The following is a 70,418-nucleotide window of genomic DNA, read 5'->3' on the forward strand; positions in this document are numbered from 1 at the left end:
GAGAATATATTTATAGGTAAAAGTTCTTGTTATGAGATAAAATATTTGACCAAAGGAGATTTTAATTTGATCAGAAGCAGCATTTTAGTGTTAGAAGTAATGTTTTGATGGTTACTTCAGTAGAGAATGAAAAAGTATACTTCCAAGTAGAAGTTTGCCCAAGGTGGAGGAGGGCGGTTTTTGGTCCATGCTAAAGTTGCATTGCACCCAAATATGTTGAAAATTAGTTGTTAGTTTAAGATTGCTAATTAACTTCAATTTTCTGTTTTTACTTACTTCATATACGACCTACTTATTTTACAGAAATGCAATAGAATTTTTGAACTGTTATTACAATTGAATTCAGCAAACAACTTCGTGCTAATTGCTTAGGAAGGGTTCCTTTGCTTTCCACTCTCAGTGTGCCTTGTTGGCAACTGATACTGCTATGCCAACCGTTGGATATGCAGGATAAAATGTCAGAATCGAATTTATTTATTTAAATTTCCTTCCATGCATCTGCATGCATCCCTTGTAGATTTCTGCATACCTGCTAGTACAGTTTGCTTTACATTTTTCAATGCTTTATTTTACCAGTTGGCAAATTCCATTTGTGTTAGAATTTGTTATGTGAACTGAAACTTGAGGTTGTGCACAAAATTTTTAGCCCCAATTGAGCTGTACAAGATACTTGGGCAAAGGAAAACCTTCTTGGATGGGACATGCAGGAACCAGAGGTCATTTAATTTATTATATGCTTTCTGGAAAAAGTGGTGGTTTTTCAGTCATTGAAGCCCGAACACTGTGGAGGACAATGCTGCCATCATAGGACTGCTTTCTTTTTTCCTCAACCAGCTAGACCTTACTTTACTGGGTTTCTAGTGTCGAGTCCCTTCTTGGGATGTTGGTCAGGATAGTCAGGCGATTTGCTTGACAGTGCCTGTCATGCCACCAGAGCCCTTATTTATTTATTCCAAGATAATTTTGTAGGAATGAACCCTACTGACACAAATGCACTTAAAACTAGAGAATGGCACCTGAACAGAAAACGGAAAAATCTTCACATAGAGATCAAACAAGTTTCGTTGACATGGGGAAAAAGGTTGAATGATTAAAAAAAGAAGCTTTGTTGGGCAGATGTAAGATGTTAGGTTGATGCAATATGTTGTGCTTTTGTTACAGCGTATCTTGATTTTTTTGTTACCAATGATTGAAAACATTTTAAGGGGCTGCTGGGGTTGATTCCTCTTTCCTGGAGGTTTTGGAGCTATCATAGGGTAACTTAAACAGGATATCCTTTACTTGGGTGAAGGATCACTGATGCAATTTCTTTTTTGTTGTACCTGTTCCTCCTTTTTCTGGTTTTGCTGGAGGTTTCATTCAATTATTCATTACATATCCATATGGTGTCCCCTTTAGCATACAAATGTTGTGGTCATCAATTCTTTGTTTGTTGCTGAATTTGCTGTACTGAAGGTTTGGAGTAGTGAGTTCTCATGTACTCAAATTTGTTGCCAATTTATAGCAATCTCAGATTAGAGTAAGCAATGCAACAGTGTTGGCTGTACTTGCTACTGTGCAAGTGTATGAAAATGATTTGATATTTCCCACTAACAGAATGAGGCTTTTGTGCTTCTGGTAAACCTAATTATCATTAGATGCTCCTTTAGTACGAGTTTAAAACTGACTGTAGGAAGGATTATGTTTGACATTGGTCCCTGTAAGAATCCTGATATAGAGCATTGGCATATTTCCATGGATGAGAGAAAATCGTAGTGCATGAATATAAATCTTGGAGGTAAAGTTGTATCATCAGAAACGGCTTTGCGGCAATCATTTCTATTTGAGAGTTCTGTGGGTTGTGTGTTGGTGAGAAAATCCATGTACGAAATTGCAGGGTGGATGTTTCCAAATTGTTAAAACCGTTGGGAAATGTCTAAGAACTATTGTGGACTACTTTTGATCTTGATAGATATTAAATGGAGGCATAGCAGAAGCCTTCTATGGAGCAACATCCAGATTTAACAAGGTACCCAAGCAAAAATTACGAAGTAAATATGGAGAAGTTTGAGGTGCCACATGTATTCTCAAATGTAGGCTTCTTCTATTGGTTAATACTTTGTCCTGGAGCTAATAGATAAGTAGATTTAAAATAGTTATGATGTTGCTGTTGGTCCTCCAATTGATGCTATCTTTTTAGGCTTCAGATAGTAACAGTAAAGCCTACGATATGTGCACTTAATGCAGTATGAACAAATTTATTAGCAGTTAGTAATGGTGCCTACATATCAAGGTGCAACCTGAGCCCAAAACCTTGACTAAACTCTTATGGTTCACCTGATTCTCCCCCCTAGGCATAACGTTCTCAGCCTGCAGCAGGCTGGGGTAGGGAAATCCTAGCCCCAAGTTGGGCCTGGCTTGGTAATGAAGATCTGGTACAGTCCCTCAAGTAACATCATTGGAAGAAGAAACAGGCTTATTCTTAGCCTGCAGTTCTTGATTAAACCAGTTTCTTGTTTGGTTTGTTTAAAGAGTTCTAGTCTAGGATGAACTTATCCCTATCTTGTCCTTCAGGTTATTTTCTATTCCGAGTTCTATTGACAATGAGCTTTCTGCCAGCTGTTGAGCTGCTTCTTTTCATGTCTGGCTGGTAGACTGTGTTTTTCCCCTTCTCAATTTGTATCTTTCCATGTCTTAATTTTGTTTAATTTTAATCTAGTTTCTACATTTTTCTGTGTTCCAAATTCCTTAAAATCTTTTCGCATAGTTACATCTGTTCTTTGGTTCAAGGCTTTGAAACCTGACAATCCTCTCTATGGTTGCTTCTTCTTCTTCTTCTGCCCTTTCGTGTTCATGTTTCAAGGTTCTTGTGTCCCTGGGTCTGGGGCAAATTGGTTGTATCCTGCTAAGTCTGGTTCATAACTAGTTTCTACAATTGAAGCAGTCCTAAAAAACTGAACTAAATCCAAGTAGACTTGGAAGTGCACTAGGTTATAGGAGGATAATAGCTAGCTGTTCAAGTGTTATGAATGTAAATAGTAAACAGGAATTATTATCTGAGGTGAAATTATGATTAAGGATGATTAGCCGGAATCTTGGTGGATGATTTGAATAGGGTGGGTTGAAGATGTGCCAGGTTTCTGTTAAATTAAATGAAGTTCAAGCCTGGAATTGGTTGTGTTATGTAGAGTAAGAAAAACTGTAGACATGTGAATTCAGTCGAACAGCTAGTGCTTCAAATGCTGTATTAGTAGATGAAGGTGAGGGTTGATCTGATTAGGAGTGGTTAGGTGGTGGCTTCAATGAAGGTTGTTAAATAAAATTAAGGCCTGGTTTTGAGGTTTAGGCTGCTGCATCAGTGAACAGGAAGATGAAAGTGAAAAAGGGTAGAACAAACTATATTGCTTCAGTGTGGCGTTTGATTCTTAATCTTGAGTGTACTAGATCTCTATATAGTGTTGATTGTCAAATGTGGTGGTATACAGTTAACTATTTTGTGGATTGCATGTTTTACAAGTTCAAGTGTTGGCTGCATCATCGAACTCTTTCTCTGTATTATTGTCTAAGCTCTTGTTATGTGTTTCATTTGTAAGATTTCAGTAACATGGTCCTAATGAATAATTTTTGTTTATCAGCCCTTCGCTCGGATACACCTGGAGAATGAAGGAGAAGGAAGCGACTCATGTCTGTAGAGGCAAGGCTAATCTGTCTTCAAAGTCTTGGATTGGTTGATTTATTTCCTTGCAAGTATAAAAACACCACCTATTTGGTTTTGGAAATAAGATACTTCATGTTAGTCTTATTTCATAATACAATTTTCAGTTGAATCTGCTAAACAAAAGTTTTGGATCCACGGTTTATAGACTTTCCCTACACAAAAACGGTTTATAGACTCTACCCATTACAATCTGAAACCTAGTGGATGGAATTGTACTTATCAAAAACCGAATTTGCTTTGGGTTGGTGGCTTGGAGTTGTGAGCCAAACCAATTTCATTAAAGCTAATCGAATTCCATTTTTGCAATTTTTTTGTTTTTTTTTTTTTTGGGTTTTTACCCACACAGTCACAACCGAGCACAACACGGATCTGGGAGAATGATTCCTTCAATAATTTAGGGACAAATAGACAAATGATGCATGCTGAATTATTCACAAACTTCCACAACAAAGGTTATTTCAAGAGTTCCATTGGTGCTTCTGCAACTTGGGAAGTATTTTTGTCTAGATGCTAAATATATTTAAATCCAATTGTGAAGAGCTGGGTAAATAGACGAAAAGATGAAGAGCACTATTGTCAAGTCAGCATCAGAATGAGGTCATAAAGAGATGAACATACATCGAAGACGTAGACAGTTTAAAACCCTAACGGTTCTGGGTCTGGGTCTGTCTATAAGCAAGAACCAAACAGTGGCTTGCAAGTGGGGTAAAAAAAAAATTTCACGTCAAATTGGGAAACCACCGACTTGTCTGTTTCATTCGCATGAATAGCAATGACAGCAGGACAGCATATCCTCAGAGTCCGTGATCTTAGTTGAGAAAGCCATAGATTTTACCTTATTCAATGGTTTGTTTTTTAATTATTAACACAAAAAACTCGTTGTTGCATTTGTAGATGAGACCAACACTTGTTAGTGAAGAGGTAATGGGTTCAACTCTGCCGAGGCATATTAATATCCCTATCCTCTGGCTTACTAAACTCCCTTTGTAAAAAAAAAAAAAAAATCATACATGATATAAACATGGTGTTTTCTCCATAAAATATGATATGATTGATTGATGGCGTCATTGCATACGTAAATTACTTAAATCCATTCCTATAACAAAGATGCTTTTGGTTTTGGTATTACTAAAAAACCTACCATTCAACTAATTAGAGTTTCATTCTCACATTTCTCAACCACATTTTGAGGTTGCACTTCTAGTTATGAGTCCGATTCCAATCAATTAAATTGGAAATTTTCTCCCTATGTAAGTAGCAGATCTAGATGTACTAGCCATCTCGGTAGAGGATCCGGACTGCAAAGAAAACATCTTTCCTCTCTAAACCATATTTTCTTATTTCTTTTCCAATCACCACTGAGCTGATCCTAAAGTCCATACTGCACTTCCCTAATTTCTTCCCTTCTCCAAGTGTTTATCAGACTTAGCATGCAAACAATGGCGGCTTCCATGGAAGAAGAAGAAGCTGCAGCAGCAGCAGCAGGAGGAGGAGAGGAGGTTCACGTGCTAATGGTGGCGTTCTCTGCCCAAGGCCACATAAACCCATTGCTCAGGTTAGGCAATCGCCTCATATCCAAGGGCTTACATGTTACCTTGGCCACTACAGACTTTGGACGAGAACGTATGCTCAAATCCCTCCCTTCCACAACCGAACCCAGTCACAAAAACATAAACTTCGAGTACTTCTCCGATGGACTGAGCATCGACTTCGACCGTGGTTCTCACATCGACCACTTCATGGACTGCATAGGTAAATTTGGTCCTATCAATCTCTCCAAACTCATCAAAGATCTCTCCGGCAACGCTCACCGTCCTAAATTCTCTTGCATTATTGCAAACCCCTTCGTTCCATGGGTAGCAGACGTAGCTGCTGAGCATCAGATTCCATGTGCCCTTCTCTGGATCCAACCTTGTGCTCTCTACGCCATCTACTATCGCTTCTTTAACCACTTAAACTCCTTCCCTACCCAACCGGATTCACCCGATCTTGACTCAACGGTTCACTTGCCGGGTCTCCCACCGCTCCAAACCAAAGACCTCCCATCTTTCGTTCTACCCTCAAATACCTTCTCCAGCTTCCCCATGGTGTTGTCCGATTTGTTCCAAAACTACATGAACAAGTTCAAATGGGTACTTGGGAACTCTTTCTACGAGCTCGAGAAAGATGTGGTTGATTCCATGGCCAAGCTCTGCCCGATCCGACCCATAGGCCCACTCGTTAGTTCGGATAGTGACATCAACGTTGATCTGTTTAAACCGGAACAACAGTGCATCGAGTGGTTGGACCGGAAACCGGTCTCATCAGTGATTTACGTCTCCTTCGGCAGCATCATAGTTCTATCGGAGAAGCAAACGGAGAACATCGCAATGGGTCTCAAAAATAGTAACCGTCCGTTTCTTTGGGTGCTTAAGTCGCACGACAACGCATTGCCGGTTGGATTACCGACCGGGTTCTTGGAAGAGACGGCGGACCGGGGCTTGGTTGTGTCGTGGTGTCCCCAAACGAAGGTTCTGTCTCATCCTGCCGTCGCCGGATTTATGAGTCATTGTGGGTGGAACTCGACGTTGGAGACAATCGTCGCCGGAGTTCCGATGATTGCTTGTCCACAGTGGACGGACCAGCCAAGCAACGCTAAATTGATAGTGGATGTGTATGAGATTGGGGTTCGGGTTGAACCGGATGGAGATGGGATTGTTAGCAAAGAAGAAGTGGAGAGATGCATTGATCAAATTACGAAAGGGCCCAAGTCGGAGGAATTTAAAACAAGAGCCATTCAATGGAAGGAGGCGGCCAAGATGGCCGTGGCTGAACATGGATCGTCTGATCGGAACATCCAAACTTTTGTGGACGAGATCGTGGGGAGGCATTCTAGTTAATTACCTTGTTGAATATGTTTCTATTTTTGTAGTTTATAATTAAGTCAATGTGAAATTTTTCATAGATTTTCATGTTCATGGTAATGATTTTCTATCTTATCAAAAATTTTTTTTGAAAAAGTAATGTTTTTCTATTTTAAAATCTCTTAACCTCTTTACTAAGAAGCATTGATGATTGCTAACTGAGACAATCTTTGGCATGGACATGTCTATCTCATGTCATCTTTTTGAAAAAATTTTATGCCACCCCGAGTTATCGTTTAAAATTAATGCCACTACTTGAGTTATCTAATTTATCAATCAGACTTTTTAAGGGATGGAAATATATCAATGACTTTTCTTGCTGTTAAAAAATCATAATTAAATGTTTACGTGTACAAGTAAAACTTTTTCAAAGACAAAAATAACATTAAATGAAAAACCTACATTCAACTTATTTCTTCGTCTTCTTTTGCTGTTTGTGACTTTTTCTTTCACTGAAATCCTTACAAATGTTAGGAAATATGGTACATAGGTAGTATTTTAAAACTTAGAATGTAGAGATAATATGAGAAACGGATAAATAAATACAAATTGAAACTAACGGTATTGATAACAGAAAATTTGACTGATGAATTAGACAACTCAAAGGAGTGAGATTAACATTAGAAGAATAACCACTTGAAATTTTCCTTTTTATCTCTTTTGTCTCCTCTCAGTCACCTCCCTTTGTGAACCAGACAATACAGCAACATACCAGTTTTCAATTCTTATCATCAACTTAACATGAAAAAGAAAAAGAAAAACAGCTTCCAAATTTCTTGGCCACAAACACAACATGCCAACATACTCTTTCGTTTGATTCATATTTGAAGTTTGTATCAAGCATAATCCTCATATTAAAATGAAATTAAAGAACTACGTGTACCATTACAGTTCACTTGTTTTAGTGCAATTTGGCACCAGGTTTAACCTTCTTCTAATGAGATAGATTCAGTTTTATCTACATATGATACTAGAGATTTCGTGTAGTATGGACAGACGGGTTAAAAGTATTGAAACAACATTGTGTAGTGCGTGTAGTCTATGGTCTAGATCAAAACTTGTAGTCGTGACAAAATTTTGACCACTCATTTTACGTAATTGGTCTTTTCTTTCATAAAATTTAACTGCAAAATAAGTGGTTAAAATTTCCTCTCAGACCACAAATTTTGATCTGCACCGGCAGGCTGCACGTTGCTGCACCCCGATAAGGTCGAAAACCACAAACACATTCCTAACTTTAATGGGGAAGAAGAATTAGCTCGAATGCGAACAAATAATATGCCATAGGAAACCAGAAAATAATGGACATGTATCCAAAAAGTTCAAGAAAAAAATGAAATTTCTCTAAACGTTGCTGTCATGCTCATTTCTTTGAATCATCTAACATCATTCATTACGTAAACAACTACATTCGACGTGAGAGGATAGGAAACAACCCTGTTATTGGCTCAACGGATTTGCTATAAATGGTTTCGACTCTGAATGCCATAAAACTCCACTTCAGTCCTAAAGATCAGTTGGCCAACTTCCAAATTACCAGATAAGGAAGAGGAAAAGATGGGCTCTGAAGTGGCTGCCGTTCATGTACTTGTGGTGTCCTTCCCTGCTCAAGGCCATGTTAATCCCCTTCTTAGAATGGCCAAGCTCTTAGCTTCAAAGGGTTTATCTGTTACCTTCACCACAACAGATCACACAGCCCATATGATAAAAAGCTCTGACGAATCCACCGCCGTAACTGACTCACCCATCCCCATCGGCGACGGCCATCTCCGGTTCGAATTCTTCTCTGATGGATGGGCTGTAGACGAACCCAAACGATACAACCTAGACCTTCTAATGCACCAGCTCGAGACCCATGCCAAGGATTCCTTCACCCATCTCTTACACAAACAGTTCGACCAAGGTCGACCTGTTTCTTGCCTTGTTGGTAACCCATTTGTTCCTTGGGCTTCAGACGTCGCCAACGACATGGGCATCCCTTGTGCAGTGTTGTGGGTCCAATCCTGTGCTGTCTTCTCTTGTTACTACCACTACTTTCATGGCTTGGCTTCTTTCCCTACTACTGATCAACCTGATCTCCCCGTCGATCTGCCTGGTCTCCCTACTCTATGCTCCGACGAAATACCCAGCTTCTTGCACCCAAACACCCCCTACGCTTCCGTAAGAAATGCTATTCTGGGTCAGTTCAAGAATCTCCACAAGTCCTTCTGTGTGCTAGTGGAATCATTGGAGGAACTCGAAAGAGATGCAATTGGTGGTATCCAGGCCAACAGTGAAGTGAAACTCAGAACCGTAGGTCCTTTATTCAAACACTTGAATATTGAGGATAAAAAGGTTCACAGTGGCATTTCAGCAAACATGTGGAAAGTTGAAGAGAATTGCATCGAGTGGTTGAACTCTCAGGAGAAATCCTCGGTGGTGTACATCTCCTTTGGCAGTGTTGTCACTTTGGAGAAGAGTCAGAAGGAAGAGATGGCTTGGGGGCTGTTGAAAACCGGGCTTCCTTTCTTGTGGGTGTTGAGACCTGCAAGAGATGGGTGGGTTGGAGATGATCAGAAGCTTCCAGAAGAGTTCATGGAGGAAGCACAAGGGAAGGGGAAGGTGGTGGGTTGGTGCCCACAAGAACAGGTGTTGGCACACCCATCTGTGGCATGCTTTGTGACCCATTGCGGGTGGAACTCGTCACTGGAAAGCCTGAGCTCAGGTGTTCCGATGGTGGCGCTTCCCCAGTGGGGTGACCAGGTGACCAACGCCAAGTTCTTGGCGGATGTGTATGGGGTTGGTGTCCGTATGGGGCGTGGAGTAGCGGAGGGCAAACTGGTGAAGAGGGATGAAGTGGCCGGTTGCATCTTGGGAGTTGTAAGGGGACCCAAGTCGGAGGAGATAAAGAAAAACGCCCTCAGGTGGAAAAACGCCACCGGAGAGGCGGTGGCGGAAGGTGGATCTTCCCTTCATAATATCCAAACCTTTGTAGATGATATTCGAGGGGTGAAACCTAATGAGCCATGTACCCATGCTGTTCTTAACCCACTACAACAAATAGACCCAACTGAAGTTTCCACAGTGCATGAAAGGTAAAGAAATCAGCACCAATATCTTGCAAACGCAGCAACTACACATAAAACACTGCAAACGCAGTAGAGTTCATGGAGAATCAGTACTCTTTATCATTATAGTTCTACGTAGATCAACTTATATGTCTTTACATGCATCAACAAAATACTGTTGTGATGAGCTTTGTAAATCTATAATCAAACAATAAAACCTCGCCAGACATTGCATCTGTCTGAACAAATTTACATTGTTACTGGAGAAGGAATTGCAGAAACGTTTATAAGTTACCATGTGTTATTGTTTTCAAACTCTGGAAAAATTAAATTTGTCTGATGTTCTCATCATCTTTCATTCAATAATTGATGAGAAAGATTCTTTTGTATGGATTTGATGAGGACAATTATATATCTACGTAATGCACGATCATGTATACTAATCCTTACAAAAGATTTTCATCCTCTACTCCTTACAATTAGTGTTTAAGATTGTGATACATGGTAATGAATTCTCCTCTTTCCTTGCCCATAAAACACCGATCCACCCTAAGGAAAACCATACAAGATGAGTTGATATATAAGAAAAACCCCATGTTTGGTTGTTGAATTGAATAAGTTCACAGTTTCATGATTGCAGAAAACTTGCAAAGTCTTTTAAGTAGTGAACCAAGCAATAAGAAAGCTCAGAAGCCGAAGCTATGTATAAACCTATAGTACTTATGTTTTAATGATTAACCAAAGATAATAACAACTCAGAAACCAAATCGCCTTCCAATTGAATTGTTCTCACTCAAAGGTGTTGTACAATTGAGATTCGTGAAGCTACTTGAAGTTTCTTCCATTGTAGAAAATCAATAAAACCCATGTGAGTGAATTACAAAATGTATAGATCAAAGCATAAATGGAAGGCAAGAATAGTTTCTAATTTAATTTCTCTTAAAATCTAGTATAAAGTCAGATCTCACTCTATTCTAACGGATTCAATCTGGTCAGCATCGAGTCCTGCCAGTCTTAACTACTTAAGAGCTCTCAAATCTTCAAATCCCTTCTCAACAAGGACCCATTTGAAATGATTATACATTTCTTACTCCCAAAATACTTAATCTACTATTATTTTTCAAAGGTAAGTGTCTGAAATATTTTTCAGAACAAAGTTTTCCTTGAGGTTGAATACGTAAATATTATCTAAAGTTTCACAAATCCTTTCAGAATGTCAAAGTGTGCAAGAATATTCTTTAGAGACCTTCGAACATATTTAAGACAGATTTGTGGCCACACAATATTAAAATAAAATTAAAAAAAAAAGAGCTCTTGTTTTTTTTTTCTTCTCTTGAAAAATAAAAGGAAAAAAAGAACACGGCAAGTCATGCGCGAAACATTACAAAAGACGAAAGTGTATTAATCACACAAACGTCAATCAATCATGCGACACATTCATATCTCTGAATATCAACCCATTAATTTGTCGTTTGTTCTTTCTAAAACAACTAATTCAACAAAAAAGCAAAAACAAAAAATACTTACCTAACAAAGGAAAACATATAACAAGCTTGGGGAGCCCAAATTTCAACCTCAGTAGCTTTGGGTGGTACCCAACTTCTCTGGCTTTTTTCATATGAATCGTATTCATATGTAACATGCCAAAGATAACTCTGGTAAGTTATGGAAAATTTTCCCTTAGATAATAATGTAATAACTTCTATAATCAACCAGACATGACATGGTCCTAAAGAGAATGATTAGGGAACAAATTGGCAACCTTCTTTTCTTTGAAGTTTTATTAGGTAACTGATAAGGGAAGGAAGAGAAAGGATGCTCACAAGGTGAAGATGGACACTCACACCTTAAATTTTGTGGAAGCATCGAATGTTAATGTTAATACACCAGTTGTTTGATTTATCATTCTCTCCTAATTTGTTGAAAGTCTGAAATACTCTTCATTATTCTGCAAAATCCACGTCATAATTGTGATGACTATTTTGCAAAATTCCATCTTTTAACAAGTCTTACTAGAAAAGTTAATGGAAAACAAACAAAAGAGCTGCAAGACCATTTTAAATCATGGAAAATGTAAGGACCATAGTCATCTTATTCAATAAGGCCATAAGGGGGAAGTTCCTTACCACTCAATGGAGATTGTGAGGTTCTTACACAACTGAAATATCCAAATTGAAGAGGAATCTCTTCAATGGACATCATTTTCTTTTGAAGGGTCTCTGGAATAGCAAGGGAGAATTTGAATATCCAACAGTAGATTCTTCAGTAAAGAGTTCACTTCTAGCGTAGGAAAAACTTTCAAGTTACCATCAAAGATTGCCGACCAACACTTCTTAGTTAAGAGGTCATAGCTTTAACTCTCCTTTATGGAATAGGTAATAGTTCCCCACCCCCAATATAGAGCTACTAGTACCCAAGAAAAAAATGAAGCACTACAGCATAGAGCATATTATTCCTTTTATTATTGGAGGATAAGAATGAGAAGCAAGCATTATAATATTTTCGTTGCTACACGTGCTGGTAACTATGGAATGCCAAGACCATCAAAGGTTATTCAATTAGTAACGACCAGCACCTCTTAGAGAAAGAGGTCACGGATTTGAAGCTCCCTGTGGTATATATAATAGTCCTCATTCCCTAATATAAAAGCCACCAATTCCAAAACCTATGGGATGCTAAGCATGACAAGGTAGGAGAAGCTGCATGGAGAGCGTCTAAAGAGTACCTACAGACCAATTACCTTGGGGCACGGCTAAGCTAAGCCCATCTGTGATTGAACCCCCAGCCTAGGAAAGATGGATAGTTCTGCCAACACTGGCCCATCGCCCAAACTGAAGGCTTGGGCTTGGTATTGGGCTTGGGCTTGGGCTTGGGCTTTGTTAAAAGAAATCATTCGGTGTCCCATCCTTGCTATTTCAGACCCCAGCTGGTGGGCCTCTTCAGGACTCTAAATAAGTTCCCTCTATATTCTATAATATCCCCCTCTCTCTAAGAGAAAAAAGAAATGCTTACAACAGATGCATATATATACAATTACACTTTACACCTACAGGTAAAATTCAATGAACAGAGATTACAATAACCGAACACTTTTAAGAAATACTAGAATTTCCAGTACGTGATTTAAAGAACCCAATCATATTGTTGTAAACGTCTTCTCTTGCTGTCATACTCAATATGAAGTCTATATGACCATACTGATCAAGATAAAGCAATTGTGGGTTAGACTGTAGTTCTTCGAGAGTCTGCTTTAGATCTGTCACATCTGCTAAAGCATCATTTCCTCCATAACCCACCCACAAGGGCAACGATCTGGGTATCTGCTGAAGTTCAAAGGGTGGGGGTTGGCGACTGCCATATCGCTTCAGGTTTCCCCACAATCCATAGTCATATTTGGCAAAGGTACCTTTACGTATCACTGTCAAATGGAACGGTTGAGTTAGAACGTCGCTTAACAAGAAAAAAAACAACAAATAAGCCATATCCCAGTTAAATGAATCATGAATACTAAGTGCAGAAAGAAGTAATTCTGCTTAGACAGATAAAACAAGAAATAAGTTGTGCAAATAGGGATTCTAGCTGTATACTCCCTGATTCATTCCATAGTTTGAATATCTTAGAGACCTAAACATAATGTACATTAAACTCTGTATTCTTGTAGTTAGGATTTCATTGAACAAATAGTACAGCACTGTTTTGTTGCGAAATACAAAGACAGGCAAGCCATGCACGAACCTCAAAAATATATAAGAAGAAACACAGCAATGATCACTTTCTGTTTTGCTACCATGTAAACTATCTTCTCTTTTTTTTATCTTTTTGGGGTAGAATACTGTGTAAGATGTCAAGAACAAGTAATTATTACCTAAAAATGTGAAGCAGGAGAAGAAGATGAGAAGAAAAGGTGGACAACAGAGGAGTTCATGGTAGGGACCAGAACACCAATGCAGTGAACCATATTTATTTATTTTTTTTTTTTTTTTTTGGGGTGGGGTGGTGGTTAGAAAGAACCAAATTTTTAATAAGTGTGCAATTACAATGTAGAATTAACTTAAGTGGGTAAATTATACCCTCTTTTTCTTTTTTTAGCACAGGTGTCCAGCACTTTGGCTTGACTATTCCACCAGGTTCATACTAAACCCACAACCACACAGACTAGGTCAGTTATCAAGGTTGAATGAGAACCATCCAACTTTCACCGAAAGCAATGAAGAGCGTTAAGCACTTCTATGTGAGTGACCTCAAAGTATTATGAATCGAACTCAAGACCTCACGCTTCCTTGGGTGATCATCCCTTGTCAACTCGACCATCCCCTCGGGATTGTGCTCACTTCAGAGTTTTGATGGAATCCATCACATTAGTGCTAAAAGGTTGTCCCTAGTGCACAAGGCCTTCCACACTTAGTGGGGACTTAAGCAGGTCATATGCATACAACCTAACCCTTGTTTCCAAAGAGGCTGTTCCCAGAACTTGAATCCATGACCAAGAGTTCAGCAAGTGAAAACTTGATCAATGCACCAAGCATGACCTTCGCCTTTGGTATACCTCATTTACAATATACAAGCAAGACAGTTTATTGGTATAAGCAACATTATCAGCCGATCAATGACTTAAAAGGCAATGTTTCTGGTTAAAAAACAAGACCACTGCACAAGTAGTACTAGAAATGATATAACAGTTCCTGCAAAGGCATGAATGGCGGAGAAGATGCTGCAAAAAAGGGAGGGGGAAGAAAAACTGCATACTCTGAAAAAGGTGACGCATATTCTTTGACGATGTTGGATGAGGCTCATATTCAAGATAGAAGTCCACTCGTGAATCATTGAAGCAACAATTCTTGCCTGCAAATTAATCAATTTTGAAAAATCAACAAAAAAATATGAGATAAAGTACATCAAGAACAACATACGTCCACACCACCTAATACAGACAGGCACCTTTCTATCTTATCAATTTCAGTTGTATATGCTAACTTAACAAACTCATTTTCATATTTTGTTTCAAAAGCATTGGTGCAACTCATCAACTAGTAACTATTGGGGTCTTATTGACTCTCCAAGGAATAGGCTTATTGTTAGCTCCTGGGGTCTTCACCTCTTCTTTCCGGTCGTCTTCTTGATTGGAAGTTGTCCCCCCACACCGCCCCCCCCTTTCCCCTTCTCTTCGTAACTTTTTTTTTTGTTTAATTTAGTTAGTTATTCAACCCCCCCCCCCCAAAAAAAAAAAAAAAAAACCAAAACTAGTAACTACTAAACAATTCAAAAACATCTAACTAAACCATCTTCACTTCGTATTAGGAAAAGAATTTTTCATCCTGGTAGGTGAAACACTAATGCTGTAAGAAAGCCCTTACTGACTTAAAGATAAATCACAAGAAAACTGCATCGGATCCAAAGTACAAAACAGTGTCCAACCTCTGGTAACTTCCACAAGCTCTGCTTTACTTTTAAGGCTGATTGAAAGAGCTCAGTGAACAAGTTAATGTTGCACATTAAAACATACTGAGGATGAAACTTAAGACACCAATGCATTGGGGGCAACAATAACTTAGATGTCTTCAAGGTTATCCAATGCTGAAGACGATGATAACTCAACCAATCACACGAATAATATTGATTCTGATAAATGGGTAATCATCCATTCATATGATCTCTTTTTAGGTTGCATGAAAAAAGTCTATGATTACTGGCTAATTGCAACCAAGGAAGCTTTCTTCTCCAATCCAAGCATGCACAAAAGATAATACAAAGTCATTTAAGAGGATTGAAAACAGGACTGGTTCCAGGAAGTTGTAGAAACCCTGAGCGTCAAAGAAATCAATTTCCTACCAGTGATCTCAATCAAAATATTTTAAGGTATGGAAGTGACTCAATTTACATGGCTGACTCTGTGTTAGAAAATACCCTCTTTCTTTTAAGTTATCCGACCATTAAATTATCAAAGGGTGGTACAACATCAAATTATGAAGCATTTTCATAGAAAATGCTCTTGTCAATCCGGTAGATAAAATTCAAAAGGTTAGGGAGAAGGGGGGGGGGGAAGAAGAAAGAAAGAAAGAAAGACAACTATGACCATATGACATACTGGGTCCAACATTTTTCATCGTAAAGCATAACAGAACTTCTTGGACTTGAGCCCAGAAAAGAACTGTTAAGCAGCAGAAGTTCAAACTCCACATGCTAGTGCCTAAGCATGGGCACCACCACATAAAAAGTGCAAACCCATGCCAAAGGCTTCCGCACAAGCAGAGTCCGGAGGGGCAGTTCTCCTACGCAGTCTTACCCTAACAATTTCAGTGGGAGGCTTTTTATAGGGGCACCACCACATCAGCCTCCATAAACACAACAAATGGCAGGCCATTCCTAAGTGTGGAAAGACCACACTTTCTCTTCCAATGGATCAGCATATTTGTTGATGGTCCTTTGTCAATTTTAGCCTTCGATAGCTATTAAAGTATCATTGACTTCAATAGTTTATCAAAGTTCTTATAATCTATGTTTTTATGGATTTTTAAAATAAAATTCAGAACTCAAGTGTGTTTTTGAGTTTTCAAGAATTGGAATTTTTATTATTCAAACAAGGAAATTTCACAGATCCAAGATCACATTTCATTATGGTGAATGCTGCTGCTACCACAGCAGTTTACTCAAACAACTATAACTTCTCTTCTGTATCTTTTGTATTCAATTTTTACGTTGAACTAACAGTGTTACTTTCATGATAGTTCAGATGATTCTTCAAAATCAGTATTACTTCTTAGCCTTTGATAGCAGGGAGGGGGGGACAAAACACCACACCTGAGCAGAATCAGTTAATACCACTACCCCCCCCCCCCTCTTTGGCTTTCAAAATGATTTTCCGTACTGCATTATTAAAATCCAGGAATTGAAGAGCTAGAATCCCTCTAATGGAAATCCCAACCATAATCTCTTCCTTTTCATCTAACTGCAGTATATTTACTTGCTTACAGACAACATATAATGTACAACAGGACCAACGTTGAGTCTTCCCACGCATAACTGCACCCAGTCAAAATGGTAGCAAACTATCACAGTGAGGCTCCACAGTTGGGAAGCCTAATGCTGAGGTACTTGAAACAAAATTAAAATTTACCACTTTTTCCAGCATTATTCAAGACATGGATTTGAGCTTTGCCAAGTTTTCCCTAAGAGCGCTCTGGAACTGTCCAAGACAACCAATTTTTGGCCAAGTTCTTCATTTTGTTGCTTAAGCAAGGCTTGGTGGTCAACTGTGGCACATCCACTTAAACATTTTGGACAAATTTGAAGCATCATTTATTCATTTGGCCAAGTATGCCTAGATTTCAGATTTCCACCCACAGGGCTGCTGTGATGGATTTCAAGAGATTTATCAGTCCAATGATGAATGTTGTTTGGCATTAGGGTCTGAAACCAAGCTACCAATTTGGGTGTTTCCCCCAACCCCCCCCCCCCCCCCCACCAAAAAAAATAAAATCAAGATTTTTGTATTCAACCTCAATATTCTTAATAAACAAGTCCCAGGAAATTAAAGGAAAACTTCAAGCTTTTAACCACTGTAGGGGTTCAAAATGCCATCTTGACTTGAAACACCAGGAAGAAGTGCGACAACATTAAATATGTCCATAGATGGATAAAACAATGTCAGTTTTATCATTTGATGAATTCGTCAATGGGAATTTTTTATTTTTTTATTGAGGGGGGGGGAGCCGTGAGGAGAGGGGGGTGACAAGGGGTGTTTAATAGAAGAAAGTAAGGATATGGGATACCTGTAATCGCATAGAGCAAATTGCTACAGTCAATATGACCATCACATACAGAATCCAATAATTGAACGGCCACATCACTGTATACAACAGAAAACACATAAACACGACAATAATTAATAAAATTCACAACTTAGGTAGTATGAGTTGACAAATCAGAGTAAGCACATGAAGAAGCAGACCTTCTAAAATTAAGCTCGTGGACACCCATAGCCAGAAGCATCTAAATACATAAAACCACATAATTATCAAGCAGAAAAATTGATCACAGCAAGCTTTGCAAATATGGACATGCAAGATACCTGATCAAGATGCATGAAAACCATTCTACGTACAAATGGAGAACTGAGGTGACCCAAGTAAGATATAGGACACAGTAGGGCCGCAGCTTCAACCATCTCCACTATATCTGGCTGACTGAAAGCAGCTAAAGCCATCATGGTTCCCTATGATGAAATGAGCAAAATAAGATCTAATTGGTACAAGCGGCATTATCAGATGGCAGCACTCGAATGCAAAAATGAGATACTAGTTCCAGGAAGAAAGTTGGGACCTGGGAATGCCCCACGTAGAAAATTTTGGAGTTTGCTGTCGAGTACACGTAGGTGACCATTTCTGCAAGGTCATAAAGAGCCAGCTCCTGCCAACTCCAATCCCAAAATTCCTGCAACACAAGAGTAGTCTCATAAAACTCACATAAAACACAACCATAAATCTGCTGTTAAATGGAATAAGAAGGATTACAAACACAAAAAGGGAAAGAGGCAAAAGCTCTTTATTTTCCATACCTTATCCTTCTCGGAAAGATAACTGTGTCCATGACTCCAATGGGTACCTCGTACATTTCCAACCCATACATCAAAACCACTGTCCGCTAGGATGAAGCCTAATGATTGTTCAATTGAATTCACAAACCATGTATCTCCTCCCTGCTCATTTTTGTGATTTGAGAAAATGCTAAAGCAAAGGAGGTAAACCAATCAAGTTTCCTCCTATCAATTCAAAAATAAAGTTTCATGGATAAACATATATCAGCTGACATCATTCAAATTAACTGGATTTGCTAAATGAATTTCATGCTACAGTTACTCTGATTAATGCTGTATTTTCCAAGTGACCTACAATCTGAAATGATGGTGAATTTTTTGTATTCAACTAAAATATTTGTCAATGTCGCCAGACAACATGATGCAACCTCCTCCTTTCCTCAGGATTTTGGCCAAGCATAAGTTAGGGTGTCATTCTAAATATACGTCCAAAAAAAGAGAGGTCAATGGTTAAAGCACCTTTAATTGTTTATATTTCAGTACTCTAATTTCCAAGTTGCCAACATGCATAAGGACACAACACCTCCCTCCCTCTCTTCCCCAACCTGGAAAAGAAAAACCTCAAAAGGGAAAAAGAAAAGAGTGAGGACAGCAACTCAACTCTAGCACTATGATTTAAGGACTAGGTTCTCATACATGTAAACAACAAGCATTATCATGTAGGTGATTAAGGAGAAACCACTGATGCAGATTCATCAAAAGCTTGCTGGCAATATCAATTAGATTATCTTCAAGTCTTCAACAACATCACTGTCAAAATGCCTTCAAAGTTGAAGAAGCATTAAGCCTCCTTCAATGATTTACAGTTTGCAAATCAAGGTTCTACCATCAAACGAAGCATTTAAAGAAAGGGGCGCTTGAAGTTGTAGATAAATTTGAATTGAGAGTGAACAGTGATGACAGATAAGAAATAGTGCTTGAATCTTCAACGGTGGAGGTTCTACTAAAGAGGTCTACATTGAAGAGATCAAAGAAAACGGTGCTAAAATGGAAGTGGTCGAGAACAGTCCACAAGAAACAATCAGCATTCAAGATGCTTTTCTGTGAGAGCAGCTTGTGCTCCAAGAAATAGATAGGATTACCAAAGTTGAGAACTCCATGCACACAACACTCATGAGTCGTGACTGATTTTGATTCACAGGCTGATCACATAAGAGCTAGTTATGCCATCATGGTTCTTTGGAGAAAAAAGCTCCACATCTTGAAGACTACAATCCTAAAGTGTACAAGTACAACCAACCAGAATTCTGTTGGGGAAAGGTCAAGCCTACAACCCACATGTTGTCCCTACCCATCCTGCCCCACCCACCAAAATAAAAAAAATATAAAAAACTGTAAAATTCCAAGATAGAATTTTCAAGATTCAAAGGATTATCAAATTCATAGCAATAAGTCTGGAATTGGGTCTTATACACGTCAGGCCTTTGATCCCATCGGTTTTCAATGTAATCAATCACCTTTGTGAACCTAAAGTTTGGGTAAGATGTTAGTTCTATACTTACTTTTATTTTATTCTTTATTCTTAAATTGAAATAGTTCAACCAGTGACTCAATTTTAGTAACTTTAGCAGTTTTTCTCTTAAATGTTAGTTAGGATGGATTAGGGCTATATTTTAAGTCTCTTTCAGTTTCCTAATCAGTTTGGGCTACCTAATAGGTTGAGGATTGGATAGGCCTTTCTTTTTTAGTCCATGAGTCTATTTCTTAGTCCTCCATAAAAGGTTGTACAGTGAAATATAGGACACGGTTTTGATATTAACAGAAAACTTTCTGCTGTTTCTTCTTATCAATCTACGACTTTTGTCTTAAGTTTGATAAAGATGGTGGGGTTGTTGTTTGATCCAATCCGAACTTGCGTTACTTGCACTGTGGATTAACTGGTAACTCACGCCCTTCTATGAGATGAGTTAAGTACTTCAAAATCCAAATTATGATTCAAGACATAAAATTTTAAACTTGACACTAATTTCCAACATCTCCTAGCAGGGATTCACAGGTGATGAAACAAAGCTAACCTGAAAGAGGCCGTGTTGAAGCAGAATTGGAGGGCCAGCGCTGGTTCTAATTTCTCCACCCGCGTGAGAAGAAACACGTTGAAGAGCCAATATGTGGCCATCTTTAGTTTGAACCTGAAGAAAGCGAATGCCCAATATTAGTTCTAACTTTGACAGTGAAAATTATGATAATCAATGAAAAGAGTGACAAAGAAAGATTGAAGAGTTGAGATTACAGTGTGTTCGGAGCAGGGATAACCGGCGGGCTGAATAAGCTCGGCACACAAACCCCTGGTCCCTGATCGGCGGCGAAGATTCCACTCATCAGGTAAGCAGGTGATCACACCGGAAAACACCAGCAACGCCAAACAGAGAGAATTCGCCACCGCCATCACAAGCCCCATTTCCGAGCTTCGCTTTTTCAGAACACGCGTGGAGAGCATTCTGCTCTTTTCCTCTCCTCTGCCATATTCGTTTCTTTGTCTTGTTGGGCTTTCTTATCTTGTTCTGAGTTCTGACTATCTATCCAGATCGATCTCTGCGACAAATGATGATTTTATTTTTATTATTCGGTGAAGTGCAATCGATGATTACAATACTCAATAAAAATACTGCTTCCATGCCTTCTATCAATATATTCTACACTCAAAACGAATTCTACCAAACAAATAAACAAGAGTTCGCAATTAAAAAAGCAAAACGAAACAGAAAAAAAAAGGATACAAGGAAAGCGTGCAACTTAAGAAATTGTTGTGACTTTAATCTGGAAAACAGCAATTAATATTATTTTAAAAACTATTTTTATTAGAAATATGGGATGCAATGGACTCCACCGAGGCAGAGATCGTATATTTACATGATCGAAAATATTTCAGCTTGATTTTTGACATATGTCAAATCTCAAAGATGTTGTTTTTAATAAATCTTTTAAATAATGTTGCGTAAGTTCTATTTTAGATAATTATTAGGAAAAAAATTTACTTTAAAATTGGAGGCATGTCAAACTCCAATGATGTAATTAGGGCTGTTTATTTACTTGAATTTTTTTTTTATTTGAATTTGGAAATTTAAAAAATATGGAGATTTCAAATCTATGGAGTCATGGTTCATAAAATTAACTATTTGGTTTGCCTAAATCTTTGGAATAAAATTTGTAGATTTATCATAAAAAAAACTTATTGAGTCATGGTTCAAATGTTTAATGACTTTTATAGTAGGGATGAAATCTCTAGATTTCACCTCACACCCATAAATATACAAATTCACGTTTTTAGTGTAAAAAAATAAATCTCTAGGTTTCATGAATTTAGGGATTCACACAACCAAATGGGTATAAATTCTTATTGTGAATCCAAAGATTTCATGAATTCATGTAACCAAACATATAAGTTTTAAAATTTGGTTAACCAAACATTTTAAGTTTAATCATAAATTTCATGAATCTAAGGATCCATAGATTTCATTTCACATATTCGATTAACCAAACATTTTATCTATCTCTCTAGATCTCTGAAATTTGTAAGTTTAAAATTTGGTTTACCAAAAAACAAAGTGTGAAATATTGGACATTTAGAAAATATAAAAGATTTTTACCCAAAAAAGAAAAAGAAAAATATAATCAACATAAAATCAATATAATAAAAATTAAAATGTTGGGGGCTTTCTGAAATCCAAAATGTGTCTTTGTTGTGAGCTTTGTAGAGGACAAAGCTTATGAGTGATGATATTGTTGTAAGCTCTTTGTTCCTCATCATGTTGAGCTTGATTAGTATACTCGTTTTGTTTATTCTATTAGGAGAAGGTTGAGGTCTATGGACTAAGGTAGAAGTTCAACATTTGCTATGCCCTAGAATGTCTAACCTTCACCTTAGCACTTGGGTGGAGGTGGAATTTTTTCAGGATCCCTATGTAAATATTATGGACATCCTTTATATAGAACGGTAGAAGTAGTGCAAGGTCAAGTGTTTTCTTGTAACTCTTCTTTGTTCTGTTACTTATAGGCTTTGAGCATCGATCACATGAAAATAAAAAATAGTTAAATGTTAAGATGAGAGAGATGCAAAGCAACAAATGAAATTTTATTTTATTTGTTCATTTATTTATTTTTTCGAATTGAGATTGGTTAGGTTGACTTACAAGCACTTCGACCATGTCTTAAAAAGTAGTTGTTACATATAATTTAAATATAAGACAGAGATTTGTCTCTAGTCATTAAGATTAATACATCAAAGAAGAGAATACATAAAATGATCATAGAGATATGACAAAGCGAATTCAAACTTCAATGGAAATGATTAGGAAGCAAGAATCTATATGGTTAACACCAAATTTTTGGATAACACAAAGAAAAGGTAATAATTATCCTCCATAAATTGTTTGTTCCCTTCAATCACATACCATCCTCCTTACTAACAATTAATAGCCATTTAATTCATAATTTTCAAAAAAGAAAGAACCATTTTTTTTTCCTTTTTGGGGAAGACTGAAGAGAGAGAATCATGTATTTTACAAAAATTAGAGTAACAAAATGATTGTGATTAGCTTTCAGTTAATATTTGGTGAAACATCCCATCAAAATTCCTAAACAGCATTTGAGAATTGTAATTACCAAGTGATGCCCATCCAGTCCATATCGAATAATTTGTAAGATTACCCAGAAGCAACTGATAAAATCTGGGTTTTATGCCGTTTATTTTGAGACCATTGATCCCAAAACCTTATCCTTTCCTATCTGAAAGCAGACAAGGAAGTTCACAATAGTCAGATCCCACCTGCAACATCTTAATTCGATTCGTAATTTAATCTGAGAAACACGAAAACAATCTCTCATCTTATTTCCTAATTTCCAATTAAACGACAAATGGTCCAATGTATCAAATTCCCATTTTCTTTCTGAAACAAGTATTGGGTTTCTGGATCTAGGTTAGAACAGGATTAAAAAGAACACAACATGCCAAAGCAATTCAGAAACCTCATTAGTAGACCAGTCTGAGGACGACGAGTGGTTTCTAGCGCTAGCAGACGCCAGAAATATTCAATTCCACCGCTTCTTTATCCGGGGAAAAGAACAAACAACGCTGGCCAATCTCTGCAGCTCCAAAAATCTTTGGTTTCATAACCAAAGCCCAAGTTGTCAAAGCATGAATTTTTAGAAAACACAGATGAATTGAACAATAAGAGAAAGATAAAGATCAATGTCAGCGAGACCTTCAAAGACAGAAGAAACTTAGACTTGATTCATCTATACAACAACAATCATCAATCAATCCTTGAAAGTAACAAACGAAACACAAAGCGAAGTTGCAAAATATGATACCATCACATATCATATTAAGGTGTTACAGATCCAATCAAAAGAAAACCTTAATCTAGAAGTGAAATTGAAAGCCTTAAACAAAGGGTAAATAAGAGTAGACAGAGATCAAGAAAACCAAAGTCAAAGAGGGGTAACGACTAACGACCGAGATGGATGCGGTTCATCGGCTTCCTCTGTTGTTGACATTCATCTTTTCGAAATAGCGAATGGAGAGGAGAGAGAGGGAGAGTTGAACCTCGTCTTTTCCCCAGTGGATCGATGAATTTGATGGAAGAACCGGAGGAGGCAAAGCAGGAGGGAGAGGCGAAGACGAAGTAGAAGTAGAAGAAGAAGAAGAAGCAGATGGTAAGAACGAAGACGAAGCTGATGATGAGGGCAAAAGTGAAGGCGACGGTAAAGAAGGGGGTTTAAGGAGAGGCCAGAGGCAGTGAGAGTGGAGTCGCCGGAAACCACCAAGAGCTAAAACAACAGAGCGGAGCTGTTGAGTGCCACATCCGGTGTTGGCCCAGTGACGAGTGCAGATCATCTCCCATAACCTCTCGTCTTGAGCAGTCTTGTACCACTGTTTGTTAACGCAGGAAGCAGTAGCGAGTGAACGCGCGTCGACGTGCTTGAGAACCTCAAACAGAAGATCCTCATCAAGATGCACAAATCCGTTCTCTTCACGCTCTTCCTCTTCCAAGTCTTCCTTCTTCTTCTTCTTCGCCTTGTCAGCGTCAACGGCCAGATCTTCCTCTGTGTCAAGCTTTCTCTTCATCACTTCCTTCCCTGATGATTCTTCAGCGTCTGTCTTTCTCTATTAGAATCTGAGTCAGTTGGAAACAACTACAACAAAAAGAAGAGCCATGGAGATGAAGAGGAACAAAGAAGCAGGAGTGAGGAGACACAGGTACAGGAGACGGCAAGATGCGAGAGGTCAGATTTGCATTCTTCCGGGAACTTAGATTTTTGTAGTATTATTATTATTATTATTAATTATTAATTATTAATAATCAAAGTAATAACAAAGAAAAAAAAAAGAAAAGTGGGTAGGGAGTGGGGGAGGGGGGAGGAGGAGAAGGAGACGAGGTGGGGAGCCAGTGGCCTCTCATCTCATCTCACAACTTCTGTTCTGTTCTGATGTCTCTGGAGACGACGAAATTACTTTTTCTCGTGGGGCCCACCACTGACCCATAGCCTCGCATTTCTTGGAGTTTTTCGATGATTGACGGGTTCTAGTAATTGATACACTTCTCACTCTTGTTTGGTTCTACTTTGCAACTTTATTACTCCATTACTCTACCCATGAATTGACAGTTCTGTCCCCCGATCGATTAAGATTTAATTTTTTAATCGAAATTAAGATTTAATTTAATGAGCTTAAAATAGTATAATTGTTGGACAGATCATTGATTTGTTTAGTTAGTAAAATATTATGATTAATGTATGTGTGGGTTTGATCCTTGAGAATGCAGTCAAAGTGCACACAAGCTGGCCTAAAAATTTAGAAAGGATGTAGGAGATACAATAATATTTTCATGCAGCATTTCCTTCCTCCTATGTTGAATGGATTCTAGGTTTATGATGGGTTCCAAAATCCTAGAATGGATCATGATTAAATCAAGCAATTCATTTGATATAGAGGCTTGTGTTACCATCACACCACTCTAGTACACATTAAAATGAAAGTCCACTTTTGATTTTAATAAAAAAATTAGAAGTAGAATCCACATAATCACCCCTACTGAAGCACGAATGAATAGAATAGATTCCCAAATTACATGCCCAACCTTTATCAAATATTATTTATAAATGAAAGCTACAATTACCTAATTTCGTATCTCTTTCCTTCTTCCATGCCGTTTCCCTCCCCGCCATCATGGCTCTCCTCCTTTCTGCCCAACAAAACGAATGGTGTTGGAGTATTATGCAACAATATGTATCACTCATCACAATGGTCTGTATCAATTAGGTTGCAGCAGGTTAAATTATTATATAAACTCAATTTGACCAACCTTGGATGAGTTCCTTCAGGCCCATGGGTTCAATTGCACGAGTTCAAGAAGTCCAAGGTTTCCACCACCATTGGCATGGATCCCTGCCTCCACCAAGGGGGCATTATAAGATCAACAGTGATGCTACCTGAAATCAAAAAACAAAGCATGCTGGGCTTTGGGTTATCATTTGGGACCATAGCTGAGCACGTATTCTACTCATTTTTGAACTTGGTGACGGATTAATATTCTGTCCATTTTTGACAAGGAAATGGACTAGATAAATTTCCACCCAGTGAGGCATCTCCTTTTCCTATGGAGGACGTAAAGACAATGAGAGTTCAGTCACTTATGAGCACAACTATGTGTCCTATATCAACTCCTTGGTTATAGAACTTATATATATATTTGTTTCCTTAATTTTGTTGGTTTAATAGAAAAGCTTTGCTTCCTGAAAGGGGAAAAAAAAAATTATCCAACCTTCAATAATTAGGAAATGTTTCATCAAAATAAAACATAAAAAATAAATGGAGCAAAAGTTTGACAATTCTTTTACTCTTATTGAAGTCAAGTGTGTATGAATGGGCTCAACTTCAGCAACTACAGTGAACGGTGGACCGAAGATCTTAATCTTGATTGTTCGTTTCTTAAAAGTGTGTCTCCGACAAGATCTTGGTCGTTCGTTGCTGGTGTTGTGCATTAATAATGTAGCACCCAAGCAATTTTCACTACAAACAGCCGTCTTGTTTTTGACATTTCTAGAAACAGGCTAGGTTCAACGTACCTAGGTTCCATTATTTATTTATAATGGGAAAAAGAAATTCATTAGAAGAAAAGGCGATGGAATCTGAGGATCAAGAAGATAAATGAGGAAAATCGTTTTTTATTTTTTGGTAGAATTATAACTTATTATAAATGACTTTAAAACCGGGCCGTGGTTTTGATTCGCAACCCAAAAGAAACTATAGTATCTACGAAAAAAAACTAAAGTGACAAATTTTCATTTCCTCTTCCTTACTGAAGCATTTCCTGAGTCTCAGCTGACATTGTTAGTAGCAGTCACCGGCGCATCTGTTCATGGAGGCGAGCGGTTTCCGGACATTAGACGAGAAATCGCTTGTGGAATACATAAAGGCGACACCTGCTTTGAGTTCGAAGCTTGGGAACAAATTCGATGATTTACATATTAAAGAAGTCGGAGACGGCAATCTCAATTACGTTTATATCGTTGTTGGGTCTGCTGGTTCTTTCGTCATCAAACAGGTTAGTCTTTTCTTCGTATCTTCTTCATTCGATTTCTCGATCAGGTTCTTGAGTAAAAGGTCCTAACTCGGTCAGTTCATTTTCGACTTTCGGTTGATACTTGATTGTAAGACGAATAATGTCGAGCAGTTTACGTGCTACATACCTGTGGGTTAACTGGGGATCACTACCAGCTGCATCCGACCTGGAGTGCTGAAGTTACTAGTTGAACCCTGAAAATTGTATGGTTCCGATGCCTCGGCGCTCATACATATACAAAACTAGGTCTTCACCCATGAAAAAACCAGAGGTAGTGAGGTTCCATGATAGTATGTTTAGTTTCTTCTTCTGGAGCATTAATTTCCATTTATCTATCCAAGCCGACCATAATTTCAATGCAGGAGAATGGTTGCAGCAATATTAGCTCTTTATAAGAGGAATTGAAATCTTGCATTTATACAGCGTTTGTTTGCCAAAATTTAGGGACTTTTGAGTCATTGGAATTTTTCTTGCTGTCCTTTCATGAAAGTGTACCTTCATTAAATGTCACACTGTTGATTGTTCTTTCTATGCTATTGCGAAAGGATAACTTTTTATTAAATTTAGATACATTTTAGTGTTGATTGATTAAAGGATATACAAATGACTTTCAGTTGGGTTGCCGTGATTAAGTAGATTGCATAGTAATAGTGTTACTTCAAGAAGCCAGTATCCATGCTTGGTCCTTTTTTTTGTTCCACCCTTTTGAAAGGGTAGGGAAATTAAGGGATTTCTTCAGGACTAGTAATTGGACGGATATGCAATAGGTCTATGATACGAGATCATTTCTTCAGTCTATGATATACAACCATTCCTTCTACTTTCTTTTGCTGAATTGTAATCATTGCAACATGGTTTTGAGCGAATGCAGGCTATTCCTTACATCCGTTGCATAGGGGAGGCATGGCCTATGACAAAGGAGCGTGCATATTTTGAGGCAACAACCCTAAAAGAGCATGGTCGCTTATGTGCTGATCATGTACCAGAAATTTATCATTTTGACCGTGCTATGTCCTTGATAGGAATGCGTTACCTGGAACCTCCACATATCATCTTGCGGAAAGGTTTGATTGCTGGAGTTCAATATCCGTTGCTTGCAGAGCACATGTCGGATTATATGGCGAAGACTCTTTTCTTCACATCTCTTCTCTACCTTTCAACTACAGATCACAAACGAGCTGGTAATTTTTTTCTTACATCCTACCTTGATGCAAGTTTTGCAGATTCCTGACCTAGCGTGCGTGGTGTTATTTAATCGCTCACATTACCTATGTTCATTTCATATGATTGCATTTTTCTTTCCCTTGTTCCTGCAGATTCAGCTTTGCATTTCCCTTCACTTGTTCCTCTAGAGTAAACTTTTAATGTCCCTTCAAGATTTTACACATTAGATGGATGGTTCTTTAGTACACCTAGGCTGTTGATTAGGCTGACCTCTTTGTTCATTCTGTAGCCTTTTACATTTCATCACAAACCCATAGCTCAAATAAACTTAAATAAAGATTTTTCCTTGGATTTAGAAAACTACTGTTGGTCTAGTATGGCAATAACCTTGGAGTTTATCTGATAAAAAGCACAAATACAATCCAGGAATGCCATGAAACCCATCGAAGCCACTGTTTCACCCAATTAAGGATTACAGTCAGCTCGAGGATTTCATGGTTACCATCAAACACATTCTTCTCTGGAAATAGCCTTAACTCTTTTGGCTTTAATTCCTCTTGGAGCCTCTCGAATATGAACCCCTTCAAAAATTGATTGATGGGTCGCCCCCGACCAATCCACCAAACAAATGCAATCCAAAAACGCTAGGGTAGACTTGCCTAACCATTTAACTAGTATAGTTTCCAAATTTGATTTAATTAAGCTTAGGTAGTCATTGGTGCTTAATTTTGGAAATGAGTTCTCTTTCTAGTTTTCTATTGTCATTTGTCATAGCTTGATCTGAGAGTTGTGTTCTTCATGCTTTGTGCAGTTGCCGAATTTTGTGGGAATGTGGAATTATGCAGGCTTACTGAGCAGGTTGTTTTCTCAGACCCCTACAGGGTGTCCAAATATAACCGGTGGACTTCTCCTCATCTTGATCATGAAGCTGAGTCAGTTCGAAATGATAACGCTTTGAAGCTTGAAGTTGCTGAGTTGAAAACCATGTACTGTTGTATATTGCTCTGAATGTTCCTTTCATGATTTCAATGACAACGAACTGAATAACATTATAAAAATCAGTTAGAGAGGTCTTTTTTCTTCTTCTTTTTCTATTCATCATAGATTGTAATTATTTTTAACCTGCAGGTTTTGTGAGAGAGCCCAGGCCCTAATCCATGGGGATCTCCATACTGGTTCTGTTATGGTGACTCATGATTCTACTCAGGTTATAGATCCAGAGTTTGCATTTTACGGACCAATGGGATTTGATATAGGTGCCTTTCTTGGAAATTTGTTTTTGTCTTACTTTTCACAAGATGGACATGCTGATCAGGAAGATGACCGCAGAGTATGTAGCACCTTTACTTCTAATAACTTCATGGTTGGTTGTTGAGCCATTTTCTTATGATAAATAAATTTCTTATGCCTGGATGGACTGTGTTCTAATTGTGATTTTATGTCTGAATCAACAGTTTATGATTTTAAGCCATGATTTTTATGCTGATGAAAGTTATTTTTTTGACTGACTTTGACTTTTCACCCAACTCTTTTTTTTTTTTTTTTTGGGTGTTGGGGGGGGGGGGGAGAGAGAGGGGGAGAGAGGGGGAGAGAGAGAGAGAGAGAGTGGGAGGTGATTGTGTGGGGGAGGGTTGGAATGCAGCCTGTTGGATTGGTGAGTTAGAAACTCTTCTGCTTCTAGAAATGCATTAGAAGACCAAATCTTATGGTTTTTAGAAGCCTAAAACTTGGTTCGAATGCAGCCTATTAGAGTGGTGAAATAGAAACGTTTCTGCTTTTAGAAATGCCATAAAAGACCAAATCTGATGGGTTTTTAGACACCTAAGAACTTGGTTTTACAAATTAAGTTTAGAAGGATTAACTGGACTCAAAATAATTTAGACGCTTGAATGGGACTCGACAAGTCGCAAACTAGAAGGCTGACGACTACTTTAGTTCAGTAAGGGGGAGGGTGGCGATCAATAATTCAGTTTGAAGTGTTAGTCATAGGTCTGATATATAGTCAAGAAGGAGCCCACCAAAGAAGAACCTAAGCCAATGGTTGGATGTTATGAACAAGTCCTGTTTCAAAACTAGCAACTTATCTTAAAAAGTAGGAACGCCAATTCCTCACAGATAACAGGACATAAACTGGCCCCACTCTAGATGTTTTTATGGTTTTGCTCGAGATTGGTTGCAGTTCTTGAGATCCTCTTTCTGGCTCATCCATCTATGATACTTATCTTAAAAACTAAGAACGCCAATTCCTCACAGATAACAGGACATAAACCAGCCTCACTCTAGATGTTCTTAAGGTTTTGCTTGAGATTGGTTGCAGTTCTTGAAATCCTTTTTCTGGCTCATCCATCTATGACATTATTGGCAAGTTGGTGTTTGGGGCTGTAGTCTCTTATTTATGGTGGGAGTGCAATCTTAGGAGATGGACCTCCAGCTTTAGGTCCTTAGACTTGATTTTTGGAAAGCCATTTGCTTTGATGTTTCCTCTAGGCTACTATAGAGTTATCCTGTCCCCCTATTGTGGATACCCCCAAAGAACATGCACATTGTTACTTGTTGGAGGTTACTCCCTCTAGCAAATTGTAGGCTGCCCCCCCCCCCCCCCCTTCCCCTTCATTCTTCTTTTTGTTTCTTCTTCTTATAGTTCTATTTAACTAAAAAGAAAAAGAAGCTATGATAACGGCAGCATATTTTTGTGCAGATCTGAGTTGTATCGGAAAAAGATTAATATTAAAAACAGCAAAAATTGAGTAGGTCGAAAATAACTATTTACCATGAGAGCTCCAACAAATTGGGACTCTAATGATCCAACTAGGAATTAAGAATTTGAAACCATAGGGTTGCTTAGGAGACCTGCTGTTACTTCTAGCTCGGATGTATGTCAAGGAGTTAGAAGTTTCAGATTTAGAGATGGAGAATATTTGAAATTAACATAATTGAATTCTTGTCTCTACTCCTTTTTTCGTACTTAAACCAATCATACATCATGATGCAAGTATGCAAATTTTTTTTTAGTATTATGATTGTTACAATTATAGAAAGCAGTTCATGGGTCAGAAAACTCATGTTTTTCACCCTACCCTATTACCTACTCCTTTTGTTAAAGCCAATCATACACTACAATGGGTGGGAGAAGTGAAGTTTCTTGATGAAGTATTGATGTTTGCAGGCAATCAAAAAATGGATCTTGACAACTGTAGAAGAGACATGGAACCTTTTTGAGAAAAAATTTACTGCACTTTGGAACAAACACAAGGATGGACCTGGTGAGCTATATTTTCCTGATATATACAATAGCCCTGAACTTCTGCTGCTTGCACAGAAAAAGTACATGGAGAACTTGTTTCATGACAGCCTTGGGTTTGGTGCTGCAAAAATGATAAGGTGACATGCTTATCCATTCTCTCTGCTTTATTTTCTCTACCTGCAGTTTTGTTTTTCTATTTGGTTGTGAATTGGCATTTGTGGTCACATTTCTTTGGGCTTGTAATAACATTTTTCGTGGGTGTGCTTCTAGCACATTGGGTGGGAGCCTCTATTTAGAGGCATAAAGTCTAAGGTGGGTCAGTGGTTCAATTCTCTGTTCCCTCCACACCTTTCCCTTCCCCTATCCCATCCCCGTTGGGCCAGTGGGCCCCCAGTCACTGACTGGCATAAAAAATGGCCAAAATAATAATAATAATAACATTTTTCTATGTCATAAGATAGGTTTGAAGTGTCATTCACGTTTGAGCTACACTATAAACATTTTCCCAACTTGCAAATGGCCAAAAATATATTGGTTGAACCAAGTAACAAAAAAATGGCATAGTTTTTAACTAGTCCAATGTGGATTTTCATATCAACTGTAGGGAAATGGGGACCAGGTGGAAACAACCTCCCTTTGTGTTTTTACAACTCAACTATTTATGTCAATTTGCAGGAGAATTGTGGGCGTAGCTCATGTTGAGGATTTTGAATCGATCAAGGATGTTAACAGAAGAGCGGACTGTGAGAGCAAAGCTCTCAACTTTGCAAAGACACTTGTGAAGGAAAGACGTGGATTTAAGACCATCAATCAAGTTGTAGCAACCATTCAGTAATTCCAAATGTTACACTACATGATTAGCTGGAATAAATTGTGCTAGTATTTACTCTCCTCAACCGCACCCCCACCTCTTGTCCACCCTCTTCTCTCCCTCCTCTTTTAAAGTGTGATAAAGCTATGTTATATGGTATTATGTCATCATAACATGTAGCTTTTGATTTCTGAGTCTTTAGAGTTATATTATAATTTGCATCCCCTTGGTCTTAATCATGTGCAACTTGTATGTTTTGGATATCAGGCTAATGATCCAGTGCCAGAATGGGGTATTGGAATCCCTGAAAATCTTGATATCATGGCTGCCTAGATTGTTTATTTAGACTGTAGATTCATCAAAATGTTAACTCATGCATATGGAGTGCAATTATGACATACAATCGAGGTGTTTTAAGGGAAATTTAGCTCGATCAATTTATTGTGGTGGCTAGGTGAGTGGAATCAAGCCCTTTCAAAGCTTTCTTTTGTGGCTTGGAGAAATATTGAAATTCTGTGGGGGGACAGAACCGGATTCAGGCCCACCCCGGAGGGGGGGCACAACAGCACAACAAAACGGAGTTTGGAGCCACACCCACCCAAACACAATTTAAAATAGTTCCATAGATTTGAAATCATAAATTTGAAATCTCTAGATATTTGAAATCTCCAAACTCATGTAACCAAACAGGCCCTTACGTGCTTGCTGCCTCAGCTTGACATTTGGGTTTTGTATGTCTAATTCATTTACATTATCATTAATCAGAAAAGCGATTACAGGTTACTGTATCTCCAAATTACTTAAAAAATGGTTTCTCCTCTTTATTTATGTTGAATTTGCTACCAATAATCGGTACATGAGCATTTCCCGTCCTTGAATAAATGAAACCGACGTGAATCTCTTAGCACAATCTCTCTTCCCTCCACCTGAGAAACAAACTTCATCCAGTTATGACAATCTCTGCATATTCTTAGGTTCTTGATTACCCTGATGGCAGCTTTGCTCTTGGAACATTTCTGTAACAGACCCAACGACACTGCCAACTTCTCACTGTGAAAACTCAATATAACTTCCTTCTGCAACTCTTCAACATCATGAAGCACCTCACTAGTCCTTGGGACATAGCCGATTGCTCTACATCTGCTGTCCAACTCTTCTATCTTCTCATAGATCTCCTTCCTCTGTGGGTGAGACACATCTCCAGCCACCAAGATATGCCTCTTGTTTTTTGCTTCTATCCAACTATAGCCAGCTTCCTTTTTCAACCCTTTTTCTCTCATGAATTTCCTCACCCTTGTTGCCTCCTCCCACATGCCTGATGCAGCATAAAGATTTGACAGTAGAATATGGGTAGTCTCATCTTCAGGTTCTGACTCAAGTATCCTGGTTCCAGCATACACACCAAGCTGAAGTTGCTTATGAACATGGCATCCACCAAGTAACACTCTCCAAAGGCTCAAGGAATCACCATGGTTGGGATCAAAGATTGCAGTTCCTGCTTGAACCAATTTTTCAGCACTTTCCAAGTCTCCTAAACGGCTGAACATATCAACCATGCAAGCATAATGCTCAAGGCTTGGCTTTATACCATGATCCTTCCTCATGGAGCTGAAGTAGTGTTTACCTTCATCAATTAGACCTGCATGAGCACAAGCAGTAAGCAATCCAAGGAAGGTTACAGAATTAGGCTTGACATTGTTTTCTTTCATCCTCTTGAAGAGTTGGAGAGATTCATAGGCCATGCCATGATGTGCATACCCTGTGATCATGCTCGTCCAGGAGAAGACATCTTTCCTTCCCATTTTGGAGAATACTTGGGTCGCATCTGCTATGCTTCCACACTTAGAATACATAGATACCAGGGCATTATTGATGGACAACAGACATGCTTCACTGGTACGGCTTCTCTGGTAGCTGTATTTTGTGCAAAAAGCATGAAATTGCTTTCCGAGTTGCAGGGAAACTAATCGACCACAGGCAGTGAGAACTACAGAGAATGTGAAATTATCTAAAGGCAAGCTCTGCTCAATCATATCTAGAAAGATCACGATAGCATCACTAGGCCGCCCGTTCATAGAATATCCATCCATCATTGCATTCCAAGAGCAGGAATCTCTAATGCTCATACTGTCAAAAATCTTCTCGGCATCTGCCATCCGGTTGAACTTTGCATACATTGACAGGATGGCATTGCATGTTGATGAAGCCATTCCTATTGAAGGAGTCCTCCTTACTATATAGCCATGAATCTCTTTTCCTCCTGTGAAATGCTTGGATCCAGATGTTGTTGCAGAAACAAGAACAGTATAAGTATGATCATCTGGCTTAATTCCAGAGAGTTGCATCTCCTTGAAGAGTTTGAAGCAGTTCTCCCACTGCTCATCCTGCTGATATGCTGTCAGCATGGAATTCCAAGTGACCCGATCCTTGAAAGGTGCCCTGTTGAAAACAGCCCTTGCTCTGCCCATTTCCCCGCACTTGGAGTACATGGTGAGCAGCGAATTTGCTATGCTTATTAAACCCTCAAGTCCTGATCGGATCATATAACCATGAATCTCTCTCCCATGCTTTAAAGCTGAAACTCCAGAATTAGCTTTAATCACACTGAGGAAAGTGATGCGGTTTGGTACAACAGATCCAGATCTTAGCATCCTCCGGAAAATGTCTATGGCAGCCTTACTCTCTCCATTCTGTTCATTTGCTGCTATGATAGCATTCCATGACACAACATCCTTCTCGGATATCAAATTGAACGATCGTTCTGCATCTTCCAACTTCTTACACCGGCTGTAAAATGTAACAAGACAATTTCCAACCAGTGTTGTATCAATTAGACCATCTTTGATGATCCTTCCATGAATAACCATTCCATATCTCTCAGCACCCACAGAACAACTAGCATTGAGAATGCTAGCAAAAGTTTGCTGGGTTGGGGATGACAGTCCAGTAGATAGCATAACACCAAAAAGTATAAAGGCTTCATCCAAGCATCCATTTAAGACATGCGCAGCTATTATTGAATTCCAAGACAGGACATCATCCAAGGAAGAGGCAGGAACCTCGTCAAAAACCCGTCTTGCATCATCCAAGAGTCCATAATTGGAGTACACACTTATGAGAGACGCACGCAGCTCGGCATCTTGACCAAGACCAGCCCGTATTAGCCACCCATGGAGTTGTTTGGCAGTTGAAACTTCCCTGAGGAAAGAACTTGCTTTGAGGAGACTACTCAAGGTAAAGCCATTGGGCTTAAAGCCTTCGTCCAACATCTCCTTGAACAAATGAAGCGCTACAAAGGAGTTACCTCGCCAAGAATAAGAAGAAATGATAGTAGACCAAGAGAGTTCATCTCGATAAGGCATTTTATCGAACAGTTTCCGTGCATCATCCAGTCTTCCTTGTTTAGTTAAAGACGAGAGTAGGTGATTATATCCGAAGGTGTTCGGCCGATGACAAGCAAATCCATTGCCGTCTAGCTCAAGTTGTAGTTGCGAGGTCACTTCTAATCGTTCCCGGGTATACGAGTATTGGACACATGAAGGTCTCTGCTTACAGTAATGAAAGATGGAGCTGCCGTTCTGAGAGTTGGGATGGTTCTTAGGTAGTTGGCCAACGGAAGGAGGTATTGGTCTGGCAATTGCAGAAGCAGTTGCCACGGTAGGCATGGTGGGCACAAATGTGTTAAGCGTCCAGTCATAAGGAACGAAATAAGAGCTACGAAGACGAAGGACATTGAAAGGCAAAAAACCAGAGGACTAGATCGCTTGATTTTCATTGATTGAATCCAGACAAACTCGTCCGTTTCTCGAATCGACGTTTTGTATTTTGTCTTCAGATGAGAAATCAACATGTCCCACCGTCCTTCATCCGAAATTCTTTTTTTGTTCTGAAAGGTATTTCTTCTATTCACGTGCCACAAAAGAATTTGAACACTTGATCTCTTACTAAGAGGGTTGGATACTAGATCGACATCCAGTTCAAGCAAAAGCGTGCGTAAGAAGAATTCAAAATGTTGAAGACGGAAAGATACAACATTAGTTATGGAATTCGATCTGTGACACTGACGATCGAGTAGTTATTACTTATTATATGATTTTTTATTTATATATACAATAACAAAATCATAATGGAGCTGGCATTCTGTGCTTTCTTGTTAAGTAGCATACTTGGCCTTGTAATCAGACCTAAGCTGCTCAACCGTCTTCCCCAACAGCTCCTGGAAGAAAGAATCACTGTTACTGGTTCTCATCTTTTTGTTGAGAGCAGCAACAAATCCATCACTGAGGCTATTACAGTAGTCAAGGAAGTAAGCGGTGACGTCGTAGCCTTGGTCCCAACGATTTCTTGCACCCGGTTTCGCCCAGTTGGAAGGTGCATACCCTGCCTTCCACCTCACCTAATCTGCAATTCCTTCGATTAATCCGCGATTGGCCTGTCCGTTGCCATTCCACTGCCACACATGCGTCATTTCATGGTAGAGAACGCCGGTGATCCATTCCATCCATGCTGTTCACGATCATAGTCACGCTCGTCACGCTTTTCTTGTCGGAATCGCCACCAGATGAACTGGTGGCGGATATGAGAGTCTGTTTGCTGTAATCGACGCCAATTTCGTCGGAAGAACAAGGATCTGTGTTGAGTAGCCATCGCTCTGCAGAAGTATCGATTTATTTACATCCCTCTGCAACCATTTGCTTTTATAAATAAATCAAGTGTTGCAGACTTGGAGTCTTCCTCGAATCAAGCCAACCATTTCGCAGACTGGACTATACAACACAAAAAGTTGGTGAAGATCTTACTCTGCTTTTCTTTGGTCTGCATAGGACATTAATTCGTAAGCGTGTTTGACCGATTCAGTTCATATCCGTCTTCTACTCCACCGCAATGCAATGAAGAACAAAGACAATCAAGTCCCTTACAATCTCAACTTTTCCGGACTGTTTTATCCTAGAGAATTTTGAGATGTAGTACAAGTCTTTGATACATTATTGATCATACAACTACATTACGTGCTTAGTTTCTTCGAATCTATGTTGAAGACAGAAACGTACAATCTTATCTATAAAACTCGATGTGATACACATCTATGGGGATTGACTAGTTAATACTACTGTAGTAGTATAAAATTACAGAGGATCGATCATCTCCTCCGTTGTTAATTGGCATACTTGGCCTTGTAATCAAACCAGAGTTGATCCACCGTCTTCCCCAAGAGCTCCTGGAAGAAAGAGTCACTGTAACTGGTTCTCATTTTTCTGTTGAGAGCAGCAACGAATCCAGGATTTAGGGTGCTGAGGTAGTCAAGAAAGTAAGCAGTAACATAGTTACCCTGATCCCATCGAATCCCTTCACCTGGTTTTCCCCAATCCAAAGGCGCATACCCTGCTTTCAACCTCACATAATCTGCAATTCCTTCGATTAAACCACCGTTGGCTTGTCCGTTCCCATTCCACTGCCAAATATGCGTCATTTCTTGGTAGATAAAGCCGGCGACGTTAGTCTTCGCGTCACCGGAGTTGCTGGCGATGTAGTTGGTTCTGACGAACACCACGTTGTTGCTAGTGAAGGTTACTCCAGCGGCGTTAATCACGATCAGGCTCACAGACGATACGCTCTGTCTGTCGGAATCGTTCGTCTGCTGGAAAGTTTCCCAGATATAATTGGTGGCGGAAGCGAGGATCTGTCTGGTATAATCGACGCCAACTTCGTTCTCGAACCAAGTTCTTCCTTCTCCGGTGGCGTTGATGATTACTTGGTATTCCACGGCATTAACGCTCTGAAGTGATGTGGCTGCCATTGTCAATGTCATCACCAACAGTGATAAGTTGAAGAAGACCGAACTCCACTGAGCAGCCATTGGCATGGTGTATGTATCTTATTGTATTATGGAAAATTGCTATGCTACCATATCCCCTTTTATAGACACTCATGTTCCCTGTATCAAGCCACCGATCTCTGCTACCATTGGCTTTTCTTTGTCATTATGCATTCAGACCTAACTCCTTTTCGTCTTCTTTTGGTAGAGCATAGGACCTAGCGTGGATACGTGCTTCACCATTCAATTCATCTCTCTGGGTTTTCTGTAAGTTCAACGAAACCCTCAGAGCCGGATATAGACAAGTGTAAAACAGGAGGTTAGGTTTTTGTATTGAAGCTACACACATTAATCAAATTCACTGAATTTCACTTTGTCTTTCTTTTTTTTATTTTTTTATGAATAAATAAATTCATAAGCATATGGCTGGGTTTTTTTTTTCTTCAGCCAAGAGCAATAGAAGAGAAGGAAGCTCAAAGACTTGTCAAAAAACTAAGTCTTTCTTTCTAGAGACTTAAAATCAATAAGGAAATCTCTCTATCAGCGTGATAATATCCTTAGAAATGCGGTTACTTTTCCTATAGTTACCAGACTCATAAAAAGGAGTTCAAGTTTTAAATCTCAGGAGCATCTCAAGGACATCCATATCGTGTAATGAAGTGGGATCTTAACTTCTAAAAAAAAAGTGCTCACAATTGGAAGAAATAGGAAACAAGAGATGGAGAAGGGGCACATGCGGGATCTTGCTTGGGAAGTGCGTCTGACGTGGTAGTGTCTATGATGCCCGTAATTGAATGCACGTCAAGTGTATCTCATTAAATCTTAACTGCTCACAACACTACGTGCGATCTCTCTATTAGCTTGATAATATCCTTGGAAATGCGGTTACTTTTCCTACAATTATCAGACTCATAAAAAGGAGTTCAAGGTTTCAATCTCAAAAGCACCCTCAAAGACATCCATATCATGTAATGAAGTGGAATCTTGACTTATAGAAAAGGAGTACCCACAATTGGAAATAATGAGGCACAAGAGATGGAGAAGGGGCGCATGCGGGATCTTGCTTGGGAAGTGCGTCTGACATGGTGGTGTCTATGATGCCCGTAATTGAATGCATGTCAAGTGTGTCTCATTAAATCGTAGCTGTCTAAAACACTATATACACATGTAATTAACTTAAGTGAAAAAATCGGTTTTTCTTTAAATTATACCACATATTGAGTATTTAGGATTTAATAGAATTTAGGTGGCACGCATATAACAATAGGCACCACAAGCACCATCACGTCAGATGCGCTACAAAGTGAGATCAGCGTAGAATGACAAGAAATCCATCTCTCCTTCACTCCCTACCCTACTCACAATCCACTAATCGACTTAGGTTGACTTTGACTTTGTTTATTCAAATTTGGTGGGTTTTTGGACGCATTAACCACAAAATTTGTATCTTACCAAAAAAAAAAAAACCACAAAATTTGTAATTTGGGATACTTAGATTTTCCGGTAAGAATCCACCATATAAATAAGTTGAAGACCAGGAAGGACTTCCACCTTATGAGAAATTGTAATTAACTTTATTGGTTGATCCACCAAAATCTAATTGGGCGACATCTTTCGGAGCTTTGATGGGCTCAAATATTGGTGTTTCCGTTGTGGGAATGGGCCTGAACCAGAACAGTTTGGCCAACACAAACTTCGTATGAGGCCCCAAGATAAGCACATGGTCAGCCCATTGAGAACCATATCGTGATGGGCTGGTCCGATCCCATACAATACTTACTTCGCTACTGAGTGGACTCAGCGAGCCACTAAAGCGAATGATTCTCATGCCGTGGCTTCAATGTTTCAACCATGAGTTGGATCACATTGGACATAAAGATATCATGATGGCAAACCCAAAGATAAGAGAATTTGTCCGGTCCATATTCGGAAAAAAATAAATTCTTCTTTTGACTTTTGGTCAATTCTCTTTCCATTTTCTACATTTAGAGAGCTCAATGATTGATAAGCGAATATATGTCAATTCAGAATTGGAACTGAAGACGCTCGCTTCGTACCATATCGGATCCAAATGAATTTCTTTTGTTTTATTTTGATTTTAAGAAATTGGTTCGGATTCTTTTGGATTTTAGACCGAACCATTTGTTGTACAAACCGAATCAAACTTAAACCATAATCAACCCTAAAAGGGTAAAATAGGAATTCTATTATTTTCTGTCTCTTACTGTCTTACTTATCCTCTTAACGCTTGGACAGAACTCGCAGTTTATACTTCTGCTTATTGATGAATTGGACAGAACTCGCAGTTTATACTTCTGCTTATTGTTTCATCAAAAAATTTTTCTTACTTCTCTACCACCAATAGGAGTCCGGATTTGCAACACGTCGGGAAAGCACTCTGTGCCGGGGTCCGGATTTGCAACACGTCGGGAAAGCATTCTGTGCCGAACACAACGGCTTAACCATCACAAAAACCTGTGGACAGAAATGTGTAGTTGGCCACGGTTGCCATGGTGGACAGAGCACTAAGTACGAACACGAAGGATATTGAAAAGCCAAAAACAAGAAGACCAGGCCGTCTGATTCTCGTTTATTCAATCCAGTTCAAGCAAAAGCGTGCGTAAAAAGAATTCAATATGTTGAAAATGCAAAGATACAACATTATTTATGCAACTCGATCTGTGACGCTGAGGATCGAGTAGTTATTGTATGATGTCTTATTTATATATATATATATATATATATATATATATAATAACAAAATCATAACGGTAGCTAGGATCCTGTGCTTTCTGGTTAAGTAGCATACTTGGCCTTGTAATCAGACCAGAGCTGGTCAACCGTCTTCCCCAACAGCTCCTGGAAGAAAGAGTCACTGTAACTGGTTCTCATCTTTTTGTTGAGAGCAGCAACAAATCCATCACTAAGGCTGTTACAGTAGTCAAGGAAGTAAGCGGTGACGTCGTAGCCTTGGTCCCAACGATCTCCTTCACCCGGTTTCACCCAGTGGGAAGGTGCATACCCAGCCTTCAACCTCACGTAATCTGCAATTCCTTCGATTAATCCGCCATTGGCCTGTCCGTTGCCGTTCCACTGCCACACATGCGTCATTTCATGGTAGAGAACGCCGGTGATCTCAGTCTTCACGTCACCGGAGTAGCTCTCGATGTAGTTGGCACTGACGTAGATCTCGTTGTTGCTAGTGTAAGCTACTCCATCCATGCTGTTCACGATCATGGTCACGCTCGTCACGCTTTTCTTGTCGGAATCTGTTGTCTGCTGGAACGTTTGCCAGATGAAATCAGTGGCGGATATCAGAGTCTGTTTGCTGTAATCGACGCCAATTTCGTTAGCAAACCGGTTTCCTCCGGCTGTTCCGGTGGCGTTGTTGATTACTTGGTATTCCACGGCATTGACGCTCTGCAATGCTGTGATTGCCACTACCACTGTCATCACCAGAGGTGATAAGAGGAAGAAGACGGATCTCTGCTGCTTTGCCATCGCTCTGTAGGAGAAGTATTGGATTATTAACATTCTTCTGCTACCATTTGCTTTTATAAACAAAATTAGGTGTTGACTTGGAGTCTTCCTCGAATCAGCCCAGCAATTTCGAAGACTGGACCATTCAACACAGAAGTTGGTGACAATTCTACTCTGCTTTTCTTTGGTCAGCATAAGATTAATTCGGTGTTTGAACATTCAATTCATATCTGTCTCTGGTCCACAGCTACACTAGCTGCTTAGTTTCTTCAAGATCTACTTTGAAGACGGAAACTCGGAAAGATACAATCTTATCAATGGAACTCGATGTGATACAGATCTATGAGTATCAATAGTTAATACTGCAGTAGTATGAAATTACAGAGGATCAAATCAATCTTCTTATCCCTTGTTAATTGGGATACTTGGCCTTGTAATTAGACCAGAGTTGGTCCACCGTCTTCCCCAAGAGCTCCTGCAAGAAAGAGTCACTGTAACTGGTGTTGACTTGGAGTCTTCCCCGAAGCAACCCTGCAATTTCAGAGACTGGACTATTCAACAAAAAAGTTGTTGAAAACCTTAGTCTTCTTGGTCAGCGTAACATTAATTTGTACGCGTGACCATTCAATTCTCGGATAATGCCGTCTGTAAGGGTTTAGGGTCGAACTCAAGACCTCTCCACTGAGAATCATGGATCTTTACCAATCAATCAACCCTGCACCAATTCTAAGATTTTTCTTACAGCAGCGGGAGAGGAGGCAGAAGATTATGCCATGTGTACAAAGCATGATATGACAGTGTTAAATCAAATAACAAGGGTACATATGTAAATTTAATTTTTTTAATTTTTATACTTATTAAAGACTTAACATGTAACAAATTTACAAAATGAAACCCCTGGCTCCCCTCGATCCCAAACCCGTATCTCGCCTTGCTCCATGTCATGATTGGAATAACTGAACTCGGTTCCCCGCAACAATGTCCAATCATTGGTTCTCAACCCTTCTAGCAGTGGAAATTTTAGGTTAGGGTCTGCATTTTCCGGTGATGCATTTCACCAGAGACTGTTTGACACAATGTTATGTGGTGTTTCTTGTCACCATTGTGATGATGATGCGAATTTTGTTAGATCATTTGTTCAGAAATTGTGCCAAAAAATGATGGATTAGAGAGGATGAAGGAGCTTTCGAACTTGTCAGAAGGGTCAGAGACACGAGTTTGCAAAGTGGAGTTGGAAATGAAGAGAAAATTTGAGGTTTTTGAGGAGCTACAATGGGTTCAAGAGATTGCAATTCGAAGAGGAAAATCAACATCAACATGTCCCGTCCGATTTTCGTTGATTGAATCCAGACAAACTCGTCCGTTTCTTGAACCAACGTTTTGTATTTGTCTTCAGATAAGAAATCAACATCAACATGTCTCATCGTCTTTCATTCAAAAAAATTGTTCTGAGACTTGCCTTCTTACTCTTTATATACACTACTACCTTAATTGTATGACCATCCTAACCTAACCAACTTTCAAAATGACATTATAATCCATACCTATTACAAGTAAGTCTCCTATAGACACCAAAGTATGTGTTTGGTAACATTTCCATTCTATGAGACTAGTTCTTTTATAAAACTATTTTTACATGTTTCTGTACTGAAAGACTGTTATTTGTTTAAAAATTAGTGTTTGATAAAATTGTTCTAAGAATAGAAAAAAAACAACTATACAACATGCTGCTGTTTGATAAATTTGTTATAAAAAATATGTTTCAATCATAATATTATATATATATATATATATATATAGAGTCATTATATACATCTATAATATGAAAACCACCCAAGATTATGACCTTATAAAGATTTTAGTTGCTTGGTTATAGAAAACCAGTTGGAGCTCCAAATCATCCAACTATTACTGCTCCAACTCATGCGCCTGAAGAAACTTTTCTTTGCATCTAAGCATCACCAGCAACTTTGCTGTTACATTGCCATCACCCATCACCAAGTCCCTATTTATCTTTTTTTTCTTTTCCAAATGCCTGACCATTGATATACATGGTGATAATTAGAGGGATGGTTATCAGATTCTAACAAGATTCAACTCATAGTTCTCACCATATATCAACCTTTTTTTTTTTTTTTTTTTTGTATCTGAGGATCATCCGAGCAGCGCAAACCCATAATCTCTCCACTGAGAAGTATGAATCTTACCACTTTACCAACCCTACATTGACTATAGATTTGATATTCTGTTCATTTCAAATCCCTGGATTCATGTTAAGGGTTGATCCACCAAAATCATATTGGGCGAGATCTTAGATGGGCTCAAATACTAGAGTTTCCGTTCTGGAAATGGGCCTAAACCAGAACAGTGTGGCCAACACAGCAAACTTCACATCAGGCCCCAAGACAAGCACACGCTCACGCTGAGCCCATTGGGAACCTTATCTTGATAAAAGGGCTGGTCCATTCACATGCAATACATACTTGGCCACTGAGTCGACTCAGTGAGCCACCGATTCCGAAGAAAGCGAATGATTCTGAAAGCGTGGGTGATCACACTGAAAAGGAAGATGATATCAGGATAAGCAAAGTGATAATAATGTAAAAGAAATTTGATTGCAACAACTTAATTAGAGTAGTTCGTAAGGTGGCCAGTTAGTTCAGTGGTATCTCTTCTTTCTAACCGATGGGTGATGGGGACTAACAAGCAAGCAAGCAAGCAAGCCCAAAGGCAACAAAGGTAAGAGAATTTGTCCGGTCCATATTCGGAAAAGGAAAAAAAAATAAATTCTTCTTTTGACTTCTGGTCAATTCTCTCTCCATTTTCTGACATTAGAGAGGATGAGAAAAAGCAAATATGACTCGTTCCAGGCTTAATTATTCAAAGGGGATTGATACGAGAATATATGTATGTCAATTAAATATTGGAACTGAAGGGGTTCGCTCGTTTAGTACCAAATCGGATCCAAATGAAATTCTTTTTGTTTTATCTTGATTCTCAGAAATCGAGAAGCAGTCGTTTGGGCGAAGCAGAATGACCTGGTTAATGTCATATTTGAGAGCGATTCGTGGAACCTGGTTCACTATTTTGAAGACCCGTTTTGCCATATTCAATTAGATTTCCAACGTGTGGTTGAGGATATCCGATCTTTGATAGGTTTAGAACCGTCTTGGTCGGTTCAATATTTCTATTGATGTCTCTAGATGGGCTAATTCGGCTTCTTGAAGCATGTAATTAGGATGTCTTGGGTTCTTCTTGCCCCTATGTTAATTGAAAGTCTATTTACCAAAAACAAAAGAAAAAGAAATCGATCGGTTTGTTTGGATTTTAGACTCAACCATTTATGTGAATGATCGATTGTAGACTATACAAACCAAATTAAACTTATACCATAGTTAGGGGTATAAATGGATAACTGAAATCCGTCTCGGAATTAGCATCCGCATCCATTTAGGGGTATCTAAATCCGTCCGATTACTAATAGGACGCGGATATGGTAATACCCATTTCTTACTAATTAATATCCATCCGATAAAATTATCCGATTAAGTTACTTATTCAAATTTATTTTTCTTATTTTATAAAAAATCTCAATGACTATTTTTCTAGGTTTTCTACTAAAATAGCTATCAAAGTTGCTATATTCTTAAATTTCTAACTTAACCCTTACAAATAAAATGGTAGAGATGCAAATAGGTAGTTGAAAACTTGTATTAATTCAATATGTATTCATGTTCATTTAGAAGAATCTACTTAAGAAATTAATTATCCAATTATCATCTGAATCTGATTGAATTCATTTCAAAACCGATAGGGTATTATCCGAATCTATCTGAATATAATAGGATGTGGTTATGGTATTACCACTATCCGATCCGAATCCAGTTCGTTTACACCCCTAACCATAGTCAACTCTAAAAATTCTACCCAAAAAAAACTCCAAAGGGTAAAATAGGAATTCTAAGGTTTTTTTGTCTGACCTTTCTAACCCTTTGAAAATTTTCTTCAACAAAGAAAGTAGCGAAAAAGAGGGGGAGGGGGTTCACATCCTCTACAATTCTCACCCCTTGCAACTCCATGTAATTCTTATCAATGATTGTTACATGTGGCAATTAATTATTTAAGGATCAAAATTAGAACCCAATTAAGAACTGAATCTAATGTATCTTTAAAATTAAGCCTCAAGAAATGAGGAGAGACAGAATTGAAAGAAAATTTAGAAATTTATTAGAAAAGAGTCCCCTTGAAAGAACTGTCCATTTCGGGCTTTTTAAAAAGAAAAAAATATCTTATACAAAATAGAAGCCTCAGAACTCAAGGGGTTTATTAAAGATTAGCTAATACTATATAATTAGAAACTCTACCATTAAGACTAATCAGGTGGAGGAGTCGATCACAAGTTCACAACATTGAAAACACTTAAATACTGAGGAATAATCAAGGAGTGCATAAGTTGGTCCTAACAAACCTTAGTTCCAAAAGACAAACCTTGTATTTGTGATTTTTTTTTCCTTTTTCTGGTAAAGAAGAAATTCATTCCACGGAAGATCTATTACAAACATTAACTTTTGCTTTACAAAACAGTAGATTAATATATGAATGGATTGGCATTGAGTTAAACATTTGAGAGCTTAATCGAAAGGGCTGACCAGGCCTATGGGTTTGAAACCAAGCTTGAAGGACCTTAGAATATAAGAAAATGAACAAAAAACACAAGGGATTTCTTTAGGTGAACTCACTTTTTAATATATAATTTATTCTTCACTTTTTGGTAAAAGAAAAATTAAAACCGGAGTGCAGATCTCTCCACCCAATTACCAGTTCTTTTTCATCACTTAGCTCTCACACACGGACCTGCTAATATAACATGTGTTAGAGCCACTGTGAGGGTGGGAGGATGGAGGGCAACCTGCCAGGTTGAGAGGATCTAAACTCTCCAATGAAAGGGTAAACTAATGGTTTGAAATATGTAGAATCAGACATGAATCGAAATTGGATCGGCCAATTCTCAGCCTTGTTCTTTATAAATTCGTGAAATAGATTATTCATAGAGTTACCCCATGTTCTTATACCAATTTCATTTTCACGAAAAATAATCTATAAGTATTTTGCTTCTTTTTCTTGTCACCTTTTGGCTTCTCAGATGCATCTTCCGTGAAATAAAAAGCTGCACTTCATGGCCTGAAGGTCGAAAAAACTACTAATTAAACCTCAGCTGATAAGTGGAGTGCCAAAAAGCTTTTGCTAGTTTCCCAGTTGAACTGTTCATATGTGATGTTAGAACATTAATTCCACATTTTACATGGAACACAACGACATTCTCTAGGGTGCCCTCAATGTTCTACCTTGCTAAAGAAAAACAAACATAAATGAAGGCCAACCACGATCTTGGAGACAAGATGAGAAAGAGAAAGAGTTGAAAACAAACAAACAAAACCAACCCATATATTTTTTATTTTTGGTCAAGCAACCATTGTTGCTAAATGCTAATATTAATAATGCACGAGCACTAGTTACAAAGAATGAAAATGAACTTATATCTGTGTAACAGTATAATTCACGTACGTGCTAACTAAATCCTGCAGCACCAGGCATGTATAGAAGCGCCTAGAGATTGCTTGTAACGATGCATGATCACAATTGAAGTGGGCTGATCGACCCAGGTGGAATCCAATATCAATTCTCTTCTCTCAAAAATCTTGAAACAACGTGAAACTGTTTATGGGATTTGGTTAATGTCCAGCACCACGACGGCTTGGACCAGAATATGCTCTATTGAAGGAAAATCCATGAAAGGAAGAAGAAGGATGTTCCTTTATAGGCCTGGAGCAGTCCACGGTCATGGAATAGGAGAGAATGAGAAGCAGGAGGGAGACGAGAACAGCAATGGAATTGAAAGACAAGAGAAGGTAACTGGGTTTCATTTCTGGGTGTTTGGTTCAAGGTAAAAGACGCTTGCTTAGCTGCTTGTATTAATGCCTCAATAAATAGTTCTGTAAACGAAAGAGTTCTATATATATATGAACAAAAAGAGGAGGAATTGATGCCTTTCCGTCTTTTGACTTGGCCATTCAGTTCGGCGGGTGACGAACATTCTTGACTTTTACTTGTGTTTCATGGATCGGTTGAGATGTTAAAGAGGAAAGACATTTCAAAATTTGAATGCGTAAAACCCAGTAGTTTTCGTTTTATATAATCTGAATCTATATGGGTGTCAACGTCTGGTAAAGAAAAAATGGTTGGGGTTCCAAAATTTCCAACTTCTCTTTGATCACTCTCTTCGATATTTCCATTTCAAGGATTTGTAATCTGGTAAACGTAGACGTACCCATGTCAAGTGTTAATTGAGTGAGAAAAGTAGGAACAGAAAGAGCTATCTGGTGCGATTTTTTGACTGTTCGACTATACCATGACTCACTTTTACCTAAGAATAGTAAAAGGGTGACGCCATTAAAGGCTATTTGTGCTTCATCTCCATTGACACTGTAGATCATGATCGATTCTATTTGGTCGTGGCCCATCAGAACAGCTGGTTTTTTCTCCATTTCAGTAGTAGAATCAAACACGTGTAATTTGAATTTTGATCATATAAACTCATTCGCAGGAATACAGGCACAATGCACGACTATGACTATTTCCTAGCCTTGACCTTCTTTCCTCTCTCGCAGGTTACTTGAAATTCTGAAATTTGTGGGCTTTCATTCAAATTTGTTGACCTAAGACCTGATCAGCTTCTAACAACTTGTCTTAGTGAAGAAATCGATGAAATTGATACTTGGAGAATTCAATCCCACAAAAGGCTAGCTTCAAGATCAATCTAATCAATTCACTTTCATAACCAGTGTCATATCATCTTATCAGCTTCCTATATGACTGCTGTGAGATCATAACATAAACAGACAAAAGGTTTGGTATATATTCCATTCGACTCTTTATTTTATATAGCATGTAGAGAGAGCTCCTCAAGCATACGAAACCATTTATCATACATGTGAAAGCTGCATTTTTATTAGACAAGTCAGGTTTTACGTGGTTTAGCCTCCAATGTTGAGAACCCACAATATGAAAGCCTTCGCCTCATACAAGGGACTTTGGTTCTCTCTTTAAATAAATGATAAAATGTAGAATTTCTTACAATTTCAACTTAGACAAGTCAGGTTTTATGTGATTTAGCCTCCAATGTTGAGAACCCACTGTATGAAAACCTTCGTCTCATACAAGGGACATTGGTTCTCTCTTTAAATAAATGATAAAATGTAGAATTTCTTACAATTTCAACTTTACTATTAAATGTATAAGTGAATTCTTTTATTTAGGACTTATAGATATACCAGAAGTATTTATCATTGTGAATTAATAGATCTAATACAACTTTAATTGGGTTGAACCGATTTCAGAGTTATATAAGGTCCAACCAATCAAACCATGATTTTGGTCCAGTCTTGTATTGGAATGAGCAATTGAGCTACTGGGTTCCGAACTCCATATTGGTATGCATATAATTTGGTTTCAATTTCCTATATAATATGTATACATCAAAGATTATTTTAAAAGAATAAACCATATTTTCTACAAGTTTCATGAGAGCCCAAGTCGAAAAGTATTCAGTTAAATTTGATTTTCTTGTCGACTTTGATCCATCATCCAACTGATTCAACCTGGAATTTTAAATCTCTATGATAAGGTATGAATAGGATAACTAGGATTTGAATATACAGAAAGCGGAAGATCTAATTTTTTTTTTTTTTTTTGGGAAAATGAAGACTTTATTTTTGGTGTATCTAATACAAAACTACAGATATTAGATAGAAAAGGCTTAAACTATTCCAACGAAGTGATGTGAGGGTATGTAACCTAGTTCTAGCCCTTTTAAAAAGCTCAAAGCATTAGTTTAAGTGGACTTTTTTGTTCTTTATTATCATAGAACGTTGCGTAATATTAACAAAGTGATACTTTACTTTATATATTTGAGAAGTATATATGTACAAGTCAAATCCTCATTCTCACTCTCAAGGTTGTCTCGATTTTCAAACAACTTGGTTGGCTTAAAGGTTACGTAGATGATGTATGTTCACCCTATTATATATTATGGTATAATCTTATTTACAAATGTATCGCTAGTCATTCGAGTACAACTGGAACCGTGTCCTTTGCAAAAATATAATGGAATGTCAATGCTTAAAGGATCTATATATATATATTGAAGTGCCCAAACAGTTTTGTTCTCAGATATACAATAGAAATACTTCATGTAACTACTTGATAAAAGTCTATAATTGAGAACTCGAAATAGAGAAACCGAGTTAAACTCCATGAATAACTTTTAGTTCCCCTCAATTAAGGTAACTCCAAAATATTAATCAAATGTTAAAACATGGCATACTTAAAAGGAATCAATTTTCCTGGTTTCTAATTAACCTTCGTGGTTCTTCTTGGTCTCTAGGCCATTTTTATTTTCATGACCATCTAGAAAATTTCTTAAACAGAATAACCAAGAGATGATATATTATGATAATACACTAGCTCTAAAAAATTTGGGTTGTGGGTTATTGGTTTAGTATTCATAGGCTTCATGTAGAATGCCGAGAAAATATTGAAAGTTGAAGATCAAAACTAATAGTTAAATAGATGGAATCAAATCGTCCTCACGCTTTCAGAAAATAATATATAGTTAGGAAGTAGTCTTATAAATCTAAGTACTAACCCAGTAGATCAAACCTCTCTGTGTATTTTCACTGAAATCCAGATCAGATGATCCATACAATACTTGATTTCTTGGCTTGGGTTACAGCACAATTTTTATTCCATTCTTCCAATCCATGCTAGCAGCATTTTTTTTTTCGTGGTAAATATGCTACTGACGGAAGATGACATATATGTATGTGGATGATACCTTATAATTCCATTTCCATAATTGATTAGAAATCAAAAGCATGTTTGTGTTCCTCCACTTTTCTTCGCCGGCCAATCCAATGGACACCAGAAAATGTTGCTAAGGTCATGATAACTGCTGAAACTCACTTTATTCTTGATAACATTCCTTAAATTCGTCACCCTTAAGTACTAAAAAAACATTTATCAAAAGAATTTTTAGACTGATGGAAGGTTATGGTGAAATTTGAAACTGGAAAATGGGTCAAAAGTGAACCGAACCAGGCCACTGGAGTGGGATCTCTCTTATCTTGCAGAGTAACCATTGACAACATCTTTTGAGCTCAACGCAGAGAATTAGAATATTCTCAGTAACAATATGTATGGTCACATACGTTCACAGATCTGAGGCCATCCAACAACGCCGCCCTCACTGGCCCCACTCTGGACGTAAGGTCATAAAATTGGAACCAGCCCAAGTGTCGTTTACCCTGAAAGTGTAAAAGATGTCTATTTCCAATCTCCATGGAACATGAAAGATTGCTACCGCGTTGGACAAAGGAACCCATGACCCTAAAAGCTCTTCACCTTCACCGTCCTTTTAATGGAACCCTTCTCTTATATTTTATATCTATATATATATAAGAGCCAATAAGAGAAGCTTAGAATAGGCACCGCCAACACCACCATCATAAGAAACTTCAATCTCCATCTCCATAGAGGGAAACCAGAGATGGGTTTGATTTTGAAGGGGAAAAAAGTCCCAGCAAGGACTACTTCAAGGAAAAGCTGCTGGGTTGGTTTTATGGTGATGATGGTGGTGTTGGCCATGAGACCCAGAGTAGTTTATTCGAGAGCCCTCCGGTCTCCGGAGATTACCAAGAAGGAGATGGCCGGCTGCCCAGAGACCAGACTAGTTTCAGTAGCCCATCTATCAGTTTCTTCCAACAACAACACACACGGCCGTGCCACGGCAAGGAAATCACCCTACCAGCTCACTTCATCTGGACCCAGTGAGAAAGGACCTGGTCACTAGCAGACTAGCCTTGAGAGATACCTTTTTTTTTTCCTTCTCATAGCTGGGGAAGTTGTGAATTGATGATCTTTTTGTTTCATGTAATTAGTTTCTTATCTTCTATAAACGATTGTAAATGAGATTTGTGTATACTATCTGCAGGGATTCTTCATTCTTTAAAGAAATAGTTTCAGCAGAAATGCAATTTTTCCTCTCTCTTTTTTTTTTTTTTTTTTTCCTTTGGTTTGGCATGCATAACTGATCATCATTTTGTTTTTTGGGGTTTGATGTTGATGTTGAGTCTGGGTAGGCACTATAAAAGCTTCATCATGACGACAAATATCAGGAGGAATCAAGCCAAGTAATATTGGTCATGAAAAATAATTAGGTTGGATTTTGGCAGAAATGACAATCCAACCGGCCAACCCATTAGCTCTACAGCTCCATTGTTTGTTCCACATGAGAACTGAATTGCTGAAACCCAATGTTGCTAAGAACAGGTTTTAGAAATAACCTCTGGTAATAGGGCTCTCTTTTGTAGCCCAAAGAAAGACACCTATTAATTGGATAATCGAATGTGTCTGTGTCTATTGTACAAGGCTTCTGCCACTGTAACGTAGCATTTCATGGAAAGGCTATCTTTGTAAGTAAAAAAAGAACAGTAGATATTCCATATGTTAAAATAACTAAAATCACCTTCTAGCATAAATCCTTGTGTTTCCATAATTGTCCTTCATGTCACTCAATATGGTTGGTGATCCTGAACCAAATCATGTTATGTTCTCCTCATCACAGACAATTGGATTTTGTTATTACCCCCAATAATTCCTCCATCCCCGAAAAATTAAAGGATTTCCCTCCAACCCAACAAGATTGAGCCTTGTGATATGATGTCTACCCAGAGACCCTTTCTTGAATAGATTGGAGTTATGTCTGGATTCCTTTCGTATCAGACATTCAGACTTCAATGGCTGGTAGAGTCATCTTTGCTATGTAGGAGGACTAGAAGAATATTGATGAGTCTATATTAATAGTGTATTGACCTGTTCTATGTTTTCCTGTATAGATTTGAATTGGGATTCATTACCAACAGGAAAGTGATCAGGGGACAAATTCGGATTATACATAGAACTGCAATCCCACACCTATAAATCCATATTCCATAAGTTTCTTTACCCACCACTGTTTCTCTGGCAAACCACCTTCTATAGCGGCCATTTTAGTCTTCACAGGTTACGTTTCCAAGAGTCTAAGAATATTATCTAACCATTCAGGTTTTTCCTAGCTTAACCAGCCACGACTGTTAGGCCAGCAGACTATCTCATTCCTTTTATTTTCTTTTCCATATTTTTCTATTTTAATTTCTTAAACAAGAGATTAGTCAATCAACTCTCACTAAGTTCTTAAAAGAGAAAACAGTAGCAGCTTTAAAAGATGGAGATATGTGTTTTAAGGAGGAAGAGACTTAAGTTATAATCTAGAGAATTAGCTTCTTTAAGTGCCTGTTTGGTTACATGAGTTTGGAGATTTCAAATATCTAGAGATTTTAAATCTATAGAGTTATAATTTATAAAATTAGATGTTTGGTTGTGGAATAAAATCTGTGGATTCATCCTAAAAAACTATTAGATCGACGTGATTTTTGTGAATGTGTAAATGTATAGTTTTTTGAAATCTATGGATTTTACCCCTTACCCATAAATCTACGGATTCACGTTTTTAGTGTAAAAATGTAAATCTCTAGATTTCATGAATCTAGAGATTTTTACTACCAAATGGGTATAATTCTCAGATTCATGAATCCAGATATTTCAAATCTCCGGATTCATGTAACCAAACAAACCCTAAGAGATTTAAAATAACAACAAAATAAAACCTTGTAGCCTGCCTTGTGATGAAGTATCAGATGCCTTCAAAAAAAGGTTATGGTGGAAGATATAAGAAGGCTAAATTTCATTTTCTTGTTTTACTCATTTTCTTGTCTTACTCATTTAGCTATGTATGCAAGAACTGTTAACAAGTTGTGAATGTTCTTGCTTGGAGGGCCTTGTCACTTTCGCACGCAATGGTTTGGCGTAATTTCGATCCTTGGCTTCAGGCTTTGTGTTTGCCAAAAGAAGAGAAAGGAGGAAAGGTTGGGGTGACCTCGTTTTCAAAGAGATAAGGTACAATATTTGAAGAAGAGCTGATCTTAGTGGTAACAGAAAAAGTTTAGCTTTCAAAATCCACGGATTGGGCAACCTTAGAGCCTAACTATGATCTGGGTCTGACACCCTCCTGCGTTGTTCAGATTGCAAAACTGTAGCTTTCATGTTGTTCCAAGTTTCCAACCCCAGCGCCAAGCCGCCAATTATTATCAAACTCAAATCCAAATTTTACTGGCAAATCGTATCAAATCTTCAGGCCTGGATTTGCACTTGAAATAGAGGAGCCCAGAGCCTTCGGTAGGTACAGCCTCTGTGTATGAACTACCGCATACATGGATAAGATGCTTGTGGGGATCTTCTCTTGGTTCCTAACGTTTCAGATCAACACGAACAAGAAGTACAAGTAGCGCTGCGCTCCTCAAGACTCAAAAACACTTTTTAACACCTTTCTCCCCAACTGTTCGACATGTCTTGCCCTTTCAGAATATCTTTTTGGCCTGAAGAATCTTAGACCTACACCAACCCAAGACCAAGCCTGACAGCCTTAGGAACACCAACCGTCTGAAGCAATTGTTCATTTATGAAGATCAATTTCTATGGACCAAGTTTTTACCAAAAAATAAAAAAAAAAAAATTCTATGGACCAAGTGACCATGCTTTTCTGGTACAGAAATTTGAGTCCAAGAATTAGGTTATTTGGTTTTATATTTTCGTTCTCTAAAAAAAATAAAATGAAACTCTAAAATTAGCAAAAAGTTCAACAAAGAAGACGAACTCGTGAAGATTTACCACAACCCGGCAAAAGATTCTGGAAACAATCCCTCTGGGGTAGAAAACATGAAACAGCAACTCCACTTTGCACAAAATAAAATTAAAAAAGGAAAAAGAAGAAAAGAAAAAGGCAATTCTTTACAATCTAACCTGTAAGTTCTTTGCACCTCAAGTTATTTCCCTATGGCGTTTCCACACTAAACACAAATGTTTGTGTCACAAGAATTAATATCATTAATTATTAATTTAAACTTGAGGCTTCTTTCTTTATTAGGTATGAACAGAGATTTACAAGCTAGATTACTGTGACATCTTCCATCTCCTTCAACCACTGCTGAGGGCCTGAGGAGAATCGGCCATACAAAAATTGCCTCTAATTTACAACTGTGGGAAGCGCCATACCTGGTTTCTAACTATCAAATTATTACCAAGAGATTCCTCTCGCAATCTCAGACAGAGGTGCCTTTACCTGAAGAGAAAATAACGGAGCCACAAGAAAGACCACATTGGCAAATATGGTATTAGACGACCCATAGTTACCTTAGGCGTCTGAATATGCCAAGAAATCGTGAAGCTCTTTATTGGCAGCAGTTTCAAGCCCTGCACGATTCAGCAACATCTTGTTGAACAACAGTTTCAGCATCTCACTATCACATTAGTACCTGATATCACAAAACAACTTCAAAGGTGAAAACTCAAGGGTTTCAATTCACAAATGGGAACATGATAGGGTAATCTGATAAATATTAAAAAGTAAAAAAAAAATTAAAAAAAGTCACCTGCTGAGCCAATTATTTTGAAGGATGATCTGGCATATTTTCGGATCATTTTTTGATGTCATGAACTACAACATAATTCTGCACCTATTGCATTTGCCAACTGTTCAACCAATAGAATTACACCAGAAGTTATTCAATAGTGCCAGCACCTATTGTAATAACATTGAAGTCTGTTCTTTGGAGTGGCCAGCAGATGAAATTATCAGGCTATGCAATATATTGAGATGTCAACTCATTTTTGACACTTTTAACTCTTTCTTACAAACAAATAGCTAGCTAGTTTCATACCAAAAAAGGAAACAATGGTAATGAATTTCTGCTCTCTCGACAGACCACCCCAAACAAACGTGCATGATCTTTTGTTTAAGGTAAAGTACTGAAGGTCTGAAGCTATAGACCCCTAACAGCAGGGAACATGGCATATACATCACTCTATCAAACCAAGTGATTAACCAACGGACTGGCAACCAAAATAAAATTCTCCGTAGTTTATAGATCATAGTGCAAAAGAAAGATGAATTGAATCAACTGTTCTAGTTTTGCAGAGATGAATTGAATCTACTGTTCTAGTTTTGACTCTGCTAACGCCAAAAGTTGAAGAACTGGATCTAGGTGCCACTGGTGAATTGTACATCAAGCACAAACCAATATGGTGGACGCATATTAAGAAAAGTGATAAACATTGACAAAGAGAGTAAAGGGAGTAGGAAAGTGCAGATCACTACTCACCAACAGCTTCATTCACAGGACCATCAAAGATCCAGCAAGTACACTCTGCAGAAAGTGAGAAGATGAAAAATAGAAGCACAACTCTCCTCCAAGTACACATTAAACAACACTGATATTCTGGAACAAAATATGAAACAGAAAAAGGATTAGACATTAGAGCAAATCTGGTACCATGTTTCATCTTTATTACATCAATACAAGGTTGACACTAAACAAGAAGTCAGGACTTCCACAAGAACCAAAGTATCAAACCTTGCATTGGAAACCTACCCTCATTGAAGACGAAGAGATTCTGAAAGTATGTAACTGTAACCAAGCCTTCCAACCAGCTCATTGCATACTCTGCAAAAACATGAACAGTTAACAAATTCAACGTTGCTGAGCAGTTATGACCCCTCAAGTAATTATCATGCTAGGGCCTTGAAACCCATAAGCAAAGAGATGTAAGAGCAGAAGAAAAATTCAAGACAGCTTATCCTTTTAAGCTTTCAAGTATGCCTAAAGATGGGACAGTGTGATCCTCCATTTGGCTGAGCATTTGGGCCTCTTGAAAGAGAGGGATTAAATAGAAAGCCACTCCATCTATTTGGGCTTAGACACCAGTCCAAGCTCCTAAGCTGATAGATGGTCAACAAGCAATGCCTAGGGTTCCGCAGGTAGCGCAACATTCAGCAGTGAACCTCCCAAGTGTACAGCTAGTTAAGACTTCAAAATCTAATACCCTATCTTAGCCATACCTATATAGGTTGCTTCTTTCCTGTAATTTACTGAAGGGTCTAATGTAACTTCTTTGCATAGAACATTTATCAATCCTATTGATAAGGAAACATGGCTCTTAAGCGCCTGAGTGATGTCACAATTCAAGAACTAATGCAAATGCCAATTGGTATGATGACTTACCTGGGGAAGGGATGAAGCTGGTTCAGTAACGAGTGACAGTGACACACTACTCGGCATTTGAAATATGTAAGTATCCCCCATATCGTTCATTGATGGAACTCTAGAACAATGAACATAAGCAATCAGAAAATAAGGAGATTGAAAAATAATGAGAAACTCCAATTTGCACCAAATCAACAACTAACTTGGGAGGAAAACATCAAACAGATAAATACCAACTTCTAGATGCTCAGAGGTTTTCTTGACTTTATAAAATCCATTAGAAATTACTATTTTATAGAAATTCAACATGGTCACCATAACTGGGTTTAACTCAAACTACTAATTACTTAAATTAAATAATACATCCATGGGTTCTCTCTGCCATGGGCTTCCCTCCTACTTTTGTTCATTGGATTGAGATCTGCATCTCCACCCCTCACTTGTCTATCATCACTAATGGGTCTCCAGCCGGCTTCTTCCCCTCCCGGGTTGGCATCCGCCAAGGCTGCCCTCTCTCCCCCTATCTATTCTCTTGGGCCCTCGAAGTCCTCTCCCGCCTACTCCAATCCAAAACTGATCAGCTGCTTATCTCTCCTATCCCCAAGTGTAAGTCCCTCAAGCTCACCCATCTTGCTTTTGGACGATCTCATGATCTTCTCCAAAGCTGACCACACTTCTATCTCATGCTTTCCTCTCTCTCCACCTTCGAATCTCCCGCCTACTCCAATCCAAAACTGATCAGCTGCTTATCTCTCCTTCCCCAAGTGTAAGTCCCTCAAGCTCACCCATCTTGCTTTTGGACGATCTCATGATCTTCTCCAAAGCTGACCACACTTCTATCTCATGCTTTCCTCTCTCTCCACCTTCGAATCTCTCTCCGGTCCCCATGTCAATCTTGACAAATCCACTCTTTTCCTCTATGGAATTTTCGATATTGTCCACACCTCTCTCCTACAACTCTCTGGATTTAAACTCGGGTCCTTTCCTTTAGTTTACCTCAGCCTCCCCCTAATCCTTGGTAGACTTACTCGTCACCACTGTTTACCAATGCTTGACCACATTAGGAAAAAACTTCAGCTTTGGAAAGGAAAACTTCTCTCCTTTGCTAGAAGACTAGTACTCATCCACTATGTTCTCCAATCCTCCTATCTTTACTGGAGTGGCATTTTCTCTTTCCCCGAATCTACTATCCTTACCATTGGGTCTCTATTTTGTGCCTTCATCTGGGAAGGCCAAGAATCCTCCCATTTCCTTCATCCTATGTCATGGACTGTCGTCTATCTACCTAAGTCTGAAGGAGGCCCTGGAATCCGTCGTATCCTGGATGTTAACTTGGCTTGCCTCCTCAAACTTATTTGGAAAATTACCTCCAAGCATAATTCCATTTGGGTCTCCTGGGTTTACTTGCATATTCTCAAATCGGACTCCTTTTGGACCGCTCCTTTGCCTTCCAATCCATCTTGGATTTGGAGGAAGTTCTTGCTTCTTTGACCTTGTGCCCTCACCGCCATCTCTACCCAAATCTCCTTTGGATCATCCACTTCCTTTTGGCTAGACCCTTGGCATCCAATGGGTATCCTCTTCACTATTCTTGGCCCCTGCACTGTCTATGAGGCTCGAATTCCTAAGTTTATCCCCCTCTCCTCCTCCATCACCAATGGTTCTTGGTCTCCCCTCCCCCACCCCAACCTCACACAAGTATGGAATATGCTCCCACCATCTTATCCTCCCCCCATGATACCATCATCTAGCTCCCTTCCCACTCCCCCTCAAACCATTTACCACCTCCTCTGCCTGAAACCTTCTCCGGTCCCTCTCTCCCCCGGTCCCTTGGACCCCCTTGGTCTGGTTTAAAGGCCACATCCCTCGCCACACCCTTACCATTTGGAGAGCCCTCAAATTACCCTCCCCACCCAATCCTTCCTCATTAGCCATCATATCCCTGCCAACCCTAACTGCATCCTTTGTTGGAATGGTCCTGAGGATACTGCACACCTTTTCTTCTCATACCCCTTCTCCTGCTCCCTCTAGAAGAAAGTCCTTACTACCATTTGGCTTAGGTCAAGGCGTACCCACGGATTTGCTTGAGAGTGGGCCTGGATCTTGAGGAATTTCTCTAGCTCTTCCATCTACAACTGGGTTGGCAAACTAGTCTTTGAAGCTACCATCCACCACTTGTGGTAGAAGTGCAATCTCAGGAGATGGACCTCCAAATCTCGGTCTCTAGAATTGATTTGTAATGCCATCTATTTTGATGTTGCCTCTAGTCTATTTTCTTCTCCCCACCCCCCAGTTTCTGATACTCCCAGGAATAGGTTAATTGTTAGTTCTTGGGATCTCGGCTCTTTATTTCAGGCTTCCCCCTGAAGCCTAGTCTGCTCCCCCCCCCCCCCCCCCCCTCCCCCCCTCCTCTCCCCCCCTCCTCTCCCCCCCCCTCTTTGTATTTGCTTTTCCTGTTTAATTTAATTAGTTATTCAAAAAAGAAGAAGTAATACATCCATATCATATGGGTCAGGCTCTTCAGGCATGTCAGGTAGGAGCTAAGCAAGTTGAGACCTTCCTAGCTGATGGTCAAGATGGTATGTGCTATGGCTGAACAATTCCAGGTTTCACTTTCTTTTTGGTACATATTTCGTTAAAACAATCCCCCCCCCCCCCCCCCCCCCCCCCCCCCCCCCAAAAAAAAAACACTTGGCCAAACCAGCCTGCCTCAGTGGCATCCCATGGATTAGTATGTTTTCCCCGTACAATTCAGTATATTTGACAAACTTAGAATTTCTGCTTATCTTTTCCATATCAATATAGTGAACAACATTATATGTCTTCAGTCCAACATGCAGCTTTTGTTTCCTTACTTCAAATAAATATAAAAGAGGGCCTCTGGAATAAGACATTGGAATTCTTCCACAAGGAAAGGTGGCATGAGAACTCATCAATTCAAGCAAATTTAACAAGAATTAAGGATGAAAAAAATATGTACCTGAAGGAAAGGAAGAACAGTATCATATACTTGCAGAAAAAATCTTGACTTCCCTGTAAACCTGATGGATTAATAAGTCGTTAAAATCATTGCTAGCTGACAACATAACAAGGCTACACAGAATAGTGCCTAAGTTCTTACTGCACCAGGTTACAAGAAGTAAGAAAAATCGTAAGAACTATATTAAAAATAGAATGTTGTCATTAAAATTTAATGACATCGTATAATAAATAACAAAAAAGTGAAGAAAGCCCTGATAAAATGGATGGCAAGTGTCGCTAGGATGCCTTCATTATTGGCTAGCACTACATGGACCACATACTAAGACATTTCACCTTTCAATACTAAAATGCATCACCACAAAGAGTACACCATGTAATCAGACAACTATAGCACTCAAACAGCAGATAATTTGAAAGGTAAAAACAGTAATCATAATCTAGAGATGATAACTAGTAATTCGGCTAATGGTTTTCCCCCAAGGGAAGTTCCACCGCATATGGACAAGAAATTGCTCCTTTCACATGTGCTGTTTCACACAAACAATGTGTAGGACAAGGATGGCAAGAAATATGGTAGAAGTAGCATCATTGATGAATAGCCAACTAGACTACAGTCTCCACTCTACAGACATGACGCAAACTTGTCGTCGTCTACTTACCCCTAATTTTTATTATGTACTCCAAAGAAAAAAAATGAAAAAGAAGCGAAATTATACTGTAAGGCATTCCCATGACATCAAAATCGATGGCCAAAACCCCCCTTAATGACTCTTATACTTAGTTCTAAAACAACCATCGATATAATAAACTTACAAACTTACATTACACTTACTTCCCCCCCCCCCCCCCAAAAAAAAAAAAGGACTCATAGTAGGGCCCCTCAACTATGCTAGTGATACTAAAATATTACTTATTAGAGGATGAAGGTACATATGACTAAAGGCACATCTGGCTCCCACTTTAGCCCCAGCATAAAAAATAATACAACAAATTTCTTTTTAACTCCATAGCACTTCTAAATCTAAGACAAAATCCTTATTTCTATCATACAGATAGCTTCCTTGCCTGTCCAACAACCACCCCCCCCCCCAAAAAAAAAAAAAAAAAAAGGAAAGAACGAAGAAGCTAACAACAACAATTTCAAACTGAAATTAGAATAGGGGGTCAATGGGAATAAATTGGAGGAAAGATACTAAACAAGAATAAACGTATAAACAGACAACAAAAGACAATCAGCATTGCTGACTCAGCAAGAACCTTTTCACAAATGGAAACAAAATCTGTCTTGTTTGTGTACCTTCTGAGAAGACGAAAGCAAATGTAAATCTCCTCAATATCTGATTCAATCTTTAATGCAACATACTGCTTCAGAAGCTCAGAGAAGTTACAAATAGCTTCATCCCAAAGATCACAACTCACATTGAGAGAAAGGGAAGGCACAGAAACTGCACTTTGAAGAATTGATGATAAAAGTCTAGTCATCCCAGATGAGTAATATAACTGAGAGAAAGTGTTCAAAATCAAGCAACTGCTGGTCTTAAATTTCTCAACCCATTTTGGAGGATTTCCAGCCCAAACACCATTCTCTGAAGCAGACTCAGATCCCTTAAATTGATTAACATTGCTCTTCTTTCCCAACGTGTCATGACAGTTTTTCCCAAGGGGATCTACAGTAGCATCACTAGAACCCTCTGGCATTCTGTGTGCAGGAAGTAACTCCAGAATGTCGATCTTCATTTCTTCAGGTAATTGTTGCAAAACTGATATATCAATTTGACTTAAAGAGGTGGGCATCAAATCTACTTGGTCAGCACCCGCAGTCTTCATATTCAAATTTGAGGATCCAGATGTAGAAGGAAGTGACTGGATTTCATGGAATGTATCCTGCCTCACCTGAAAGAAGATATAATCCATTTTTACTGTGCACAGTAAATTGGTACCTACAGAAATGCAACGGCGTAAAATGAAAAAAAATAAGTAAATAAATAAATTACAAACCTCATTTGCCTTTTCAGTTTCAGGAGATGACAGAGGTATTTTTTCTGAGACATCCTTTGATAGGACTCCTGCTTCTGGATCCAAAGACTAATGCAATGAAACAAGAAAAGAAGTGCATCAGGATGCAAACATAGTTCTGGTTGCCATTGAAATATGAAGCGTGGTACACTACAGCTCGTATCATTAAAAAAAATCATCGAAATTAAACCTAAGCAATTTTAATACGTAAATTAAATTCCTTTCTGAAACTAACAACAAAGAAAACCAAGACATTCCTCAAACCAAATTGTTTTTTTTTGGTCACACATGCATAGGGTTCTAGTGCATCAGGCTACTACCACAGCAACTGGAACAGCAAAATTGTCTGCAGCCATAACCCTACCTCGCTGAGAGGTTGTTTAACTATGACGCATGTGCCATACATGCAAATCATTCTTAATTACCCACATTTAACTTGATGCAGCACTGCTGACCATACAGCTGTTTCATTACATTTTTCCTTTTGGTCGGTAGACGTAAACCAGTATCTAAAAGAACACAGTAACTCGTACAGAAAGTTAACGAGGTTGTCAACTATTACTTGTCACCCCTGTTGTCAGGATGCTAAAGAAAAGGTCCATTCACACAACCAACGCAATAGTATGGATAAGAAAAAACTATACATGGAAAAAGACATGGATATAAATGAGAATACTTACAATGCCTTCAGCAGCAACACTTCTCGAGTGAACCACATCTGGAGAAAGAGGTCTCTTGTCTTTATTTCCTGCAATTAGTCCAGATCAATATTTAAGGTTCTTTCTGATAAATATATGCTCATATTTTTAACAGCCATAAAAGAAAGTCTTACCATCCCCTTGTGATATGGTGCACACAGAACCACTAAAACTGCCACATTTCTGTTTCTTTGACTCCATGAAATCAATCAACTTCCCGCCATACATTTCATTTACTTCTGAAAATATTTCTGGAGGGAGACTTTCAATAACCCCTCTATCAAGATGGCATATTGGCGGTAGTGAAGCAACGTGGTTTGCAGAAGATCCTATTGATTGATTTGCAGGCACATATGAACCGGTTGAATTGATGAGCTGAAGAGGATTTCCATCAACACTTCTTTTCCCATTATCTGCAAAACATGCATTGAATTGCATATCATAGAACTAATGCCATTCTGAAAATAAAACAAATTGATTTCATACGCACAACTGGAAGTGATGACCCTCCCAAGAGACTTGTGCACTGGGTACACCCTTCTTTAGTTGGAAGTTAACAATTGTAGGAAAACAAGAAAGGAAATAGCAGTAGTAGCAGGTTGAAGAACAAGGAGAAAAGAGAAAGAAGAGAGATGAAGGTAGAAGGTCATGGTGTATTAAATAAATAATCTCTACAACACCTATATTACTTCACTAACACAATTCAATTACACACAACTTGCTAGGAAGACAAAAAGTAGAGGAGTAAAACTGAAATTTATTAGACAATAACTGAGTACGTCAACACATTAGTACCCATAATACATAAATCCACATGTAGTATTCAGAAACCATTCCAACACAAGAAGAAAGGGAAAAGAAAGAAAGGATGACAGGGAAGAAGCTCAAGAAGTATGTAGGCTATATTGCATTTGATAGGATCATAGGACTTACCTCCGTCAACCTTCTTTTTGGACAGAGAGATAGCATTATGATGTTCTCCTGTAACCGCGGAGGCAGACGTAAGCCACGACTTCAAAGCATTTCTCTCAGTCCCTTCAAATAAAAAAAATATATATATCAAATGCTGTTCATCTCCAAGAGGATCAACATTCAGTTAAGTTTAAGAGAGAATGATGATCCTTCAGACTTAAAAAAAATATATAGTCATATGTAGTGAGGACACTTGATCTCTAAAAGGTCAGCCTCCGACCAATTTCCGACACACAAGCCGGATTATCTTGTGGAAAAAAGCCTTGAACTAGTTGCTATACATGTTGGGCCTTTCTCCAACTCTCTTGCCTTGAGATTGATCCCTGAATTCTGATTGCAGTTCTTTCTTTGCTATTAGTTCCAAATATTGCAATGGTTTAAAAATCTGAACAACTCCAATTAAAGCTCCAGATTCTACTGCAACTAGGATTCGCACAAGTTCCTGGTTCTGTTTCTAAAATTATGTTTCTATATTTTGTTAGTGTTCAATCAGCTATTAGTTGATCTATGTCTGCCTAAATCTGTTCAGTTGCTTGGTTTTCTATCTCCAAGTTTCACCCTATTCTAATAACTTGTCATCTCATATATCAAGAACCAACCCCATCAGTCTAATTCCCTTTTTGAGTAAAGATCCTGGAATGTTGTTCGCCCTAGTTGAACCTCTTCAATTTATGGCTGCATCCCCCCTACACCAGCATAAATCATTTGTTATGTTAGTCTCTTATCTAATCTTTATTTGGTTGAAATTGTGACTAATAAGTGATCCTAGTTTAGTTTTGAATCTAAGAAATACCAGTACTACTTCGACTCCTAGTTTGAGTTCGATTTATGGTTTGTGTTCAGCCACTGTGGCTATGTGCCTATGAGCAGACATGAAATCTTTCAGCGTATCGGACAGATATCACACGCATCAACTTACCAGGGAAATCCAATTTTTATCCTACCACACACTTAACACCTAGCCATCCTAAGAATTCCACTTCTGTACTTCCATAACAACCAAGGATAAATACTCAATACACTTTCACCCTCTAGAATTCATTCCTTTCCCACAGCAAAATTCATCTGAAGTGGGGGTTTTTTTTCTTTTTTTCTGCCAGGGGGGGGTCAGGGGGAAAGGGGGCGAGAGAGGCAATCCAGCAAACCTTGTTTAAAGGAGTCTGCGCCTTCCAACTTTGAAACATGCAGCCCAATACCACGGATCTCCTTGACATCTACGCCAAAAACAGCCGAAGGGTTGAAAAGGTTGATTTTTGGCATAAAACTTCAAAGTAATGCTTTGATTAACCACATGCAGACTATCAAGTATTCAGACCATAATGATCAGCAAAAAAGAAAGTCTAGTTAGAAGCACATTTGTAAAGTACAAACATAGAGAAGTAAAGCAATGAGTTCTCAAAATTACACTTGCAAGTACATTTGTAGAATACAAACATAAGAGTCAAAAAGTAATGAGTTCTCAAAAGTACACTTGCAACAGATATTTTAATCCCCAAGAAATTGAAAGTATTTTTATATAATTAGACAAAATATGTTTACCAATATGAAGAGAACTCAAAAGTTGTTTGCTTATCCTCTGAAGCACATCCATATCATCAGTAGAAATTGGCACCTGCAGAAACTTGATACTGTGATAAATCCATCACCCCAGGGACAAAGCTTTAGCTTGCAGCAAGAAAAGTGAAATGAAAAGCAATCATATCATTTTGTGTCCCCAGCAGTACCGTCATTGAGTGGCTCAGATTTTCACAGTCCCCACAACCCATATATTTTGTAGGCTCCCCAGCATCCTTTCTTCTCTTCTTTACCTAGACCAGAAGGACAAAAGGAATATTCATTATGGACATAACCTACAAGATTTGCCACATTTAAAGATCAAATAACTACTGACTATTAAACAAGAGAGACAGAAAACCAAGTGTGTTACATCATGGATGAACACCAATCAAAAGGGAAAGGCTGAAGAAAACTGAGTTTATTACATCAAGAATGAAGACCATTTCCAAAAGGAAAAAAGCAAAAAGACATACTTTTAGGGTTATAGTGCGCCCCCGTAGTCCACATCCTTGCAAGCGTGATGAAACCTCATTGCAAAGTTTTACCAGAAAATTTTGACTCTGGAATGGATGACATTAGGTGATCAGAGACAAAATTTATCAGAATTACACAAGAAAACATGATTATTTATCCTTCCGTGTAGCATGATACCCACATCTTTCAAATCGTTGAATCTCACACCCCAATTCACATCAGCACCTATAGATTTAGTATCCTGTGCATCATATATTATGTGTAAGCGAGAGAGAGGACAAAATTTTATTCACATATACAAAAGGTAATTGTACAACTACAGAACTACTACAAATGAGTGGAGTAGAATAACAAGTAAAAATGATAATTAATTGTATTTCAGAGCTGTGCAGCATCTTGAAAAACCCCTCTGAATGCATACTGTTCACCAAGGAAAATTTACATTAATGACCTTGATTCAATAATTTATCAGGATTAACTCCAGGAGCTGTTTTCCCACATTCACACATTACGTGCAAATTTCGAACTATTTCTGTAAACAAAGACAAAGTAATTCTGCAGTTTTTTCCATATCCACATATCATCAGACAGATGTATCATTACAAATGTAAATTGTATGAATTTTTTTCCCCCCCTAAGAAGGAAGAGAATCCATTGCATGAGTACACGGCTTCTAATCCCACTTCTGAGTAGTGAAAAGTCTAAACTTTTTTTAGTCAAAAATACATTTTTACAGTTATTGACCAAAAAAGGTAAAATGCTAGTCAAATTTTTAATAACATGATGTGAAACAAGTCAAGGATCAAGAAGGAAATGCAGAAGAATTGACTAACACAATTTACACAGATATGATAGATAATGATATTATATAGAATGATTTTCTGATGCATAAGCTGCAAAAGAAAACAAATGGCAGTGGGAAGACAAGTTTCAAATATCTTTTATCAAACCTGAACCACTCCAACCATCCGGTTATCAATTCCTCTGCTATAATTCCACAGCATGTCCCCAGTCTTAGCACCAAAGTCCTTCTGAAGGGATTCCTGGAGAATAAATTCATAAATGGAATTTCAGAATATCAGAATTCTTCAATCATTGACATTTCAGATATATCTGTACCCATTGCCAGAGAAGTCAGGCTTGTGCTGTAAGGAAGCCAATTCATCATTATTGGATGTAAGGCAAGAATCGGGAAGGACTCTAGAAATCCGGTAATAAAGAAACAGATTAGCAATTATGTCCAATATAAGCCATTAATCTAGTAAGCAAGAAACAAGCATACATAATTTAATGAACTTCACATCAGTTGCACACAAAATCAGTTTTGTACCGCTGTCCACAATTTGTGATGGGAGCGCAACCTCATACGATGGACTTCCAAATCCTGATCTCTGGATTTGTTATGGAAAGTCATCCGCTTTGATGTTACTTCTAGAATTCTTTCTATTCCCCACCCCCGGTTTATGATTCCCCAAGGAACAGGCTCATAGTTGTCTCCTGGGGTCTCAATTCCTCTTTCCAGTCTTCTTCTTGAAGGCTGCCCCCCCCCCAGTCATCCCTTGTACTCTTTTCGTTTGTTGTTTAATTTATTATTTAATCATCAAAAAAAAAAATCAGTTTTGTACCAACTTATGCTGTAATATGAAGCCTAACTAACGTGAAATGTAACAGAACCTTAAGAAGCGGATCATGAGTTCATGACTACATGGTAAACAAACATCCCAAGGAAAAACAAATTGTTGCCATACAAATTTGAGACACAAATCCTGCTAATAAGGACATTACTATTTGCTTTTAGCATAAACATTGTCAACCAATTGCTGTCACCATCTCCAAAACAAAAACATAACCAGACCTAGCAGGTGGGAATCACAGTAAAATAATATATGACAGCTCAAGCCACACACCGCCAGCAACAGAAGTTATAGAATAATACAGAGAATAAAATCAAACGGAAGAGGACTGTTTGAGGGTGATATGCCATTGTAATAGGAAGCAATTGAGTATTAGAACAAGATGACAGAGTAAGGTACATTATATCAGTTCCCCAACTACCAGAATAATGAACCAGTTATATGATTAACCCTAGCTCACAAGAAAGAATAACCACGTCAACTTGACATCTATAACTTTGGAAATCATATGCAAAGAACAATGATAAAAACTTTTAGAACTTTTTTTTGGGTTGGGGGGAGGGTGAAAGAACAATGATAAAACCAATTAAATGGTTAACCTTGCTCACAAGAAAGAATAACCATATCAATCTAAAATCATGTAACCTTGGAAATCATACGCAACTGATCACAAGTTTGAATGTGTCTCTTTTTCAACTTCTCCTCTAATACGTGCCCAATGCCTGGAAGTGCCTTGATTGGGAGTTCACGCAAATATTCATCAACCTGAAAATAAATAAGTTTATAGACCATAAGATAGTGCTAAATGCTGACTTCAAATTCTAATTAACAGTTACAAAGATGATAGAGAACTAGAGATATACTGGTGGGTACCCAAAAAGAAGGCAATTTAATCAAATACAAAAGGATCGGAAGGCAGAAACGGCAATAAAAAGAGAACAGCTCAGAACTTGGTAGTCCCAGAATTATTATGCAATTTTCTTTCTTAAAAATCCGAAGACAGTTCTACAACATCACTATCTGCACGGCACAGCACACGCCATTTTTTGAAATTCTTCTTCTTCTTCTTTTTTGTGGGGGGGGGGGGTGATGAATAATGAAATTATGATTTATTTGTCTTTTGTTGTACATATCCATTAAAGACACCCAGATGTTCTATGTAGACAATTATAATTTCTATTTATTGTCCTTTCTTTTTCTTCCATATTCGAGGGGTTGTTTAAACCATCATCTCTAATGGGACCTAGCCGCCTAAATTACATTACAGCTAGAATCACGATGCCTTAGAAGAAAAAAAGAGGGGGGGGGAGAGACATGAATATTGCAATTTCCATGACACTCTCTCTATCATCGTCAGACATAAGCACAAAAATCTGTAGACATGAAACATGATACTTCAGTGAACTTAACCAAAAGCGTGAATTATTGTCCCTTTTCCTAGTGATTCATGAGTGAATATGCTAGCATTGGATGGCAGCTTCACCCACAATTCATTAAGAATTACATCAATAAAAATGATCCAATATACTCGAGTATCAACACAACACATAGATCTTCATGTCCATCATCAAGAACATTACCATTAAAAAAGCCAAATAACATTTGAAAGTCATTGATGACACTGCCTACAAATTCATTCCTGGCATTAGTTGCTTGTGATTTTCAAATTTCATACCATTTTCAAACCATAACGAAAAGAAGAATGCTACAATTATACCTTATCAAGAGGGATATAACATTGACCATTTGGTTTGGCAGTTCTTGTGGCAAGGCGAGCCATTAGCATGTTCTCACCAATTCCAGCACTTGCAGTGCATCCTGTTGCCTCAACAATTTCCAACCTGATTGTTGAAGCTAAATGCTCAGGATCTCCATTATCTATGTCTGTCACATCTAAAAATGCTTCGTCACAGCTTACTGCCTGTATTCAACAACCCATCCAAATTTACAAAGGAACAACTGACAAAGGGAAAATCTAGAAGAAAATGATAAACAAGAACAAGCTAATATATATAGACCTGTACTTTATTGCAGTGCTTGTGCAAAATGTCATAGAACTGATCAGCAACCTGAAGTATATTGAACAGATTAAGCTCCAAAATAGAAATTGCAGGACGCAAGGAACAGAAAACCCAGAAGGTAAAATTAAGAAATTAAAAGATATGGATTGCCTCCTCATATGCTTCAAAATTGTAAGGTAAAATGACAAGGTGCGGACAAAGAGCTTTGGCATCCCTCACGAATATTCCAGCCTTAACACCTAAAACAACACAAACAAAGTTCGCCTTTAGACAGATCACCCTCAGTGCTCCACCACAAATCACTAAGTTGAATGATGTAAGGGTAGCTTAGCATAAAGCCAACCAAAATCGCGAGCAGGGTAATTTGCGGATGAGATTTCAGCTGTCCCCCTTGGACTGTCTGAATGACAAACAGCTACAGGTTTATCTTGTAATTCAGGGTGGTTCCTGATGACAACTGAAACAAAGAAACAGTCCTGGAAAATCACAGGATTGTCATACAAAAAAGTTACTGTAGGTAAAAATTCAGCCATAGGTAAATCATAAATGAGTGATAATTCTCCACTCATTGTGTGAAGCTTCAATGTGTTCAAGGAAAAACAATGAGAACAAATTCTCAAGTGATATCTACTAAAGCAGCAGAAGACTTCCACATTATCTTAAACTAATATCACAATTCTGCAATTACCATGTCTAGATGGATAATTGAAGTTCTATGGCAGGCAGCTGGAGCAATAGCAGATTGTTTCCCATATTTGTCTCCACCAGGTAAGCAGGGAAAGCGCTTATGGTACCGATTCCTCCAGGTACCTATGAAGTGAAGCCGAGATTTCTAGGAAAAACAAATAAACAGAAATGATAAAGTCATTCCCAACAAAATGTCATCACAAAATCAGTGGAATGTCAAAGAGATAGTGTGACAAACATAAAGAAGTGAAAAAGAAGCAAACTAATAATTATCAACAAATATATACCCAAAAGCCAGATATCTAAAATTATATTGGAATTGCTCAAATACAAACTGGAAAAGAGATAGCAGAAAAGCACGTTTAGCACCCGGAACAGCAAACAGACGAGGTAACTTAAATGCATTTGAAAGATATAGACATATTATTAACATTAACAAATACCAAATGTAATGTCAGACTAGAACCAGAATAGGATTAAATTCAAGCAAAGATCAATTAGAAAACCTCTACAAAGAAGAAAAGATAACAATGGGGTCCCAAGGAGAGAAATGGATCTTAGGACAAACCTTGGCTTCTTTTCTTGAGAAAACGACTGTTGGGAAATGTATTCTGGCAGCAATCATATTGACGTAGACTATTCAAGAAATCAATGTGAAAATCAATTGAAAGAAATCTCAACAGGTTGTAGCACTCTTGAATGACTGACTCTCAAACTCAAATTGATTAAAACCCAAAAATAATATAAGAATAGAACCAGAATAGATTTACTCCCAGGCAGGATCAATTAAAACACCCTCCAGAGAAGAAGAAAATAGAACCATAGTGACGCAGAAAACGGCCTTGGACCAACACAAACTCAACCA

At 38.4% G+C, this 70,418-nt stretch overlaps 8 protein-coding genes and 1 pseudogene across 10 annotated transcripts in view; 3 read left to right on the top strand and 6 right to left on the bottom strand.

The window, feature by feature from the left end:
* The first annotated feature begins 4,715 nt into the window (after positions 1-4,715).
* LOC149017149 (UDP-glycosyltransferase 84B1-like) lies at positions 4,716-6,635 on the top strand. The gene has a single exon (XM_089151475.1). The coding sequence runs from the start codon at positions 5,128-5,130 to the stop codon at positions 6,574-6,576; it is 1,449 nt and encodes a 482-aa protein (XP_089007601.1). The 5' UTR covers positions 4,716-5,127; the 3' UTR covers positions 6,577-6,635.
* A 1,422-nt stretch (positions 6,636-8,057) lies between these two features.
* Positions 8,058-9,931, top strand: LOC149017150 (gallate 1-beta-glucosyltransferase 84A24-like). Its single transcript, XM_089154129.1, has one exon. The coding sequence runs from the start codon at positions 8,158-8,160 to the stop codon at positions 9,676-9,678; it is 1,521 nt and encodes a 506-aa protein (XP_089010255.1). The 5' UTR covers positions 8,058-8,157; the 3' UTR covers positions 9,679-9,931.
* Positions 9,932-12,562: 2,631 nt separating this feature from the next.
* LOC149017151 (triacylglycerol lipase 1-like) lies at positions 12,563-20,962 on the bottom strand. Its single transcript, XM_089151476.1, has 9 exons — positions 20,471-20,962; positions 20,256-20,369; positions 18,202-18,342; positions 17,967-18,077; positions 17,716-17,859; positions 17,596-17,636; positions 17,417-17,493; positions 14,394-14,489; positions 12,563-13,065 (listed from the first exon to the last, which is right to left on the bottom strand). The coding sequence occupies exons 1-9, from the start codon at positions 20,675-20,677 to the stop codon at positions 12,740-12,742; spliced, it is 1,257 nt and encodes a 418-aa protein (XP_089007602.1). The 5' UTR covers positions 20,678-20,962; the 3' UTR covers positions 12,563-12,739.
* A 2,490-nt stretch (positions 20,963-23,452) lies between these two features.
* Positions 23,453-24,505, bottom strand: SLY1 (F-box family protein). The gene has a single exon (XM_089151478.1). It carries the CDS (start codon positions 24,305-24,307, stop codon positions 23,711-23,713), a length of 597 nt encoding a protein of 198 aa, XP_089007604.1. The 5' UTR covers positions 24,308-24,505; the 3' UTR covers positions 23,453-23,710.
* A 1,954-nt stretch (positions 24,506-26,459) lies between these two features.
* MTK (S-methyl-5-thioribose kinase) lies at positions 26,460-32,446 on the top strand. The gene is made up of 6 exons (XM_089151479.1): positions 26,460-26,786; positions 27,676-27,985; positions 28,780-28,954; positions 29,097-29,298; positions 31,135-31,349; positions 31,888-32,446. The coding sequence occupies exons 1-6, from the start codon at positions 26,601-26,603 to the stop codon at positions 32,045-32,047; spliced, it is 1,248 nt and encodes a 415-aa protein (XP_089007605.1). The 5' UTR covers positions 26,460-26,600; the 3' UTR covers positions 32,048-32,446.
* A 292-nt stretch (positions 32,447-32,738) lies between these two features.
* LOC149017154 (putative pentatricopeptide repeat-containing protein At3g15130 pseudogene) lies at positions 32,739-36,009 on the bottom strand (annotated as a pseudogene).
* Positions 36,010-36,801: 792 nt separating this feature from the next.
* On the bottom strand, positions 36,802-38,146 carry LOC149017155 (uncharacterized). Its single transcript, XM_089151480.1, has one exon. The coding sequence runs from the start codon at positions 37,884-37,886 to the stop codon at positions 37,179-37,181; it is 708 nt and encodes a 235-aa protein (XP_089007606.1). The 5' UTR covers positions 37,887-38,146; the 3' UTR covers positions 36,802-37,178.
* Positions 38,147-40,455: 2,309 nt separating this feature from the next.
* LOC149017156 (uncharacterized) lies at positions 40,456-41,352 on the bottom strand. The gene has a single exon (XM_089154130.1). It carries the CDS (start codon positions 41,337-41,339, stop codon positions 40,635-40,637), a length of 705 nt encoding a protein of 234 aa, XP_089010256.1. The 5' UTR covers positions 41,340-41,352; the 3' UTR covers positions 40,456-40,634.
* An 11,933-nt stretch (positions 41,353-53,285) lies between these two features.
* The window catches only part of REV1 (DNA-directed DNA polymerase), a 20,209-nt gene continuing 3,076 nt past the window's right edge, over positions 53,286-70,418 (bottom strand). Inside the window, exons 6-28 of one of the 3 annotated variants that reach the window (XM_089151481.1) lie at positions 69,555-69,698; positions 69,210-69,342; positions 69,017-69,105; positions 68,864-68,914; positions 68,563-68,766; positions 67,491-67,610; positions 66,162-66,254; positions 65,393-65,452; positions 65,211-65,297; positions 64,905-64,988; positions 64,720-64,792; positions 64,326-64,394; positions 63,142-63,243; positions 62,343-62,621; positions 62,191-62,258; positions 61,493-61,579; positions 60,792-61,387; positions 59,493-59,553; positions 56,531-56,630; positions 55,901-55,972; positions 55,631-55,747; positions 54,902-55,001; positions 53,286-54,784 (exon numbers count right to left, since the gene is read on the bottom strand). In XM_089151481.1, coding sequence (XP_089007607.1) covers positions 56,577-56,630; positions 59,493-59,553; positions 60,792-61,387; positions 61,493-61,579; positions 62,191-62,258; positions 62,343-62,621; positions 63,142-63,243; positions 64,326-64,394; positions 64,720-64,792; positions 64,905-64,988; positions 65,211-65,297; positions 65,393-65,452; positions 66,162-66,254; positions 67,491-67,610; positions 68,563-68,766; positions 68,864-68,914; positions 69,017-69,105; positions 69,210-69,342; positions 69,555-69,698 — 2,454 coding nt within the window. In that variant the 3' untranslated portion in view covers positions 53,286-54,784; positions 54,902-55,001; positions 55,631-55,747; positions 55,901-55,972; positions 56,531-56,576. The remainder of the gene's footprint in view (positions 54,785-54,901; positions 55,002-55,630; positions 55,748-55,900; positions 55,973-56,530; positions 56,631-59,492; positions 59,554-60,791; positions 61,388-61,492; positions 61,580-62,190; positions 62,259-62,342; positions 62,622-63,141; positions 63,244-64,325; positions 64,395-64,719; positions 64,793-64,904; positions 64,989-65,210; positions 65,298-65,392; positions 65,453-66,161; positions 66,255-67,490; positions 67,611-68,562; positions 68,767-68,863; positions 68,915-69,016; positions 69,106-69,209; positions 69,343-69,554; positions 69,699-70,418) is intronic. The other 2 variants (XM_089151483.1, XM_089151482.1) reach the window with 2 other exon arrangements.

This window comes from Hakea prostrata, chromosome 4 (genome assembly GCF_041222555.1).
Source record: "Hakea prostrata isolate BN-2017 chromosome 4, UWA_Hpros_2, whole genome shotgun sequence".
NCBI classification, from domain to species: domain Eukaryota; kingdom Viridiplantae; phylum Streptophyta; class Magnoliopsida; order Proteales; family Proteaceae; genus Hakea; species Hakea prostrata.

What these genes read in the sequence shown, in the direction of transcription:
- LOC149017149 (XM_089151475.1), top strand. Translation starts at nt 5,128, where the DNA reads ATGCAAACAATGGCGGCTTCCATGGAAGAAGAAGAAGCTGCAGCAGCA.
- LOC149017150 (XM_089154129.1), top strand. Translation starts at nt 8,158, where the DNA reads ATGGGCTCTGAAGTGGCTGCCGTTCATGTACTTGTGGTGTCCTTCCCT.
- LOC149017151 (XM_089151476.1), bottom strand. Translation starts at nt 20,677, where the DNA reads ATGCTCTCCACGCGTGTTCTGAAAAAGCGAAGCTCGGAAATGGGGCTT. An exon ending in TTTGCTCTATGCGATTACAG is followed by an intron (nt 14,490 to 17,416) that starts GTATCCCATATC and finishes ATTAATTTGCAG; the next exon opens with GCAAGAATTGTTGCTTCAAT. An exon ending in TATGCGTCACCTTTTTCAGA is followed by an intron (nt 13,066 to 14,393) that starts GTATGCAGTTTT and finishes TCCATTTGACAG; the next exon opens with TGATACGTAAAGGTACCTTT.
- SLY1 (XM_089151478.1), bottom strand. Translation starts at nt 24,307, where the DNA reads ATGAAGAGAAAGCTTGACACAGAGGAAGATCTGGCCGTTGACGCTGAC.
- MTK (XM_089151479.1), top strand. Translation starts at nt 26,601, where the DNA reads ATGGAGGCGAGCGGTTTCCGGACATTAGACGAGAAATCGCTTGTGGAA. An exon ending in TACAGATCACAAACGAGCTG is followed by an intron (nt 27,986 to 28,779) that starts GTAATTTTTTTC and finishes TGCTTTGTGCAG; the next exon opens with TTGCCGAATTTTGTGGGAAT. An exon ending in GTTGCTGAGTTGAAAACCAT is followed by an intron (nt 28,955 to 29,096) that starts GTACTGTTGTAT and finishes TTTAACCTGCAG; the next exon opens with GTTTTGTGAGAGAGCCCAGG.
- LOC149017155 (XM_089151480.1), bottom strand. Translation starts at nt 37,886, where the DNA reads ATGCCAATGGCTGCTCAGTGGAGTTCGGTCTTCTTCAACTTATCACTG.
- LOC149017156 (XM_089154130.1), bottom strand. Translation starts at nt 41,339, where the DNA reads ATGGCAAAGCAGCAGAGATCCGTCTTCTTCCTCTTATCACCTCTGGTG.